This window comes from Jatropha curcas, chromosome 11, assembly GCF_041381405.1.
Source record: "Jatropha curcas cultivar XTBG-Jc1 chromosome 11, XTBG_Jcur_1.0, whole genome shotgun sequence".
Taxonomy (NCBI): Eukaryota; Viridiplantae; Streptophyta; class Magnoliopsida; order Malpighiales; family Euphorbiaceae; genus Jatropha; species Jatropha curcas.
The window spans coordinates 10,762,666-10,834,754 of NC_143161.1; the positions used below are offsets into that span (position 1 = coordinate 10,762,666).

Genomic DNA, 72,089 nt, shown 5'->3' on the forward strand with positions numbered 1-72,089 from the left:
AAAGAGCTACATTAGACCTGATTCTCCTCGGAAAAAAGAAATTATGTATCGGAGATAAGTAGGCAACCCTCTTTGGGCGTGGTCTAAGCATTAATAAAGAAAAATCATTTCATATTTCATTCTTCTTTGCCAAAAAAAAAAAAGAGAAAAAGAGGAAGAAAAAAAAGAAGTGAAAAAAAAGAGAGAAAAACCCGCTAAGTCGAAAACCCGAAAGGGCAGCTTAGGCAAAAGTCGGGGCCCGCTAAGTTGAAAACCCGAAAAGGGCGGCTTAGGCAACAATGGGTAGCTCACTAAGTTGAAAACCCGAAAGGGCGGCTTAGGCAAAAATTAGAGCTTGAATAAATAAAGTTGGAAAATGCTTGGAAAGCTTAAAAGTCAAATGACATTCCCAATTAAAGCAATAAAGTCAAACAATCCTAAGTCAAGCAGAAAGCAAAAGAATCCAAAAAAAATAAATAAATAATGAAGTCTAAGTCCAAGTCCAAAAAAAAAAAGCATACATCCAAAACCAAAGAACAAAATCCAAAATCCAGAGTCAAAATCCCAAATAAAAAGTCAAAAAAGTCAAAATAAGGGAAAAAACAACAAAAGTCCAAAAGCCTATAAGAGTCTAGGTGTCCCGTCGCCTCTGTGGGGCAACATCCTCCGAGTCATCCCTAGTTAATTAATAACTACGATGTAATTACCTTTATTTCGAACAAATTCGGCTAAAAGTCCAATTAATCAATAATTGTGGCTAAATAGCCTTAATTGACCACGTTTTTTTTTTTGCAATAAATTGCCTATATTGCAATTCAATTGATCACTTTTGGCAAACAAATTGCCTATAAGTAAAATCAACCATTTTTAGCGACAAATCGCTTAAATCGAAGCTTTGGCAAAAAGCCTTGAATTAATCAATCTTTTGGCTAAAAGCCTTAAATCACTCAATTTTGGCGACAATTGCCCAATCAACACTTTTTGGCAAACAAATTGCCTAAATCAACCCATTTTGGCTAAAAGCCTTCAAATAATCAATTTTGGTGACAATCGCCTAAATTACATCAACTTTTGGCAAATTGATTGCCTAAATCAATCTTTTTGGCTAAAAGCCTCAAATCAACATTTTTGGCAACAAAAACTCAAACATCAATTTTTGGCAATAAATTGCCCAATCAAATATCAATTTTTGGCAACAAATGCCTAAAATAGAAAATTAATCAATTCTTTGGCAAAATGCCTAAACAAAATGCACAAAGCATACACACACTCATGCATTAAGCATACCCATTCAAAGCCCTTTAAAAAAGGCCTATCGAACTACGTCGACTTTGATATTCCATTCAAACGGAAGTACGTAGGCACGTTCGGGATTTAACCCCGAGTGGCAAGTCGAAATCACTTAAACATTTTCATTGGTCCGATTACATCATTTACCTTGCAAGCATTCATTCATTGGTTAGTTGATCAGCATGACATAGTCTCGGAATCCACCTCGGGTTCGTAGATTGTGCCTTAAACATTGGGATAATTAATCTAGTAATTAGGTTAATTAAAATTGGAGTCAACTTAGGGTTTTTTCCTAGTTTACCCTAAAATAATTAAACAAGGTGCGACTCACACATTCACGTGCATTTCTGCCCATAAGTTATATTCATTATATGCCTATTTGTGGGGGAGGGGTTCACAGTAGCTCATAAAAAATTGAAAGTAATGTAAACAGTTTTAGATTAGTGATTTTATTAGGCTATAATTATTTTTATATGGGTGCATAAATAGACAAAAATAAATTATATGTATTAATCAAGTTAAATCTATGTTTAAGTAATGTATATTTAAAGTCATCAATTTTAATACACTCGTGTTAAGTTTAAAATTTGTTTATAAATTTTATCAATTTGAAAAAAAAAAGGTTCAAATATAATCAATTTGATAAAAATCAAAAACCTAAACTGTAACGAACTTTTGCTTATACTAAATATGATTATATAAATAAATGAAATAAAATTCCTTAGAATAAATGAAATTCAAATAAACTGTTAAAATATACTTTTGTACTCTATGCTCTCATGTCACTAAATATAACACCTTTTGTTTGAACTACAGATGAACCACCGAGTTCACGAATAGTCCATGAAAGAGACGCTATACCAATGCTAAAAGCATTACACTTACATACAAACTGTGAAAATTTCCTTCAACATTATAGGGGGAAAAAACTGTGAGAGTTTGTCCTAAATTATTAACATTTCGATTTTATAAAACTTGTTACAACCCTTCTATAAGGTTCCAGGCTCAAACCCCACATACGACTTCAATTATACAACTCAATCTCAATAAACATCATCTTTCTAATCATTATATAATAACTCTAACTCAAACACTAGCTATTAATAGCCTTGTCAATAAATAGCTCAAACAACCATAATTAGTGTACATAACTATTTTTACATAAATTCATAAATATTAGTATATGTCAATTTAAGTTTATCCTATTCTATCAAAAGCAAATAGGATTCTCTATCCAAAAGGAGTTGTAATTTTGATATTTGTGCAAATCACAAATATCATATCCTATTTTACTATTATTATCTAAACCTGTGCACAAAAAATCTCAAAGCGCTAAGCAATATGCTTAGTATGACAAACTTCTACATAAGCATAACCAAACACAATCAAATTTATCATGCTTACATAATATTACAAATGAATATATATATTCCATTCAATTTGAAGAAATTGTCATTCATACACTATCAAAAAGATACTACGATATAATTATCATTTATACATACATTAAAATAAATTCAAAACATAATTATACTTATTATGCATGTCTGTCCATATATCACTATTAATGCATATATATTAACATAATATTAAATCTCTTACAAAGCTAAGTTGATATATATATATTGCTAAATTGCATAAATTGAATCATTTGTGGCTTATGTCTATTTCCTCATATGAGTATACATTAAAATAAATTCAAAACATAGTTATTCTTATTATGTATGTCCATCCATATATCATTATTAATGCATACATATTCACATACTATTAAGTCTCTTACAAAGCAAAGTTTCAAGTATATCTAATTATTTCTTACATAGTATACACATATGAAGAAATAGACATAAGCCAAAACTCATTCAATTTATGCAATTTAGCAATAATATATATATATATATATATATATATATAACCAATTTGATAATTCTGATTTTTATGAAGAACCGATATTAGAGTTTTAAATTTTAAAAGACTTGCTTTTGTATAATATTGTAATGGATAAAATTGCATTAACCCTATCTTTATAAAATAGAAGGCCTTATATATGGTATAATATATGACTATTAGATAAGGGAGATTGTGGGAGATATAATCTCCTAATATCCTGTCATATTTACAAAATTAAAGATTGCTCCCTACATAATTACAAATGCAGTCCTATGTAAAATGAAGATGACTTTTAGGTGTTTATTAGATGTTCCTCTTAAAGTCTTTAGATATTTATGCTAAAGCCCATTTGTACTTTGGTTCCGAGCATCCCAATCACTTGATACCTATTTTATAACTTCTTAATTTGAGTCATAAATCTTACTCTTGGAATGAAATGCCCACATTAATTGGGGGTCTGACTCTAGCATTAAATAGATCGATGGATAAGAATATTTTATTTTCATAGATGAATTTTGCAGATTTTCACATTTCGGCTTTACATATACAAAGGATGAATCGCTCTTGAAAAGGAATCTATTGATTCTTTTCGAATTAGTTGGACCATTTCACTCTTATCTTTCACTATCTTTCTGTGAACATACCTGAACTCGGTCAATTGGTGGGAACAAAGTGCTTTGTTAGATTTGGTGCTGGCTGCCTGATCAATATGTAGATACGAGCACTCTGTTTCATGTTTTGAGCCTCCTCCAACTCATTCTAACCGTGCATATTGGCTTTGCTTCATACGCCATCTTTGCTTAGAATTTTCCTAATCACAAGTATGTCGAGGCCTGTAAAAAACCGAGTGAAGAGGGCTAAGAATGTCCGAAGGGTTCAACCTCCTTAATGAATGGGTCCAAGGTGCTCTTTATGTGAAGGCCCGATACATCAGCATGTACCACATTGGGGCCCAAATGCTCTGAATGAGGCCCGAATCTTACAAATAATGGTAATAACTTCTCCTTAATTGACAAAGTGGGGGCAATTCGAATTTCAAAATACACCCAACTGCTCCAACTCTTCAACTCCAGCGATAGTTTAGTTTCCATATTACACCTATAAAAAGCAGACGCCTTCTCTTTTTAGGTCCCTTTTGGTCACTACCAATTTTTACACTTAAATTGTACTTGCTCCCCTAATACGATTTCCTTGAACTCAGGTAACTACTTTATTTTCTTCTCATTTCTTCAACTGCATTCTATTTGTGAAAAAACATAAGTTCAAGCCGCCAATCTAAGGGAAAAGCTCTAGTCATGGCATCACTTAAGTCTTCTAGTTCTGGATATAGTCGTACAAAGTTTGAGGGCGACAGGCCCGTTGTACAAGGAAGGGACTCTGAGTTGAACAACGAGAGAACTCTCATCCATTGAAGAGGTTAAGGTCCCACGATACAAAGTTCAAGGGGCGAGCCCAGCCCTGTTTAGCTAACTCCCAACTCATATCACCCGAGTAGAGGCCTTGGTAAGAGAATGTCAGAATACGCTTTTTGTCCACTATTCTGACAGAAAGTGACATAGCAGATATTCGCATTTGGTATAATATCCCTCATGCCTATAAGATGAGGGTTTCGCCTATTGGAATGTGGGAGAACGCGGGCTTGGACAAGCATACTTTACTAATATGTGAGGAGGATCTCTAAGCTAGGGTGAGATTTCCCTTGCCAGTTGTGATGGTTGACTTCTGGAATGAGTAGGGGGTGACAGTCAATTGGGTGCCTCTTAACAGTCTATGCATGCTGCTCGACAGGTTTATTTTGGCTTAACAAAACAGCTTCACCTGATCGTTCATCATGTGAACATCATTTTCTCTTTTATATGGCGAGAGGCTAAGGATCACCCACGTCTATTCGCTCGGGTAGACTATAAAATTTTTCTTGACAAGAGCTCTTCTCTTAAAGGCCGATGGAAGAAAAATATTTCTTAATCAAACACCCGAGTGGTTTTGAGGTGTTGTAAAACTATTCTTAGTGGGCTCCTCGGATGAAAAGTTCAAGGACCCTAACTCTGTTAGAGGAGGAGCAAGTGCAAAGGCTGAATGCGTATATGGTAACCTTCCTCCTTTACAACCATTACTGGACCATCACATCCTTATGGGTTCGAGGCCCTGCCGCACTTGCCATCAATCTAAGAAAATAGATCAAAGTAAGTGCCTTCCAAAGAAAAATCTAGAAATGCCTCTCTTACTAACTCGTGTGTTTAGCTTATTCTTTTTGCAGAAATGGCCCTTAGAATGTCGAACAAGTTGAAGGCGAAGTAACTACTGTAGGAAGTAGAAGGTTACTGCTTGGACGGAGCTGAGCAAGACGATCGGAGGCTTCTCTAAGAGGGATGTCACTCCTCATCAAGAGGAGATAAGGCTTAGCCACCAAATCTTATCTCATGTCCCAATACTTCCTCCTCCTTCTTCGTTACTGACCATGTCCCCTGCTCGGACTTTTGTCGATGCTTCCCTTATAGTGATATCCCAACTATGGGACATGGAAATGAATCGGATCATATATCGAAAAGGGAGAAATTAATCAACAGAGGCGCCTTTTAGTGAAATGGCTTGGAGAGTTGGAAGAACTCCAATTTTAAGCTTACTTGCTTAACGAAAATTTTAAGATGAGTAACCACCTAGGAAGTTCCCTATTTGACTTGCAGGACAAAATTGTGCAAATCCTGCCAATTCAGTATGGAATGGATTCGGCTTGATCCAAAGTGGACAATTCCTCTGGTGGTTAGAGTTGAGCGTGACAGTTGGTATTAGATTCGAACCCCCTCCAGTAGATATATGTTTCGAGGACAAACCATGCGGAAGCTGGTGGGCTTGTGATATCCCGACTGCGGGACATAGAAATGAATCAGATCATATATCGAAAAGGGGGAAACTAATTAACAGATGCGCCTTTTGGTGAAATGGCTTTTAAAGTAGGAAGAACTCCAGGGTTGAGCGTGCTCGCTTAACGTAAGTTCCTAAGATGGGTGACCACTTGGAAAGTTTCCTATTTCACCTGCGGGATAAAACCGTGCGGATCTTGCCAATCCAGTATGGGATGGATTCGGCTTGATCCAAACTGGATAATTCCTCTGATGGTTTGAGTCAGGCCTGACATGCAGCCATTACTCTTCGGCTGAGAAGGCGGAGCAAGCGCTTAAGAGGCGTGGAGGAGGAGGTCTGCTTGCCCAAATCCTACCAAACTCTGAAACTAGTGCCACTTCTCCAAAAGAAGTATGGCCAAGGTGCTTCCATGAAGGACAGTCCTGTTACATGCTCTTTGGCTGTGCACGAAGCATTTCCTTTTGACATGAAATGGTTTGAGCAGCTGAATAAGGAGAGCTTCTTAAACAAGATAGACTGTAACTTGATGATGGTAGGTTTATATAAAATCACACCATCCTTGTGATCAATCTTTTTTCTCCTTATTTTTTCTTCCTCTTTTTACTTTATCTCATTTTTTTTTACCTCTTTGTAGCTGGTGAGTGCTAACAACAACATTTAGCATCATATTAAGGAGTTGCGGGAGTTAGCTGCCACCTTGGAGGTTGATATGAAGGCCGAGCAAGCAAAAATAGAGAAACTTTAAGAGACTGTCTAAGCCCAAGCTATAGGCAATAGCCTCCTTCTGGGCCAGCTAGAGGATAAAATTCGAGTTGCTGCAAGGACTCGGGATGACCTGATTAGGATTGCCTTCAAATTGAATGCACAGGTTGAGTAGATTCAAAATGAGAGGGAGGAGCAGTAAGTGACCATTGCTCAGCTTCGCTCAGAGCTACACAAGGCTCAAGATCATGCCGCGACTGCACAAACAAACAAGGTTTGCGAAACTTTTAGTTAGGCGCAATATCCACTTGCAGGTGACATTAATAAAACAAAATATTTTTCCGTTCATTTTTTATGCTGAGTAATTTAATAGACCAAATGAGCTTTAGTTTTTGGTATTCTTGAAAAGGTAATTATCATTTACTATTAAATACATTGGGTTAAACAAAACATTTATTGATGTGCTTTGACCCTTCCTTTTTCCTCTAACAATTGGATCATATTCAGTCAACAATAGTGACGGAAGGCCAAAATTAAAATTGTAAGCCTACAAAGATGAATTATTATGCTGAACACTTGCAAAATTCAGTGTTGGGTTAAATCGACTGCCATCGTTCCATTTAAATTCATATTGCATATATTGTTAAATATTATTTATATAGCACGATTTATTAACCTATTTTGTATCAATTAAATTAGCCTTACAAGTTTCTCTTATTATCTCATGCAACACGGTTCGAAATCCATACTATTTAAGAAGCAAATTTTCATTTTCACAAGCAACATCATTTAATAATCTACAAAATATACACATAATTACTATTCACATATTTATTTGTAGATCAATATTTAACAAATTACATCAGAATCAACTTTGCACTACTATGTTGATAGCATTTGTAGTATCGAAAACAAGAGTTGAATTGCAATTTTGTATAGTTAATTTACAATGTCAATTTACATTGCCATTTTAATTTATAATGCAAGCTTTGTTTTCTTAGCCTCCGTACATTAATTGTTGAGAAATATATTAATGTGGTTGGACACGTTCACAACAAAATAATGAAATTTCTATATCTTCTTCTTGTCATCAAAATATCATTACAAGTTGACTTGTCATCAATATACATCATGCACACATAAATAAATTACCTTCAAGTACAATGTGTAAAAAATATAGTACGTTACATAAATTACATATTGCATTATATTTGATTTTATCTTTAATTAATCCTAAGACATAAGATACTTATTCAATTTTTTAAAGTAATAAATCCAATGAAATAGTTGATTTAAAGTATTAAATTCGATCAAATCTTGAATTCAATTTTATTTTGTTATACAATAAACATAGGTAATTTAAACTTTAAAATTCAATAAATATAAGTATATAAAAGTTGAATCATGTTTGATGATGACATAATTTTAAGAAATATAATTGTTTACATGGCTTTTTGTTAATTATTAAAATTTTTATTATATTTTATTCTAATTTGAAGAAACTAAGTTAGAAAAACCTTCATTTTCCTTTTTCAATCATAGTAATAAATTTTTTAATTAATAGAAAGACTCTTTGATTTTTGTCGGCATTAATAATCCAAAAAATATTAATAATAAAACTTTTTAAATTTTTCTTAATAATTATATTACTGCATAATATATTAATGTTACATTTTGTTATTTCTTAAGATTTTTATTTTTAATTAATTCTTCCCTAATTATAAGAAATCTTTTTTCTAAAATTTTAAAAGCTCTTCATTTTCTTTTTCCAACGGTTAATATTCCATATAATTTACTCTATCTGTTTCAAAATGACTGTCGGTTTTTAGCTCGGTACATAAATAAAAAAATGCAATTGATAGTCTAAATTTTACAAAAATTAGTTTACAAAATGTCTATTTTACCTCCAATTAAATTAAGTGAGCAATTGAGGGAAAACTATATTATGAGTAAATACTAAAAGAATAAGGATAAATTAGGAAAGAAAAAATTAATGGAGTTATGTAATTACGATAGTATTGACTGAGGAAATATTACGATAGTGTTGGGTTCAAATCTATTAGAGTTATGTAATTAATTTCAAATGAATCTTGGAATTCATTGAATTCCAGTATTTGGTTTAAACAATTTAAAATATAGAAATCAATTTAATTCTTATTATAAAATATTCCCTTCGACCCATAGTGTTTGTCCTACTTTCCTTTTTCATTCGTCCCAAATTGCCATCATGTTTCCTTTTTTAAAAGTGAATGATATTTGAAATTTATTATTTTACTCTTATTTAACATGTTTTTTTTTTGTCAATAAATATAGTGGTCAAACTGTTATATTATCATTAATTAAATTTGATATAAATAAATTAACATATCTACCTTTAATCTTCCTAAAGAGCAGTATTTAATCAAATGTTTGATTAATTTCAAGAATAATTTAATATAAATCATTTAATTTTTATGGATACTAACATAAGATATATTAGGAAAAAATGAAGCAAAAGTTAACCATATTAACTAAATTTTCTTAATTCATGTGCAAATCAAATTAAGACATAGATTATGGGACAGAGATAATAATGGGTAATAGAGAAAATATAGAGAAGCAAAGTAGTGAAAATATGGAGAGGCTAATTTTTATTTTTATTCATTAGAAAAGTATATATATAGATAGAGATGGCCAAATTACAGTTTCGGGAATCGGAACCGTTGGTTCGAACCGTAATCAGAACCGAACCGACCGGAACCGGAACTGGAACCGGAATCGGAACCGGGCCGAATCGAAACCGAAACCGGTTCGGTTCGGTTCCGGTTCCAGATTTGTGGAACCGAAACCGGCGATTCCAGAAAATCGATCAGAACCGGATTGGAACCGTCGGTTCCCGGCCGGTTAGAATCGCCTGTTCGAACCGGCGGTTCTAGCCGTTATAAACTGTCAGACCAGTTTTTTTTTTTTTTAAATTTTGTTGTGAAATCTCTTAATTACCCCTCCCAACAGCCATAAACGGCTAGTTTCAAGGGTATTTTTGGAAAAATGAATTTTTGGATTTATTATAAATACATCATTTTATTTACAAATTCATTACAAAAAAATCTCAACTCTCGCTACTTACTCTCTCTACAATATACTACACTTTACTTACTCTCTCTACAATATATTACACTCTACTCTATATTATTCATTTATATCTTATTTTTTAAAAAAATTAACTTCAAGCCCTTTTTTTTTTTAATTATGTTCAAACTTTTTTAAACAAAAAATAAATTCAGTTGAAAAACTTTTTTTTAAAAAATAATTATGTTCAAGTCTTTAAAAAAATAAATTTAATTGAAGTATTTTTTTATTTTTTAGGTGTATTTTTTAATTTTTTATGTTCAACTATTTTTTTTTAAAAAAACTGGTTCTCATTTCATTTAAAATTTAAAATTATGCGATTCGCCGGAAAACCGATCGGAACCGTTGGTTTGGTCACCGTACCGGAACCGGAACCGAAACTTTTTGGTTCGGTTCCGGTTCCAGAACCGTGGCCAAGCCTATATATAGAGTTGATGAACATCTATTTATAGGTACAAGATATATCCTTAAAGTCACAATATTAAATAGAATAATAGTCACAATATTAAATAGAATAATAAGTACTCTCTCCGTCCCATTTTGTTTGCTTGTTATGCCTTTTTGGATATTCCAAAATATTTGCAAAGTTTTTAAATTTTTATATTTAAACAATTATTTTTCTTATAACAACTTTTATGATTCTTTATTAAATAAATGACTTTTATTAATATCTTAATGAGTTAAAGGTAAAAAAAGGACAAAATAATTTTTATTGACTAAATTTTTAATATGCGTGTTTTGTCAAACCATGCAAATAAAATGGGACGAAGGGGGTAATAAATAAATTCATGGGGAATCTAAGGCCCTGTTCGACATCAGTGTTTGAGATAGTGTTTAGTATTTTGATTGAGTCCAAAACACTATTTTAATTAATTATAATATTCGGTAATATAATATCTATTCTAGCATTTAGAGTTTGAGACAGTGTTTTATGAAATGTTATCTTTATTAACATAGTGTTTTGTAATTTTTTTTATGATACATATACTTAGCACTTGTGTTCACCTTGATTCTCGCTTTCATACACTTTTTTATCATTTTATATTAAATAGTTATTTGTGTCGAACACACTGCTATATAAGTAGCTAACCACTAACAACTACGATCTAACAACTAACCACTAGTTAAATAGCTGACAGATATTAAAATAACTAATAACTACTAGAATAGTTAACGTTGTCGAACACACCCTAAATGGGAATGGTTGAAAAACTAAATAGATATCCACATAATTAATTCATAACAATTCCACCTTTACAACTATTTAGTATAATTTTAAAGCTCAATTTCATTTGTCTTTTTTTTTTTTTTTGAATTGCCATCAATAGTAAAATTTTACAAACAATAGTATTTGAGTAGGAACCCATTAACTAAGAGCCAGTGAAAATACATGAATCCAGAGCCAATCGTATCCCTCTTTTATCTTTTAGAAATATTAAATTATGATTGAAACCCTTTAAACCATCAACAATAAAAAAAATACACCCCTATAGGTTCACTGCTTTTATGTTTCACAACATTCATTATAAATTGGACTATGTTAGTTATGCGCTATTCATCAAACAGACTCAAAAAAAATGAAATGATAGTTTGAGAAAAAAGAATATAATATATATTAATAAACACAAAATCATCTTCAAATAGCCATTTAAAAAGTGAACCTGTGGAAGATGCCTATGACTTATCTAAGTTGACTGATGAGGTGTTGATTGAAATAGTGTGGAAAGTTGCTACAATCAGTCCATTGGATTTGATGAGTTTGATGCTTAGGTTGTGCTTCATGCTTAAACATGGATTTTTAAAGCATTACACATTGTATAATACCAATTTATTTCAAATCTCAGTATATGATGTATTTAACCTTAATTATTTTATCGTCTATCAGTTGCAAAAATTTCAAGGGAGCGTGTGAGGACAAGACTATGTACAAAGTTGTGGCTATTTTGGAGCCCCATCAAATGCTTTTTGGAGATAGACATACATTGCATCACTTAACAAATTATTCAACTTATGCTATGAATATAGAAACACTTATTTACTGTATCATAAAGGCCTAGTACTTAGCAAACTATTTACATTTTGTTAGAAATCAATTTAATTCTTTTTCCTTTGTTATTTGCCTTTGTTTCGATAAGATGAAAATATCAAATACTTTAACATGTTTTAAAAGATAAAATTTTAGAACTTTAACCTTATTATTATATCTTGTTAGACCCATAATATAAATGGGTACTATTCTCATATGTTACCTCTAATATGCATATTTTCTATCCAATTTGGACTTTGAAGAGATTGAAATTTTATGGGCTTATGAGGATTTTTACATATTTTCTTTCCTTCAATATCCCCTTTCTATTTTTATACTAGTTAAATCATTTTCCTTCTATATTTTCCTCAACCATTTTCTTTCCTCTAATCTTTTTCTATTTTTATACTAGTTAAATCATTTTCCTTTAATATTTTCCTCAACCATTTTCTTTCCTCTAATCTTTTCCTCCCATCCAAACATATCGTTAAGGTTTGCGTTGGTTTATATTTTATGAGTTCGAGTCATTATGTATTCACTAATGTATTTTGCAGAATAAATACTTTATGGACCAGTTTTTTGCTTCTAGACTCGATGGCTTAGAACAAGCAGAAAAATCCGGTCATAGTATGGCTAAGTATGTTATGGTGTGTCAGTACGACATAGTGTGTAACGCCCCATTTTTCTGTGTCTAAAATAGTAAGTTACCGGTCTGTGAATAGTATCATCGGTCCGGGAATAAATATTATTTTGGTCCGGAAAAATTACTATGTATGTTTAATATTTTCTATAATATTTTTGGAGTATGTATACATTATTTTTATGGGTAGAAAGTAAGTAATAAATATTTTTAGAGAATTTAGAAAATTTGTGAATAGTTAATTAAGGTGTGATATTAAGTAAGGAAAATTAGAGGCAATATTTGTATGGAGTAAATTTGAAATGGTGTTATATTAATTAAGGAAATTAGATGAATTATTTTTATGGAGTAAAGTTGAGGATTTTATTGTGTTAAATAATATTTTGAAGGAATTTAATTGGGAGAATATTTGTAGCCATTAGATTAGATTGACTCAATCCTAGCCATCCAATGTTGAGAAAAGACTAAAATACCCTTGTGCTCAATAATTTGAGCAACCACTTTCTCTCCTTCTTCTTCTCTTTGGCGTTGGCTATCTCCTTCTTCTTCTTCTTCTCTTTGTTTTTCTTCAACTTCATCCTTAGCTAAATCCATCAAATTCAACCCATTTAACTTGATTTAAGGAATCAATCCTAGAGTTTAAAGCTTGAGAAGTGATTTGTGGTGATTATTTTCAAGAAACTTGGAAAGCCAAAGGCTTAGGAAACCTCTACCAAGGAGTAAAGGCAAAGTTGGAGCGTAGAATGCTTTAATCTAAGCTTGCTAAGGCTTGTTTTAAAGTAAGTGTTCATAAATCCTCCTACCTTGTTTAAATTTTTGATTTTGTGAAGTTTCTACTATTTTGTGAAAATTGGGAATTTTATATGAAATGATTTGATTATTGAATTTTGGTGGTATAAATGTGTTCTTGGGAGATTTCTAAGCATGTTTATATGTAGAATTGATGAGGAAAACATTTTCTTCTTCATCTTCCAAAAGTGGCAGAACCTATTGATGAAAAAGGCCTTAAGATTTCTTGTTCTCTTTGTTGGTTTATGCTCTTAAGATGATGTATGATGAGTATGAAATATGTGGTAGAAATCCCTACCTTGTATATGATTTAAGTAAGCTGAAATTGGGAAAAATGTTATTGAGTGAGATTAAGGACTATTTTTCGATCCTTTCGAGTTTTCCTTTGTGTCTGAGTCCTTCATGAAAGTTATAGGTCTACTTCTTAGCTTTCCAACCCATCCTCTTGTGTCCAATTTGGATATATATAGTTCAACTTATGGCTGAAAAACCCAAACTGACTCTGTTATGACGGGCTACATGCATCACTGAATTGAGTGCCCATTTTGACCACTATAATGATAAGATTATATTCTGAGTTCTTCATGAGAGTTGTTTCCCTGTGTCTTGAGACTTCTCTGGTTTTGGATTGGTTTGATTTGAGTGTTTGGATAAGTAGGAATTGGATAAACATTGGAATTAGTGCTGCTGAATCAGGTCTGGACTATTGGTCTGTGTTCCTAGCCTTTTTTCACCATATTACAGATTGATCTGGGCTGTTGTCCCTTGATAACATTTGTAGAATTTTGTCTTAGCTTTCTAATGAATCAAACTTCACTTAATTTGGAAATCTATAACTCAAGTTATGTCCTAAAAACCCAGAAAAGGTCAAGGTGATATTAATGCTGGAAATTTTCTATGTCCTAAATCAAAGGGTTATTTGGATAAAAGTATGTATAAATCATGTGTGATGAAGTGCTCTTGATTATTTGTATGTTTTAGAATTTATTTGACAAAAATAAAACATAAGTGTGAGAAGGGTTGTTGTGGATATGATTAAATGGATATAAATTGGAAAGGTGTGGAATTGATTTAGATAATGCATGATGAGGGTTGAAATGGATACTTTTGTGCATAAGAGTTATGTTAGCATGCGTGATTGGAGAAGGAAATTTCTCCCCTTGGTACCACCTTAGTGTAGTAAAGCTTACATAATTATTATATATATGACATAAGTATGATTATTTGATAACTTTTATATGTTTAGAGTTTTAACAAAGAAATGGGTATTTAAGGTGTAAGTGCTTTGTATATATATACTATCTTAAAAAGAATGTGGTAATTTGTGTAAGTTGTAAGTTGAGAAATTTTGAAGTGATGGGTATTAAGTAATGAAGTGTTTTTGATTAAGAATTATTGCTTTTGTGCAAGAATGATTTTGATTTGGGCTCTACTATGCATGATTGAAACGTGGTATGATGAGATTGATTTTGTTATTGTGAAGCGATGATCATATGCTAGGGTTATCAACCCTTATAAATAGGTGGACGCGCTTATTTGTGTGATGGGGGTGGTGCTTTCATAGTCCACGGTGGTGCTTTCATAGGCCACGATTGTGTGATGGGGGTGGTGCTTTCATAGGCCATGGTGGTGCTTTCCTAGGCCACGATTGTGTGATGGGGGTGGTGCTTTCATAGGCCACGAGTATGTGATGGGGGTGGCGCTAACATAGGCCACGATCAAATCTGCTTATGTTCATTCTGCATGAGTATGAGCCTTAACGAAAAATAACATTTTATTGTTGCTATAAAAGAATGAAGACATAGTTGTATTTATAATCATCTTATTGTTTTCAAAGTAGTTGAATTAAACGAATGAGATCATATTATTTTAGTAAACTTTACTTTGGAAATTAATGATTATGTTATCAAATGAATTTTCAAAGCATGATATTCCGGTACAAGGTTTTAAAAATAAATAGTATATGTATTGGTATAATAAATGTGCAAGTAATGAATTTATGAGTTGAAAGAATTAAATTCTTCATGTTGTTAATTCATAGTTTATTTGATATTTCTTTTGCTATAAATGTAAATGCATGTTAATATTTGAGATTTTATGATTATAAATGATTTTACGAAATTTGTGTTTTAAGTAAGTTGCCATCGCAATTTTGGTAAGTATGTGAATTATGAGCACCACTGAGTTTTATACTCAGCGCGTCGATTTTTATCACGCGTAGGTTGAAGATGTGGTTGCTACTTGAAGAGTAGAAGCATCTTATCAAAGCAGAAGTCACTAATTTGGTAGTAGTCGATTGAGATTTATGTACTTAAGAATTATGGCATGTATAATTATTACATTTTTTGGAGATTATGTTATTTGAATTATATGTAATAATAAATTATTTTGGTTTATATATTTGGAGATAAGCATAGGATTTATTAAATGAGTGAATATGAAATATTTTAAGTCAGTTGATATGATTACTTCATTAAGACTTGATATCTATAATGAATGCAAGTAATTGATGAATCGAAAATACTATTGAGGATTTATTTAGTTATGAAAACATAAAAGTGTTGTTGTGTTATAATAATTATTGGGAGTATTTTGTATTCACATGTTTGGCGGCTCAGTTTTTAAAGGGATATTCTTACAGTATTTTTGTAGGATTGTTCCCAATGTATATATATTAAAAAAAAAAGATAAGAAAATGAAATGACATTTCTATTATATATATAAAAAAAAATATACTCGTGAAACTTGTGAATACCCAATTACTTCTAATGTAAAATTTTAGTTTTATGATTTATATGTTAAGTTAAGACGGTGTCTCCGGCACCGAATGTGGCATCCGCCGTCGAGTCTCTCGGGATTGGGTGGCGGGTGTTACATAGTGGAAGACCATAACAAGAGGGCGGAGAGAATTAGGACATTGGCAATGCTTAGAGGCACGTGGAAGCTGCAATTCTGTCATGACTCTGTTAGGCGCACATTGTACGATAATTGGTTTTATAAAAGGACAACCAAAATATGATTTCGACTTAGGATGTCCTAGATACGCCCGTCATATGCGACACAATGGAATGTTTGCCTATAATGTGGGCCATCCAAAATAGCTTTGTTGATTGCTCTTTATGTTTTGCCAATAGGGAGTTAATTTACTTCAACAAATTGGCATCTCAGCAACTTTAGATTGCAAGTTTTATTATTTGTCTACTACAATGGTGTATTTATAAAGTATGTGTTTTACCATTAAAATTCGTATAGGAAATATTTCAATATATTTTTCGATGTGTTTATTTAGTTCGATATAATATATAACCATATATCGGTCTCCAATATATGAACCTAATTGTCACTTTGAGGGAAGGTGAGTGAACAACTTCAATCAAATGTTCTTAGCAAGGGTAAACAATGCTTGCGTTGTTTTCCAACCAACCTATATTGAAATGTTTATGAAGCGCACATTAAACCGTATAACAGGGAGTTTGCGCTTTAGAATCCAATTGAATCTAAAACCCCTTATGAGGTCATCGTTTAACTCAGAATACCTAAAAAAGCAGTAAAATAGGTTAGAGACACGTATTCAATCCCTCTCTATGTTAGGGATTTTTAAAAAAAATGAAAAAATCACCATTGCTTTTCATGCTAGCATTCATCACCATGAATTTGTTAAATTTGTTAACCAACGGTCATGCACATTTTTTTCCGAATAAACATGCATACAGTTTGGCACGAGGAATTGCTAAACTTGAAGAATTAGACCTCTATCATAAAGGTTCAATAGTTGGAGTTTACTAGACAAGGTGAAGTGCCGAGTGATCAAATTTACACCTTGATCCCTGATGTTAAGCAGTTGAAACAATCAGTTAATTTGTTCTCATCACTAGATAGGTCCACTTTCGGTTAGCATAATCCATAAGCGATGTTAAGTATGAATTAAGAGTACAACCCTCAGCAAATGGTTCGACATTTACAATCATGCAATCTAAACGCCATTCCCATATATTTGAAGGTGTAAATGGCTCTTATCGTACTCTACAAACTGAATAACAAATGTGTGTTTACTTTTTCATACCTTAGGATCCATATTTGGATATGTGCTCGTTGTTGTTTCATATGGATACGAAGAAGCATTTTGAATATTTGTGCCATTTCAACCTTTCATATGTGAGGCAGACTTCTGATACGAAAAAATGTGGGCAATATGTGAGGATGAGAACCGAACATTAATTTTGAAGAAAGGGCAAATTTTTTATATGGTTTACGTAAAAGCCTGTTTGAAGTTCACAACCTTCACATTTAAATGAATCGTGCAAGTGTGCCAAAATGAAGAATGAACAACAAGTTGTGATCAAGCTGTTGGGCCAAAGACAAGCTACTTCTTATTTTAGGTAAAAGGTCAGTGAAGACCGATTGATGATGTCACAAGACTTCTTAATGTTTATACACCATTCAACTGTGTTTGCAGGAATGACATTAACTTAGGCTATAAAGTACAAAATTTGGCACGGAATTAATAATATGATATGGAAACATACGAAACCTTCACATTTACAATTCAGCTTTGATATTTGTTTTTTCAAATTTGACATCATAAATGTATATACACAAATTATACTATTATAAAATAATATCACCCTCTAAGTCCGGGGCTTGAACTAGGAATGCACACTCGACTTCAATCATTAGAAGAATTTTTCGCTTTGGATCAAGCTAATTTCATCCCATATTAGATTGGTAAGACCCGCATGGTTTTATCCCGTAGGTGAAACGGGGAACTTTCCAAGAGGTCACCCATTCTAAGATTTCCCTTAAGCGAGCATGCTTATCTCCAGAGTTCTTTCAACTCTCAAGGCCATTCCACGAAAAGGCGCATTTGATTCTTGTGTCTCACATTCCACTACTCTAGCTAGTGTATCATCTTAGAAGCTAGCCAGTAGCTTTTGTCTACTCGTGCTCTTAGGATCACTTTGATTGGTCGAGATGTCGAAGACCCATCAACTTCTGTGTGGTTTATCCTTGAACCATACATCTATTAGAGGGGGTCTGGCTCTGATGCTAATTGTCATGCCTGACTCCAACCACTAAAGGAATTGTCCGCTTTGGATCAAGTCAATTCCTTCTCATTCTAGATTGGCAAGACCCACACAGCTTTGTCCAGCAGGTGAAATAGGAACTTCCTAGGAAGTCACTCATCTTAGGATTTCCCTTAAGCAATCATGCTTAACCCTGTAGTTCTTCTAACTCTCTAAGCCATTCCACCAAAAGGCGCCTCTGATGATTAATTTTCCTCTTTTCAATATATGATCCAATTCATTCATATGTCTCATATTCCACTACCCTAACTAGCCTACCATCCTAGAAGCTAGCCAAGAGCTTAGCTCTACTCACTGTCTTAGGATTGCTTTGCTGGGTCGGGATGTCACAAGGAAGCACAGGGCCAAGTGAGAATCGGAGGAGTTAGAGTGAGAAAGGAGGTAATTGATTACAAGCTCAAAAACAATAGTATGGTAATTTAAATGTCAACCTCATCCTTACTTGTATATTTTAGCTTCCAAATATACACATCTTATGCAGATGCATCTTAGCTCTTAGCCTCATCTTATGCAGACTGTGGACAAGAACCTTTACCAGATGAGGCTACAAGCATGGAACCAGATACAGATTTGGCTAAAAATGAATGAGAAGATGTATCTTATAAAGTTGAAGCCTACACCTTAAAAACCACTTTACTGCCAGGTATGGGTCATTTTTTCACCGATAATGATGTGCAGAAGGACAAGTACTTGTGCTTTACCCTCAACACTTCTCCATATGAAAGCTTATTTGTGCGTACTTGTTCTAGTGCAGCGAGCGCCCGAACCTCTTGTTAATTTTTGATAGTTGGGGATGGCTTTTTGAAAAGTTTGTTGTGGACCTGCGATGCATGTACATAAATGTGCTTTTTTCGATTAAAAGGGATCAAGCATGCAATGTCTTTTCTCAAAGTTGAATCTTAATGGAAGAGCTCGAGCGTGTGAGGCTTCATAGGAAAATAGAAACCAACAGTAATCGAGAAGTGGACGAACTGTGAATGAGAATGGAAAATCATGTATGTTATGAATTTGGAGAATTCATTGGGTCAAAGTTAAAGATTGATGTTCGTCGTTGCACTGTTTGTAGTGAATATAGATATTAACTAGTCAGTTTAGTGTTTGTTAATTGAAGTTGTGGGAAGGAGTATTGACACCCATATTTATCCCTAAATGTTAACATGTGTCTAATGTTAATAGAACATATATGTTTTTCATGTCGATGAACCACATGATATCTATTTTTATCATATCTATTTTCTCTCTCCTCAAAGTTTGTGCAAACTTCCAATGCTTAGGTAATTTTGAAATCATGTGAACAATGTTCGGGAATGGTCTCTTGCAAGAGGAAGTGTCACCTTTAATCAGAAGCTGGGGCTTAATTGCACATGGATTATATATATTAAACTGTTTAAATTAAATTCAATTTTTTACTGAAATTTTCCTTTGCATTAATTAATTTATATCGGATAGTAAATTATAGGATTAGTTTTTATTGGATAATAATTAAATAATTATTTCATTTTTATTACATACATTATATAATTATTTTTATAAAAAGTTCAAATGTAAAAGACTCATGGAAACTTAGGTTAATAAATATATGTTCAAATTGTCCTTCATCAAGTCTGATTCTGATACGGACTTATTTGCCTTCATCAGGTTCGATTAAGAATCAATCATCTTTTGCAACTCCAAAATTAGAGGCAGTTAACATCAATTAAGCGTTGAAGTTGGCTAAAGCATTGTTTGACATTATTAACTGTCTTTAGATATCGATTCAGCATATTTACGATATCATGGCATAAAGAAGAACTTGGATGGGGATCATTTTGATCCTGAGGATGTATCATCTTGTCAAAAGGGGCAGCCAATGAATCAGAACAAGCAACAATTTTTTCAAGAGTGTCGTTGCAGTGGTCAATGTCGAATCTTGCATGCTTCAAAATCTCTGAATAAGAATTGGGGTTGGTTTTTTGCTTGGCTTTGGACATACAAGCCTTCAGCTTCTCGCTCCATACCTAAAAATGAAGAAGTCAATGAGAATAATATTTAATATGTTTCTTTCCAAAAAATATATTAGGCAAACTACTAACTTACCATTAATTAAATCTTCCACATACTAGGAAAAATTAAGCAAAAAATTACTCCCTCATTCCCAATTGATAGGCAAACTTTTTATTTCACAAGAATTGAGAAAATTTGTTATTTTATTTAGAAATGAAGAAGTCAATGAGAATAATATTTAATATGTTTCTTTCCAAAAAATATATTAGGCAAACTACTAACTTACCATTAATTAAATCTTCCACATACTAGGGAAATTAAGCAAAAAATTACTCCCTCGTTCCCAATTGATAGGCAAACTTTTTATTTCATAAGAATTGAGAAAAATTAGTTATTTTATTTAGAAATGTAAAATTGCATGTAATTTTTCCTACTATACTGTTACTTTAATATGAGATATACTAATTAATCTATTATTGACTTTTTTATCTACCAAAATTAATTATTTATCTAAGGTCAGTTAATATGCATTGGAAATGGCCAAACTTAGTAGATGCTAACATTTTCAAAGTGATTATCAATAAATAATGGCATTGGAAAATAAGGAGTAATTGATTAGAACAAGAAAATTATGTTTAATAAGTAACATTAAATATTGGGTATAATAGAGATTTTACATATTAACTAACTTATAAAATGGTGAAAGGGTAAAAGTGTGTCTATCAATTGGGGAACGGAGGGAGTATATTTTAACCATAATCACTAAATTTTATTAATCTGTGTATAAGTCGAACAAAGTAAAAGTCTTTGGGATGTAAATGAAGTAAAGGAATAAAAAACGGCCTAATGGGTAAACTTAACCCTATACTTTCGGTGATTATTCTTGTGGCTTTCTGAATTTTGCGGGCACCCATCATGACTCTGCACTTTAATATTTCAGTAATAACTATACCCTTCATCAAAATGAAATGTGAAAATGCTGCTTCATAATTTACCCCATACATTGCATATCTATTTTTGTTATATTAAAAATACATTTCAAAATCTAACCTTATTTGTGCCTTATAAACTTACTACTCTATCATGGCAAAGTTATTAGCATAATCAATTAATTGTAAATTGTCCAAGTAGTCAAATTCACATCTCATCTATGCAAAACATTAATCAAATTAACTCATTGAAAAATATAGTTATCATATATAACATATAATTCCAATGTTTCATAATTAATTACTGTACTGAACATTTTGTTTCGAAAATGAATACACAATATTTAAGATCAATAACTAATATGAGTTCAAGTGAAAATATAATACATTGTTCGAGGACTTTCCTTCAAGTAGCCATTTTGCTGCCTCATCTTCATCCTGCTCTTGAAATAAACCATAATTTCAGTTTTTTGGACCAAAAATAACTATCCTAGAGTGTAGGAACATGTACGGAGATATATTTACTATTGCATATTTGTCATGATGGTCGTTTCCATATTGCGTACGTTAATGTATCATTGTGTTAACAATTTCACTTTTGACCTCTACTGTTTGTATCACTATATGGAATGATGTTGATAACACTCAACTCACATTTAGTCTCTTAAATTTATCCTAACTAGCATCTACAAACGTAAAAATAAAATAAAATAAAATAAAAAGCCTGCATTTTATATTTTGTATATAGTCCAACAATATTATGACAAATATATAAAAACATTAATGATGAAGAACAAACTATTTGTCTTAATAAAAATTAGTCCGTTATCTTAATTCAATTTTAAATATCAGTTTGAATTAATTATCTATTGCAGTTTTCATTACATTGAGTACACACAAAGCACTATGCCATTTATCTATACATAGTCATATTAGATCAGTAACGAAATATGGACAATGTGAGGTGCACACAAATCACTGAACCGTGCTTTCTTCTTCACGCGGGCCATGAATCTCAAGGAATGCCTCCTGTTGGATTAATGCTTTGTTACTACATGTAATATATTCTAATGCAGCTTCGACATTGAAACGATTCGAAAATTTATTTTGAAAGATTTTTCATTTAAAAGTTTAATTGTTACTTCTAAACCAATCAGATTATAGAATATTATTATATTTAAATAAATTAATTAATACCCTATGAAATTATTTAATATAAATGCATTTTATATTGCTAGACTAAATTTTCTAAACCAATTCAAACCTAAATAAATCAACAAACCAGTAGAAAAACCAAGCTAAACTCATGATTTGGACAAAACCGAACCCAAATCAAACCCAAACCATCCTAGAACTAATTAGAAAGCCCTAAATTATGCAAAATACCCATTTTGTCTAAACACAAATTTCCTCTCCTTCCCATTAGCTCCTGTAGCAACTCTCCCCTTCCCCTTAGTCTCCTTTCTCTGGCGACATCACCCCTGGCCTTATCGATTGGACCCTCTCCATGTCACCACCTCCTCGCCGCCACCTTCTCTCTCTCTCTCTCTCTCTCTCCTTGCTATCGTCCTTGGCTGGCGTAGCAATCACAAGGAGCTGCGATTCTGTTTTGATCGAGATAGTGCGTCTTCAGCTCCTCCTGGTATCTTCTGGCGACACCGGCCTTATCTGGCCATCCCACCTCATCCTTAGCACCTCCGGTCTCTCTATCTCTCTCTCTCTCATTTGGTCCCAGTCTCAATTAAAGCTACTAGGGGAGATGCTGGGTTGTGCTACGCTGATCGCCACAGCCACCTTTAGTCGCTTCTTCTCGCTTTTCCGGCAAGACCAGCCACCAGCCAGCGAAGTCAGCTCTCTTCTTGTCTCCAACTCTTCATCGCACGTCACGGCTCCCTTCTTCGGCCAAGTTAACGACGACAGAACTAGACTTTGATTCCAAAGTTAGATCATTCGAGTTCATCTACTGCTCCTACCAGTCGAAATCCGAACTAAGGCTTCTTTTCTTCTCTATCACTGTGAGTAATAATAAATAGTGCATATCATCATTTGCATGCATATATTATTTACTTTATAAAGAAATATATAAAACATAACTTAGCATTTATTTTTTTAATTACTATGTTATTATTAATAAATGATTATATTTATATACATTTACTACATCTTAATTATGTTCTTTTATGTTTGCATATTAATTATTGATTTGGTGCATTATCTGAGTGAATTGTTTGATCATTTATGTTGTGATATTATTGTGCCTTATTTGTGTGAAATTGAGATGAAGTGAGTCACAACGGGTTTGTAACGGTGGTCTACGATACCGTTGGCCATGTATTGGGAGATCCACACCCCCGTGTGCATCTAATGATATGGATAGTGTGCAAAAATCACAGGGTGGCTGAAAAGGATCAAAGCAGCCAACAAAAAAGGAATTTCATAAAATAGAAAGACACAAAATTGAAAGAGGAGCTGATGAATGATAGCCTCCTTAGAATATTATTATTCCGTCATGTCTACTCTGCATATTAGAGTAAGAATATATACAAGTATGTATCTGTTGGAGTTATTGCTATTCTAACGCTACTAACAAATATCTGTTAGAGTTATAGCTATTATAGCTATTTTGACTATACAAAAATAACCACACAAATATACTTTATACCCCCCGCTCAAGCTGGAGTTGGTGAGAAATCAACCAATCCAAGCTTGCACACAAAATTCTGAAATAGCTGAGTAGACAAAGGTTTTGTGAACATGTCAACCAGTTGCATGGAGCTGGGCAAATAAGGAGTACTAATGAATCCATTTTGTAACTGTGCTCGAACCACATGACAATCAATGTCGATGTGTTTTGTTCGCTCATGAAAAACGGGATTAGCTGCAATATGAATTGCTACTTTATTGTCACAATGTAATGGAATTGGAGTAGGAACAGTAATGTGAAAATCAATAAGTAAAGAAGACAGCCACTGAACTTCACAAACAGTTGAAGCCATAGCTCTATACTTAGACTCGGCGGAAGATCGACTTACAGTCGTTTGTTTCTTCGACTTCCATGACACCAAGGAAGTACCCAAAAAGATACAATACCCGGTAACAAATCTCCTAGTATCCGCACAAGAGGCCCAGTCGGCATCTGAGAAAGCTTGAAGCTTTAGATCATTTGAAGCTGGAAGAAACAACCCCTTTAAACTAGTACCATGTAAATACTTCACCACTATCAATGCTGCTTGGAAATGCTGATGGTGAGGAGATTGCATAAACTGACTTAGTTGTTGAACAACATAACTAATATCAGGTCTAGTGAGCGACAAATATAATAGTCTGCCGATTAAAAGTCTGTAATGTTCTGGGTCTTGCAAAGGTCTGCCCATGTCGGAACTGAGTTTGAGTCCTTGAATGTAAGGACTAGACGCTGGTTTGGAATCTTGTAAACCTGTGTTTGCAACAATATCTGTTATAAACTTATGCTGAGTTAACAACATTCCGTTCGTTGACCGAGGTATTTCGATGCCCAAAAAATACTTGGCATGTCCAAGATCTTTAATAGTAAATGTCCCATGCAAATAAGCCTTTAATTCATTAATCAAAGCAACTGAGGGACCAGAAATCAGGCAATCATCGACATAAATCAAGACAGCAATGAATGTATTACTGTTACCTCAAGTGAACAAACAGTGATCAAAAGAGGATTGGCAAAAACCTTCAGCTATTAAAATTGCAGTTAATTCCTTGTTCCATTGTCTGCTAGCTTGCTTCAACCGATATAGAGACCGTTGCAATTTGCAAACTTGCCCTGGTTTGGCTTTCTCATACCCTGGAGGTACCTGCATATAAATGTCTTCATTTATAGAACCATGTAAGTACGCATTATTAATGTCAAGCTGATGCACTGGCCAAGTAAATGCAGTTGCAATAGTTAAAAACACTTGAACTGTAACAAGTTTCGCAACAGGTGAAAATGTCTGGTTGTAATCCAAGCCAAGAAGCTGATTGTACCCTTTAGCAACGACCCGAGCTTTGTACCTTTCGATACTGCCATCAGCATTGTATTTAACCCTATATATCCACTTACAACCAATAGGAGTAACATTAGAAGGCAAATCAGTAAGCACCCATGTATTGTTTTGTTCTAAGGCAGTCAATTCTTTATTCATGGCAATTACCCAATTATTGTTATTTTTAGCTTGATTATAAGTGCAAGGTTCAATAACTTTGGATATCTATGCAACAAAGGATAAATGAGAAGAAGGAAAGTGTATGTGGGAATTGGTTTGTGGATTAGTGACAAAATCAGCAAGCCAAGCTGGGGGTTTTCGTTGTCTAGTACTTCTTCGGTTCGCAGGTTGGAAAATAGGGGACGATTCTGCTGTGACATGTTCAACTGATTCAGAAGAAGCAGAATCGGGTATATTCGGTTGGTCTAGTTGAGGTACACTATCTCCTTCGGGTACATACTGCTGGTCTAGTTGCGACACAAAATCTATCTCAGTGGAAGGTATAGGATAGGATAAAACATCAAGGTCTGCATCGGAAATACATTGAGGCAAACAAAAATCAGTGACATTTTCGGGTTTTGTATGATGAAAGGGAAACACTGACTCTGCAAAAATAACATCCCATGAACTGATTATAATCTTTGTAATCAAGTTGTATAATCGGTATGCTTTTTGTTGTTGAGCATAACCAATTAAAACACATGGAGATGCCCTTGGATCAAATTTCAGTTTATGAGGTAAGGTATTTTTAGCGAAACACAAACAGCCTATAGTACGGAAGTAACTGTAATCCACTAGCTGCCCATGTAGTCGCTCATAAGGTGTTTGCCAATTCAAGTTTTCAGAGGGTAATCTGTTGGTAATATGGGTGGCAGTCAACAACAACTCAGACCAGAACTTGGGTGGAAGTTTGGATTGATATAATAAGGCTCGGCCTATGTTTAATAATGACCGATGTTTCCGTTCGACAACTCCATTCTGCTGCGGAGTGTAAACACAAGATCGTTGATGTAATGTCCCATTTTCTTAAAAGAAAGAGCTACAAGTATTATTGAGAAACTCAGTACCATTATCTGTTCGAATAACTTTAATCTTCTTGGTGTAATGAGTGAATACATAATGGAAAAAAGATTTCAGGGCAGAGAATACTTGATCTTTACTTTTCAACATGTAAGTCCAACAAAACCGACTAAAATCATTAACTATAGTCAACATATAAACAGCATTTGTTATAGATTTCAAATGATAAGGACCCCATAAATCAACATGAATAAGATCAAACACTTCCGTAGTTGAAATTCGGCTAGGTGAAAAAGGAATTCTGGTTTGTTTGGCAACGGGACAAACAGAACAAATCAAATCAGCATAATCACATTTTGAAATACCATCAACATGCTTCAATCTCTTATGAGCGACATGCCCTAATCTAGCATGCCAAAGCATAGCCAAATGTCTATCATGTTCACCACAACCAGTGACAGAAAAATAACTTATTTGCTTATTAAAAGAATCTCTAGTCACAAAATAAAGAGCTTCAATAACTCTTCCTTCTCCCAACACCTCCTTAGTCAATAAATCCTGGAATAAACAATGTTTAGGGAATGAGTGTACTGACAAATGACAAGTCCGAGTGAGCAAGTTAACGGATAACAAGTTGTAGCTAAATGAATGAACATATAGAGCATTGTACAAAATTATCCGATCATTCAATTTTATGTTCCCTATGTGTGTGACTTTTTTGGTGGAGTTATCAGGTAAACGAATTGTTTTGGGTGGATTTAGCTGAACAACTTGATCAAGGAAGGATAATTTGGGTGTGATATGGTCAGTTGCACCAGAATCAATTTTCTAATTATCCTTGCAATTAAAATCAATACCAGTAATAACAGAATTGAGTAATGTACCTGTGAAATTCACGTTTCTAACTGCCTCCTCATCGGTTTCAGGAAACCCTCCTTTAGCTCGAAGAAACTTTTGAAACTCCTGCTGGATATAATCTGATACCCCCTTGTCTTGAGCATCATTACCCCTCTAGTTTGAAACATGTTGTAGCAGTGAAGAGTCTGTAACTGCAATCTGTGCAACATTATTTGCACTGTAATATTTTCTCACATCTACCCCCTTCTTCTTTTGTAACTCGATGAACCAACCAGGATACCCATGAATTTGAAAACAATCTTCTATAGTATGCCCCCCATTTTACACTTGGTGCAATACCCCTTTTTTCTATCCTCTTTCTTGGTATAACAAGTGCTCCTGTTATTGTTTCTAGAGCTACTGGCATTGTCTGAATAATTGTTGCTTCCCCTTCGAGCCATCATAGCAACAGCAGTCTCAGCAGATGTAACACTACTGGTTTGCACTTCTCTCTGCTTTTCTACGCTCATAACCATAGAATAAGCCTTGTTGATCGAAGGTAAAGGGTCCTGCAATAACACCTGGTTCTTCACATTATCGTACTCATCGCCTAAACCCATCAAGAACTGTATAAGCCTTCTGTTATTGTCATAATCTGTAATTGCAGTTCCCGTCTCACAGCATACTGGTAAAGGAGCTAGACACAATAGCTCATCCCACTTCTTCTTAAGTTTTGTATAATACCCAGTCACAGAATCGTCTCCCTGTTTGTAACCTGCAATTTCTCTTTCAATCTGATAAATCATAGGCCCATTGGTTTCGCCATATCGTTGTTTCAGCTCATCCCAGAGGGCTTTTGCGTTTTTGCAAAAAACGAAAGCATCAGATATTTCTTTCGACTTAGCATTAAGCAACCACGACACTACCATACTGTCTGCTGTCAACCACTTCTCATAATCATTAGAATCTGGTTCTGGAGCTTTTATTTTCCCATTTACGAACCCTAACTTTTTCTTAGCTCTCAGTGCTATTTGTACTGCTCTGCTCCAGGAAAGGTAATTAGGCCCTTTCAAAGGAACACTCACAAGACTAAATCTGGGAGCCTCAGAACTATGAGTTTGATATGGATCGGTCTCGTTACTTTTGGCGTTGATGGCAGCGATAATTTTCGCCAGATCATCTGGGGACATCATCTTCTAAAAAAAAATCTCAACAAGGAGATACAAGAAATTGAATATAGGGATCAAATCAATCTATTATCCCTGGCTCTGATACCAGTTGATGGGACTGCGCGTACCACCCAACCCCGAATTAGTATGATATTGTCCACTTTGGGCCAAACCCTCACGGTTTTTGTTTTTGGGCACCTCCCAAAAGGCCTCATACTAATGGGTTGGGTTTGAACCATTATATTTTGGTTCCTCTTCTCCTTTTTATTCGATGTGGGACTTGGGAGGATATCCCAACAAACCTCCCCTCAAACCAAGGACCACACAAATCGTGACCTCCCCTCCAGGGATAATCTGCCCACCATCTTGTACCGCCGCTACAACTTTGCGGGACACGCCGCCCGACCTCCGCTTGTCGGGAAGACTTTCGACACAAGGCACCATTTGTAGATCTGCTTCAGGTCTTGGTCCTGTTGTTACACCGTCACACTGAAATTTTCTCACACTGCACAGTTCGTTGCTCACGCCTGCTCCAAACCTGGGCTCTGATACCATGAAAAGGATCAAAGCAGCCAACCAAAAAGGAATTTCATAAAATAGAAAGACACAAAATTGAAAGAGGAGCTGATGAATGATAGCCTCCTCAGAATATTATTATTCCGTCATGTCTACTCTGCATATTAGAGTAAGAATATATACAAGTGTGTATTTGTTAGAGTTATTGCTATTCTAACGCTACTAACAAATATCTGTTAGAGTTATAGCTATTATAGCTATTCTAACGCTATTTTGACTATATAAAAATAACCACACAAATATACTTTATAGTGGCCTCCTGTTGGTAATGGAAAAGAAAAGAGAGTACAAACAAATAAAAGGACTAGTCAAGTGAGGTTAAGACCGGTCGGTCATGTATGGGGATCGACTCCTTAGTGCACATGTCATGAGAGGGTGGGCCATGTGTGAGGACGGTTCGTCAGGAGTTTCGATGACACCATAGACCAATCTCCACTTGCTTGATTATGTGAACGGACTATTGTATGCAGATTCTAATCTTATGCCTTGTGCTTGAGTGATTGAGCGTTCATTTTAAGAATTTAGGGAGCATTTTTTGCGTGAATGCATGTGTTATGCATTATTTATTCTTATTCACTGAGTTGCAAAACTCACTCTTCTTTTGTTTAACATTTTAGGAAGTAGAATCTCCGTTGTTTCGGCTAAAGCCCTGCATCCTTCTCCCTAGGGAGATAAAAGTAAATTTCTAAATTTTGTAGCTATCTAATTATGTAACCTTATATATAAGGACTCTATTACATTTATTTAGTATTGAACTTCGCAGTTGTAGGATTTACATTACTCTAAATATGTATTATTAGAGCATGTGAACTGATGAACTTTTGGATGTTTTAATTATTTGTTTAAATGCATGTATAAATTAGTCAGCCCATATTATAGATGTTATGTATTGTAAAATAGGCTTGAATTATGAATTAATTTAAGATGTTGAAATCGGACCAGGGACATTTGATCATTAAACTTATATATAAAATAATATAAGCTTACTATTCCTAGAAATTTGTTGGCGGGATTGAACTATATGGTTTAGGCTTACTATGGGCCTCGGGGCCCTTAAATTTTCCTGGGCTCTAGTGCCAGTCCGGCCCACAGTTTCAGGTCGTGACAGACATGGACCCTGAAACTCCACCATCTTTCCAAACATATTTGTTCATTTCATCAATATTCTATAAAACATGTACAATTTTAAAATTAATGAATTAGTCCCTTTCCACAATGTTGATAAATTCATAATATCCGACAAGTTTAGTTTGACATTATGTATCCTAAATGTTGAACTCAACATCTTCTTTGTTTATGTCGAATTATCCTTCTGCAGGTGGCCTCTTTCTTCTCCAATTCTATCATATAATCATACAACGCGTCCATAAGTTTCTTGTAGCCTTTTAGCTCCCAAATCCATCTTCAAATCAACAGTATAGCAACTGCAAGTAGTTGAACAATTATCAAATTAAAGTAGTGGCAACAAAATAGTCATCGAACTGTGAACCCCTCCCCCGAAAATAGGCATATAAATGCATATGACTAAGGGCAGAAATGCACGTGAATGTATGAGTCGCCACCTTGTTTAATTGTTTTAGGGTAAACTAGGAAAAAAACCCCTAAGTTGATTCCAATTTTAATTAACCTAATTACTAGATTAATTAGCCCAATGTTTAAGGCACAATCTACGAACCCGAGGTGGATCCCGAGACTATGTCATGCTGATGAACTAACCTAAGTGAATGCTTTGTAAGGTAATGATGCAATTGGACCAATAAAGTGTTTAAGTGATTTCGACTTGCCGCTCAAGGTAAAATCCCAAACGTGCCTACGTACTTCCGTTTGAATGGAAGATCAAAGTCAACGTAGTTCGATAGGCCTTTTTTAAAAGGGCTTTGAATGGGTATGCTTAATGCATTAGTGTGTGTATGCTTCGTGCATTTTGTTTAGGCATTTTGCCAAAGAATTAATTGATTTGGCGTTTGTTGCCAAAAAATGTTGATTTAAGGCTTTTAGCTAAAAAGATTGATTCAGGCAATTTATTGCCAAAAATGTTGATTGGGCGATTGTCGCCAAAATGATTAATTTTAAGGCTTTTAGCCAAAATGAGTTGATTTAGGCAATTAGTTTGCCAAAAGTGTTTGATTGGGCGATTGTCGCCAAGATTGATTGATTTTAAGGCTTTTAGCCAAAAGTGATTATTTGAAGGCTTTTTAGCCAGAATTTCGATTTAAGCGATTTGTCGCTAAAAATGAGATTAATCTACTTATAGGCAATTTGTTTGCCAAAAGTGATTAATTGATTTGTAATATAGGCAATTTATTGCCAAAAAACGTGTTTTAATTAAGGCTGTTTAGCCACAATTATTGATTAATTGGACTTAAGCCGAACTGTTCGAAATGAAGGCGATTATACCATAGTCATTAATTAACTAGGTACTTTTAGCCAATATTGTCAGATTTAGGCTTTAATACCACGATTATTAATTAACCGGGCATTTTAGCCTAAACTTATTTAATTGAGGCAGTTTTATTTTGCCAAATGATGACGTGAATGCATTTATGCAGTTGTAGAATTAGGAGTAGAAGAGAAACATGCATGAAGTGCTAAAATTAAATAGGCAGGGTTTAGTTATGTACCTGATTTATTCGACGGCCGCTTCTTAGCTTCAGCTTGAAAACTCCAAGTTAAGCTCCTCGTTTGGGGAATATTAATTAATTTAATTCAATTTAAGTGACCAAGTATCACAACAATAAAAATAATAAAAGCCTATGCTAAATGCAGAAAAGCAGTAAAGAATCGCAAGGAGCGTAGGGGAGAAGGAGCGTCCATCAACACAGACTGAGTCCGTAAAAACGGAGTAACGGGGCTGCATTTATAGGCAAAATCCGGACTGGAGGGCTGCTGCTGCTGCCGGGGTCGGCGGCAGGCGCCACCGTGTCCGGCGGACGCCGCCGCTGTGGCTGTCGGGTTTGCTAATTTTTCATTCCGGAGGCTTTTCCGGGAGTTCCGGACCTCCAAAAAATATTCCGGGACCAGTTCTGCGATCCTCGTAATTTTTTGGATGTTTCAAGTACCATATTGGCATACTTTCGGTGAACTTTCCGAATGACCTCCGGTCCGGCCGGACTGTTTGCAGTTCGGGAAAACTGGCTCTTTGAGCCTCAAAATTTGGGTATTCACAGTTGCCCCCCATCGGCAATCATAAAAATGATTTATGGGAGTCGGTGGTTGTCTGAAACACAAATTTTGAAGGCGAAATTCAGACGCGTCGAGAAGACCCGCCTTTCGGCTATTTGCTTATAAATAGCTTGAAATTCTCACTTTTCATTCATTCTAAACTCTCCAAATCAAAGAGTTCTCTCAAATCCTCTCAACTTCCTCATCATGACTTCTCCGAGCCACAGCAGCAACGAGGATTTTCTGGAGTCTTTAGGGATTTCCCTCGAGGAGGTCAATGTTACGGCGGACGCTGACACTCACGCCTCCGTAACTGGCATCTATGCCCAGGTAAGCTCCCTTTCACTTTTGTTTGTTTTAATTATTTCGTGAGCCTTAGAGGCCAAAATGTGAATTTTTGTGTCTCTATGGCCAACTGTGAATTTTTGGGCCTTAGGGGCTAAAATGTAAATTTTTGGGCCTCTGTGGCCAACTCTGAATTTTTTTTCTGCACTTACTATTTTATTAGTATGCATGCTAGGGTAGAACTAAGATATTATCCTTAGTAAGGAACCGGGGAATAACTCTTAGATTGCTTTACCTTTTAGGACCCCCGTATAAATTGGATGTGGGTGAGAGTTCTGTGGCCGAAATTCCGATCGAGATATTCGATCACCATAACCCAGTTGGAGCGATTATCAGTCCGTCTTATCTGGGCTACCTGAGGCATTTTGACATGGGTCGGAGCAGCCACAAGGAGTTACTGGGCGCCTTGGCCGAGAGATGGTGGGACACCACCAATACTTTCCACTTTTCTTGGGGCGAGTTGACAATGACCCCTGCGGACTTTTCTGTGATCTCCGGGATCCCTTTTCGCATTCGGCCGATCGAGTTATATGATGACTGGAGGACAGAGATCTCCCCCGACCGGATGGTTGAGCTGATCGGGATAGACCTGCCTCGGATTGTCGGGCCAAGCTCTGCTACTCCCGCTTTGAGCATTTCCAGACGTTGGTTATCCCTCCAGGCCCCTGACATCTATGCTAGATACAGGCGGGGAGAGCTGACGGCTACTCAGGTGGCCAGATTCACTTTGTTGCTGTTGTTTGCTTCGACCTTCTGGTCCAACAGGAAAGAGAATTTAATCCTTCTATCTTGAGGAGTTTGGAAAATCTGGCTCATTTGGAGGAGTACGATTGGGCCGGTGCTATTCTGAGCCGCATGTACGACGACATGTGTGATCTGAGTCGAGGCCATTGTAAACTCAGCGGGACCTACTACTTCTGGGAGGTAATGTAAAGAACATTCTTCCTTTTTGTGTTTTTCTGTTTATCTTGATTTTTCTTTCTCACTGATTCTTGTTTCTGTTTTGCAGACTTGGGCATTTGAGTACTTTCCTTACACTCGCCCAGAGCTGATTCATACTGATCTTGGATTAGAGCTGGTGCCTTCGGCTTCGAGATGGTACCGATCAAACCTTCATACCGTTTGGCGCAAAAAATCGCTGAAGGATCTAAGAGCCTTTTTTGATACTTGCACTCTGGAGCAGGTATGTGCTTAGTGATTCTTGAATATGTTAAGTAAAAAGGATTTATTAACATATTTACATCTTTTATAGGTCGAAGTGGGGCCGATGAATGCCCGTCTACAGAGCTGGATTCAGGCTGATCCCGATTTCCAGCGGTCAGATGCCTTGTCTCGGCGGAGGGTGGTCCTGTCGCACCCCGTCCTGCGGCGATATTATTTGGGCGAGAGAGTAGACATTCAGATAAGAGGCTGCCGTTCTGTCCCTTATTCCCCTCCCGAGGACATGCGAGCGGGCAAGCAGATGACGCTCACCACTGCTCATACTGAGGGTATTCCACATGTGGAGTTCATCCTAGAGGGAGATTATGATGAGTTCTACAAAAATCGCTTTGATGCAGCCCATTGGATCTCGGCTTGATAGTTTTCAGAGATCGGCTCCTTCCCTGCCGCTTGGCACCCATTCTTCTCGGGCTTCGGGTCCCTCGACTAGGACTCCAAGGAGGAGGCCTATGACCGATCCCACTTCTTCCACTCCGGTTGAGGGTCCGTCTCGGGCCGGGCCTAGCCGCTCGGCAGGTCCTTCCAAGGCTCCCCGGGCTATCTCGGAGGCTACCGGGCCGCTTCACCCAGACCTGGCTCATCTACGTCTTCCATACAGCATTCCCTACTATCCTCCTGACGGCCCTCTAGCTTTTCAGGAGGTCTCCCTGGAGAGTGTGGATCGCCTGGCTCTTCCTTCCGAGGACATTACTGAGGTAAAGACTGACAAATCTCTCACAAAAAGGATTCATAAGAGATTTGATATTGACTTGTATTTTCCTTTGTATGATTTCCAGGTTCTTGTCGGGTTGATCAATCAGATGATGGAGCTGATTCTTGGGATGCAGCAAGAACTAACTTCGTCCTGGACTCATAGGGCCTTTGACGATCAGAGGAGGAGTAGGCCCTGTCGCTGATAGTTGCTAGATTTTCCCTTTCTTTCTTTACTGTATTTCTATACTGAACCTTGACTGTACCTGCATCTGGTTAGTACTGAAAATTTTATATGTATGCATGATTATTAAATTTGAAAGAAAATAGGATTTCATTTCGGCCCATTTTATGGAAAAATATTTTTTTTTTAGTACTGGAAATAACACTTTTTTTTTTGTGCAGTGGCCGCCGCAGTCGGCATCAGTGGCCGCCGCCGAGTCCGGTGGCCTCCGTCGGGTCCGGTGGCCGCCTCCGGCGGGGGCAGCCGCCTCTGGGCGCGTTTTTTCTATAAAAGCTTGCTTTTTGGCTTTTTTTTTAGATTTCATTCATTCTTTCTCGAAATTCGAGCCAAAGAAGCAGTTTTCAGCCAGTTTCTTCTCTTTTCTCTCTTTTCTTCCTTCTTTTTTTTTTTTTTCAAAAAACATGAATCCTTTTTACAACCATAGCATGCACAGCTAGACTAGGAGTCTCTCCAAGGTCGAAAAGATCAACTTGGGAAGGTACGGTCTTTCTCCTATCATTACACTTAGGGGGGTAGTAGTTGACTGGGATTTTTTACGAGTCTGCATTAGACTTTGGGACCCGGAGGCCCACGTTTTCCGGTTCCGGGCCATGATGGAGGAGATGTGCGCTCTTTTTGAGGAATTCTGTGCTATTATAGGGTGCGACCCCAATGCCCCTTTAGTCAAGCATGAGATAAAAATTGGGTATGTTCGGTCGTTTGAAAACCTGTTTCAGTTCAGCCGACCACAAGCTAGGGCTATGATTGTTGATGACCAGAAAGCAATTCTGCTGCCCCTGATTGACGAATTTTCAGAGATTCGCTCAGACGACCCAGACCGGATGAGGCTGAGAATGCGGGCCTTGCTTATGCGCCTTTGCCCTATGGTTCGGCAAATGGAGGATATGGGTTGCATTGGCGGCATTGTGCTGGCAGAGACTATCAGGAGCCTTAACAGAGCTGCTTTAGGCTTCGATGACTGGACGGTCTCTCCGATTATTCTCCAGGTATGTCTCCTTTTCCTTTTCCTTATTTTTTTTCTTTTTTCTTATAGTTCATTCCTTTGTAATAGAAAGGATCCATTACTCAGGTTTGGTTAAAGGACCACCTCCAAGTGGTTGCTGCTCGTACTCTCTTGCCCTATAGCCCCTCTCAGTATCGTATGCGGAGGATCTTGATCACTCATCTGTCTACTGATGCATGGACCTCATGGCTGATTGATTTGGGTCCAAATGAGGTACTATGGTTCATCTCCTGGTATGCATCACCCGTTTTATCCAGGTTAGCTTCCGCCATACTCAGGTTTACCTTTTGGGCCTTACACACTGTACTTGGTACTGCGCTTCGCGCGTTTTGAGGAAGATGGGGATAGACCAGACTGTTCCGATTATGGATGACATTTCAGCTGATTCAGCCATCACTTCGAGTGTTACCCGAGCCGTCTTTAGGGCTTGGGTTAGAGATCATCACATGTTTAGGCCTTTACCTAATCCTGCCAGTGTTCAGACTTCTCCTGAGTATCGGGCCTGGTTCATTGCTGTTGTCTGGCCGATTGAGAGGCCAAGGAGGACCGCACTGCTGAGTGCACTTGAAGGTTGGGCTCAGGCTGACGCTGATGATGAGGTTGGGACTGACGAGGAGATTGTGTTGGCTCCCCAAACAGGCGAAGTTGGAGAGAGTTCAGCAGCTAGGAATGACTTGGAGGATGTTGCCCCACGGAGGCGACGGGACACCTAGACTTTATAGGCTTTTTGGACTTTTTGTTGTTTTTCCCTTATTTTGACTCTTTATTTGGGATTTGGACTTTGGATTTTGGATGTATGTTTTGTTTTTTTGGACTCAAACTTCATTATTCATTTATTTTTCTTTGGACTCTTTTGCTTTCTGCTTGACTTTATTGCTTTAATTGAGAATGTGATTTGTCTTTTAAGCTTTCCAAGCATTTTCCAACTTTATTTATTCGAGCTCTAATTTTTGACTAAGCCACCCTTTCGGGTTTTCAACTTAGCGAGCTACCCATTTTTCCTTAAGCCGCCCTTTTCGGGTTTTCAGTTTAGCGGGCCCCAACTTTTGCCTAAGTCGCCCTTTTCGGGTTTTCGACTTAGCGGGTTTTTCTCTTTTTTTTTCACTTCTTTTTTTTCACTTTTTTCTTTTCTTCTTTTTCTTTTTTTAATTTGGCAAAGAAGAATGAATTATGAAATGATCTTTGTTTTTTTTATTAATTCTTAGACCGCGCCCAAAGAGGGCTGCCTACATATCTCCGATACATAATTTCTTTTTTCCGAGGAGAATCAGGTCTAATGTAGCTCTTTTTACATTATGCAATGCTTATTATACAAAATATCTTTTTAACTGATCTAAATTACATGGATTTGTGAATTCCAAACCATCCAAATCAGTCAAAATGACGGCTCCGCCAGACAATATTTTCTTCAAAACATAGGGTCCCGCCCAATGAGGACGAAACTTCCCACGTGGGTCTATGATTGGCTGTCTAATCTCCTTCAGGACCAAACACCCTTATTCCAGTTTTCGGTCTTTCACCTTCTTATTAAAATGTCGTGCCATCCTTCTCTGGTAAACTTGAGTTTGGTGGATCGCTTGCAATCGTCTTTCATCCATACCCAAGAGTTGCAAATGATAATTCTTAGCCAATCCGCTTCGCTGATCTGGCTTTCCCGGATAATCCTCGCCGACTGAACTTCCAGCTCAATAGGCAACACTGCTTCCATACCATACACTAAGGACTACAGGGTTGCCCCAGTAGGTGTTCTAATTGAAGTCATGTATCCCCATAAGGCATTTGGTAACTATTCGTGCCAAGCTTTATGCTTTTGAACTGTCTTTTGTAGAATGACCTTTATAGCCTTATTTGCAGCCTCCACAGCCCTATTTGTTTGTGGCCGATACGGTGAAGACCTGTGATGCTGAATCTTCTTTTGCTTCAGCAGGTCAGAAAATTCACTTTGAAAGTGGGACCCGTTATCAGTGATGATTTCAAATGGCGTTCCGTACCGACAAAGGATGTTAGTACGAACGAACTGTCCTGCCTTCTTGGCATTCAAGACCGAATAGGAGGCTGCCTCAATCCACTTAGTGAAATAATCCACAGCAACTAGGATGAATTGATGACCATTGTAAACCTTTGGGTGGATCTTTCCGATCACATTTATACCCTAAGTTGCGAAGGGCCAAGGTGAAGCAATGGGATTCAAATTGACCGGAGGTTGTTTTTGCAGCTTAGCAAAAATTTGACACTCATGGCACTTCTGCGCGTGCCTCACGCAATCTGCATTCATGATTGACCAGTAATAACCCAGGTTTACGATTTTCCGAGCCAAGGCTTTCCCATGCATGTGTGGACCAGACTCCCCATTATGTAAGGAATCCATGATGGTTTGAGCTTCTCCCTCATCAACGGACCTTAGGTGCAGGCCATTCCAACTTCTTTTATACAGAACTCCCCCAATAAGGAAATATCCGGATGCTAACTGTCTCAAAGTCCGTTGATCAGTCTTGGTGGATCCCTCCGGCTAGGCTTCATTTTGAAGATAATTCTGTATATCCCAATACCAGGGCTTGTCATCCACCAAATTCATGATATGTGCTGGTTGTTTCTGTAGCCGAACTGTCAGAGGTCGAATGACTTGGTCTCCCCCTACATTAACCATGGAGGCCAAAGTAGCCAGAGCATCAGCAAACTGATTGTTGGCTCGCGACAAGTAGTGGAAGGATAAATCCTCAAATTGCTGAGCCAATTCGTCCAAACGTTGTAGGTAAGGAACCAAACGCTCTTCCTTAATTTTCCATTTTCTCAAAGTTTGGGAGACTATTAAATTGGAATCCCCGAAAACCTTGAGGACCTTTATTTCCTTTTCCAGGGCTGCTTCTAACCCCTTTATGCAAGCTTCATACTCGGCTTCATTGTTGGTGCAGTCGAAATCTAATTTGACTGCGATTGGGACGTATTCTCCACAAGGAGTTTTGAATACGACTCCAACCCCATTTCCATGGTAGTTTGAAGCTCCATCGAAGTACATTTCCCAGACTTCACTTTCCAAGCTCAACAAGTCTTCATCAAGAAATTCTACCTCCGGCATTTGGTCTTCGACCGGTAATTCTGCTAATTGATCAGCCAAGGCTTCGCCCTTTCACTGTCTTCCATTGTACAAATTTTAAATCATAAGCTGTGAGCACCGACACCCACTTAGCCATCTTACTATCAAGAACTGGCCTCTCCATAAGGAATTTCAAGGGGTTCGATTCAGAAATAACATATGTGGTGTAGGACGAGAGGTAGTGCTGCAGCTTTGTACAAGCCCAAACTAGAGCCAGACACTACTTCTCTATCTTATTGTATTTTAGCTCGTAGTCTAGCATCCTTTTGTTGAGGTAATACACGACATTTTCTATCCTTGTATCTTCTGCTTATTGAGCTAGCATTGCACCCATCGCTTCTTCTGTCACTGATAGATACAATAGCAAAGGCTTTCCTAGCCTTGGTGGCTGTAAAACTGGCGGGGATAGCAGATATTGCTTGACTTGGTCGAAAGCTTTCTGACAATCCTCATTCCATTTAACGGATACCCCTTTCCTGAGTAATTTGAAGATCGGACCACAAGTATCGGCCAATTGATTAATGAACCGGCTGATGTACTGTAGCCTTCCCAGGAAACCCCGAACCTCTTTTTTCGTCTTCAGTGCTGGCATTTCCAGAATGGCTTTGGCTTTTGAAGGGTCAATCTCTATGCCCCTTCGACTGACCATATGCCCCAGAAATACTCCGGATGTAGCTCCAAACATGCATTTTGCCGGGTTGAGCTTTAAATTGTACTTTCGAAGTCTAAGGAAGAACTTCTCAAGTGCTATTGTATGTTCTTCAGCTCTTTTTTATTTAACAACCATATCGTCCACATACACTTCTACTTCTTTGTGAATCATGTCATGGAAGATGGTCGTTGTCATTCTTTGATAGGTTGCCCCGGCATTTTTGAGCCCAAAAGGCATAACCCTGTAGCAGTAGGTTCCCCACTCCATGATGAATGTCGTTTTCTCTTTGTCTGGCAAATGCATCATTATTTGATTGTATCCGACAGCAATATCGGTCAAGGAGACCATCTCGTGTCCAGCCATTCAGTCAACCAACAAGTCAATATGAGGCAAAGGAAAATCGTCCTTCGGACATGCATTATTCAAATCCCGGTAATCCACACACATTCTGACTTTGCCATCTTTCTTCGGCACCGGCACAATATTTGCTAACCACGTCGGGTAGGCAATGGGTTATATGAATTTATTCTCTAATTGCTTAGCTACTTCCTCCTTGATTTTCAAGGACCATTCTGTTTTTAGCCTCCTTAGCTTCTGTTTTACTGGCTTAGCCTCAGGGTATACTGGAATCTTGTGCACCGCTATTGCCGGGTCAATTCCCGTGATGTCACTTGCCTTCCATATGAAACAACCGACAAACTTCTTCAAACATTCACTAACCTGTTCCCTGTTCACACAGTCAAATGCAATATATGTATGTTCATTTTCTTCTTTGCCAATTATTATTTTTTTCTTTTCATTTTTTATTTCATTTACTTCTTTTTCATTATTTTTGCTTGGAAATGCTTGGAAAGATAGACATACGGGGTAGTCAAGAATTTGCAAGCCTTTATTGATTATGACGGAATTGTCTTCAAAAATTACATCAAATTTAAAGTCTGGATTTTCTAAATCCGACACAGACGACTCAGAACTGGAACTAGACTCAGACTCGGTTTCAGACTCGGGGTCAGACTCAGACTGAGTACAGGACTTGATTATAGACTCTAGGTTTGACTCAGGAGGGGGTTTATCAGCAGCGCGATCCTCCTCGGCGTACCAGTTGGTGAGAGGCCCTTCGTACGGCTTGATCAGGCTTAGCAAGTCTTGATTCCCATCACTTCCTGTAATGACTGCAACCTCGTCAAAGAGACTGGGCTGCATGAAGTCTTCCACTTCTAGTTCTATTATTGTTTCAGGCTTGTTACCCCAGACATCAGAGAATATTTCTAACCCAGGCAGCATCTTCTTTGCAGTCGGGCAGCGAAATGGTTCTTGGAAGCCACGATAAGGAATCGTTTCTCCCGGTTTGCAGAAGTAACCATTCAAAGTCAAAAGGTAAGGCCACATTTGTATACTCTCCTTCCTTCCCCTCCTGGTTCTCTCAACACGGTCTTCATCAGTGGGCTCATAACCCAGTCCAAAGGTCCCTTCATTCACTGGACACTCCCAGTCTTGCAGTGTGGGGTATGTCTTTCCGGACCTTACCATAATCATTCCCGGCAGATAGGACATCTTCAGCATTAAAGGCACTATGTAGTTTATTTGCACCGTCCCGAAATCAAAGATAATTCGAGAGTTTGCAGCCTTTCCTTCTATGAACTGCACAGTGTCATATTGAAATCCCGAGAGGGGCAAATTGGCAGTTTCAGGGTTGACCTCAAAGAGAGGCTGGCCCTTTGGCTTCTTAAGCTGGCTGTAGTCATCCCCCTGAATAGTGATAACCTTGTCCTAATAAGGAAATTTGACCTTTTGGTGTAGGGAAGAGGGTACTGCCTTAGCATGATGTATCTATGGTCGACCCAGAAGTAGGTTGAAGCTAGTAGGCACATCAATCACCTGGAACGGTACCTCCATTATGGCTGGCCCAATTGCCAATTTTAGTGTAACAACCCCCAATACTTCCCTCCGGGTGCTGTCATATGCTTTCACTATCTGGTCCGATGGAATGAAATCTGTTTCTTCCAACCCTAGACAGCTGGCTACCCTTAGTGGGCAGACGTTCAGTGCTGACCCATTATCAATGAGAACCATAGGCACAGTCTTTTCTTTGGTTTGAACTGTGACATAAAGGGCATTATTGTGACTGCTTCCCTCCTTGGGTAAGTCATCGTCAGAAAATCCGATGCTTTGCATCTTTGATGATTGGGTGAGGGTGGACACCAGCACTTCAGGGCTAACCTCCACCGATGTTTGGAGTTGACTCAAAGCCTTGCAAAGAGCTTGGCGATGAGGAAAGGATGATGCTAGAAGTTCCCAGATTGACACTTTAGCCTGGGTCTTTTTCAACTGTGAGAGCACCGGGTTTTCCTTTGGCTCATCTGCCCTCTGGTAGGGGTTATTTTGGACTTTGTCCAGGACTAGTGGTTCATACTGTCTTCCGCTCCTGGTTATTGCATCGACCTCTTCAGTCAGGTCATTCAGATCCAGGATACAGATTTCATTCATTTCTAGGAATAGTTCGAAAGGATCGATCAATTCTTGGTCAGAAACAATAACATTTACCCCGTGATTCGGCAAGGGGTTAGTGCTAATGTTCGGCTTACTTCTCGGAATAATTGAACCGTTGTCCACCAGGTCTTGGATGCGGTTCTTAAGCGTCCAGCACGCTTCAGTCTTGTGCCCACTACCCTGATGGTACTCACAGTATTCGTCGGTTCTGTAGTTCCTTGGTAATGGGTTGGGTGGTGGCCTGGCTTCCAAAGGCTTAATGTAATTAGCTTTGACAGCCTCTCGGAACACTAAAAGGATTGGCATCCCGAGATCAGTATATGTTCTTCTTGACTGACTGTCGCTTCTCATATTTCCACACGTAAAGGATTCGTGGGAGTGATGCTTGCCACTTCGTGGACTTTGCTAGCTTGGCTAGATTTCTTGTATTTTGAGGTTCCCGAGTCTTCTTTCAGTTGCCCCATTTGAATTAAATCTTCTACCTTCGTAGCAGTGGCAATGAGCGATTGAAACGTTGGTAAGTACTGGGTTTGTAGTTGTTGTTGGTAGACAAGCTGCAGGTTCTTTATAATTATGTCCACCTGTTCTTGCTCAGAAGGTCGATTGATCATTTGGGTGGCCTTGGCCCTCCACCTCGTAAGGAACGAGGAAAAGGGTTCGTTGTTCTTCTGTTTGGTGGTTTCCAGTTCTCTCCGAGTAACATCAACCTCCATATTATAATGATATTGCGTATTAAACGCATTGTAGATGTCTTCCTAGGTCTTCATCTTAGACCGGTCCAGGCTGACAAACCACCTCAAAGCAGCACCGGTGAGTGATTGTTGAAACAGTTGAGCAAGGAGCTCGCTGTTCAGTCCGAACGGGTTTAGGGCACCCACATACATTTTCAAGTGCGTTTTGGGACAAGTGGTTCCATCAAACTTGTCCATGTTTGGCATTTTGAACTTTGTGGGTAGTCTTGCTTCGGGGAACAAGGACAAGGAGTCCATATCCACCACTTCCTTGTGTGTCTTAAGAGCATTAATAGACCTTTCCAGGAGTTCTAGTTTTTCTCTCATTTCTGAGCTTCCAGCTCAGAAGCAGTTCTGGAGGGCATGTCATCCAGGTTAAGGGCAGGGTTTGTTGGTTCAGCAGCAGGTCCCTGATTGGAGGTAGCAGGTCCACTTCCCCCAGCCGAAGCCCCATTTCCATTACCATTACCCAATTCAGCTATCAGGGCAGTCCTTTGGGCAGCCAATGCCTCATTCATTCTGGCCTCCATTCTGGCCTCCAGTTGTTCAATGAGGTTTTGGATGTCAGTAAGTGATGCCATTGGTGCAGGTAGGTTTGTTGGAGTTGTAGGTGAGACTGGTGTAGCTGGTGAAGCTGGTGATGTTGGTGATAGCACTGTAGGTGTGACTGGAACTTGGGTAGGTACTCGAACAACAGGTACCTGTAAGTATAAGGGTATCTGGATTAGGGTACAGTGGGTAGTATTCTGTATTAGGGTAGCTGAAGTGGATCGACTCTTTGTCCAACTGTGCATGACTAAAAAACAAAAGAGTGTTTTGTGTTCTCTTTGTGTTTATTCAATGTGTATGATATGTCGTGAATGCGCAGAACAGCACGTCATAATCTGTTTATGATATGATTCACATCATTGGGTGCATACAGTCTTAAAGGATAGGTTCTATAGGCTATGACACAAATAGAGAATTGGCTTATTAAGGGACCCTTGAACCTTGAGCATGGATATACCTAACCACATGTGAAATAAAGAGTTTCGCGTGGGTCCAACAGTACGCATACTCATGGGCCACCCCCAAAAGGATTAGGGATGGCTTGCGGTAATAGGGAGGACGCTTTGTCTGTCCGTCGACATAATCAAAGAGACCTGCCGATTAGCGCTACTTGCTATCCAGACTCAGAAGTTTGAACAGAGAGAGAAGAAATTCATTTGAAATTCATTTTTTGTGCAATGGAGAAAAGGATTCTCAATCGTGCAAATAAATCAGCAAGTTAAAATGTTTTTAATTAAATTGTACAAATTGAGTCTAATTTTCCTCATCTCGTATTCTTAAAGAAAGAATACTTGATTCATGTTAAGGTACCCTGCAAAACAAAGCATAGTAAAATAATGCCCTAAAGAAGGGTAGGTTAGTTTACACAACAATCGTAGTTCACTTTATGTAAAATGATTACATAATTCCCCAGTGGAGTCGCCAAACTGTGAACCCCTCCCCCGAAATTAGGCATATAAATGCATATGACTAAGGGCAGAAATGCACGTGAATGTATGAGTCGCCACCTTGTTTAATTGTTTTAGGGTAAACTAGGAAAAAACCCTAAGTTGACTCCAATTTTAATTAACCTAATTACTAGATTAATTAGCCCAATGTTTAAGGCACAATCTACGAACCCGAGGTGGATCCCGAGACTATGTCATGCTGATGAACTAAACTAAGTGAATGCTTTGCAAGGTAATGATGCAATTGGACCAATAAAGTGTTTAAGTGATTTCGACTTGTCGCTCGGGGTAAAATCCCAAACGTGCCTACGTACTTCCGTTTGAATAGAAGATCAAAGTCAACGTAGTTCGATAGGCCTTTTTTAAAAGGGCTTTGAATGGGTATGCTTAATGCATGAGTGTGTGTATGCTTCGTGCATTTTGTTTAGGCATTTTGCCAAAGAATTAATTGATTTGGCGTTTGTTGCCAAAAAATGTTGATTTAAGGCTTTTAGCCAAAAAGATTAATTCAGGCAATTTATTGCCAAAAATGTTGATTGGGCGATTGTCGCCAAAATGATTAATTTTAAAGCTTTTAGCCAAAATGAGTTGATTTAGGCAATTAGTTTGCCAAAAGTGTTTGATTGGGCGATTGTCGCCAAGATTGATTGATTTTAAGGCTTTTAGCCAAAAGTGATTATTTGAAGGCTTTTTAGCCAGAATTTCGATTTAAGCGATTTGTCGCTAAAAATGAGATTAATCTACTTATAGGCAATTTGTTTGCCAAAAGTGATTAATTGATTTGTAATATAGGCAATTTATTGCCAAAAAACGTGTTTTAATTAAGGCTGTTTAGCCACAATTATTGATTAATTGAACTTAAGCCGAACTGTTCGAAATGAAGGCGATTATACCATAGTCATTAATTAACTAGGTACTTTTAGCCAATATTATCAGATTTAGGCTTTAATACCACGATTATTAATTAACCGGGCATTTTAGCCTAAACTTATTTAATTGAGGCAGTTTTATTTTGCCAAATGATGACGTGAATGCATTTATGCAGTTGTAGAATTAGGAGTAGAAGAGAAACATGCATGAAGTGCTAAAATTAAATAGGCAGGGTTTAGTTATGTACCTGATTTATTCGACGGCCGCTTCTTAGCTTCAGCTTGAAAACTCCAAGTTAAGCTCCTCGTTTGGGGAATATTAATTAATTTAATTCAATTTAAGTGACCAAGTATCACAACAATAAAAATAATAAAAGCCTATGCTAAATGCAGAAAAGCAGTAAAGAATCGCAAGGAGCGTAGGGGATAAGGAGCATCCGTCAACACAGACTGAGTTCGTAAAAACGGAGTGCCGGGGCTGCATTTATAGGCAAAATCCGGACTGGAGGGCGGCTACTGCCACCGGGGCCGGCAGCCTCTGCGGCCGGAGCCGCCGTGTCCGGCGGCATCCGCCGCCGTGGCTGTCGGGTTTGCTAATTTTTTGTTCCGGAGGCTTTTTCGGGAGTTCCGGACCTCCAAAAAATATTCCGTGACCAGTTTTGCGATCCTCGTAATTTTCCAGACATTTCAAGTACCATATTGGCATACTTTCGGTGAAATTTTATGGCTTTATATTCCCCTAGTATACATAGAGTCTACCCCAACACAAATGAGACATTTCAATTCCCATTGAAAAAACCCAGTAGACATATCCCATAAATGTAGATATTAATGCGTTGAACCTCTTCACTATCCATTGCATGCTTATCAAAATATTTTGGAAACTATTACCTTGCCAATTTCTACACTATCAATGCGCGAATGAGAGATACTATCTACACCAATTAATACACATTGGCATAAATTTCAATTATTATTTAAGTAAATGAAATAGAATGGTCAGTTAAAATTTTTAACAACATCTAACCGTTGGACTATCTTTCAAACTGCTTCCAAATTTTTTACTAATTATATTACATTATTATATGAAAGAGCACATTATTTTTTAAAATTAATTAAAACGTAATAACCATTTACATGACTTATGGGTTAGCAGATTAATTAATTAATTAAAATGCACAAATTCCTAACCCCTCCCACGTGGGTTACCGGATTCAAATGTTCCATCTATTAGACGTTCCAAGCAAGTATCCATATGTGGAAAGTTGAAGAAATTCGTCTTTCACTCTCACCTTCTTATTTATAGTGGTTATTGTCATCAAATCAATTACATCAACATAATTCTCAAATATAATGAAACGCTAGTATGAGTATTTCAGAGAACCTCAGGAAAATGTTTCAACAAATTGGCCGAATTGCACAGGCAGATGAAGAAACTAGAATAGTGCCTGCATAACCACCATAAAGGTGCATCCCTATATACATGGCAGTTTGTGTCAAATTTCTTGTTTTATTCATTGTTGGTTAGTTGGTCATTAAATTAATTTTTTTATCTTATTATTCATCTCTTCATAGATACACAAATGATGGAAGTATGGTGAGGGCGAGCCCAGACATTAAGGACGTTATTGCTTCATTTGACTATTACGTTTCTATACTCGCAAACAGGGAGACACAAGTAAAAGAAAGAGAAAGAGAGGCTGCTAATAATAAAATGATGGCAGATGTCAAGGTTCAGGGTTAAGAATCTAATTCTCATGGCAGTAGAAAGAGAGCAACACCAATTGCCTAGTTGCACTTACTTTGAGTTGCCCTAACCTAAGTCCATCTAAATTTTTAATATTTCATTTTATTTTATCTTTATCTGTTATATATATATATATATATATATATATGTGTGTGTGTGTGTGTGACAAAACTTCAATAAATAAAAATAATGTTAACATAAAAAAAATAAAACAAAAGCATTTAAATATAAAAATGCAGGCAAGGAGTCTTGAACCTTGGTTGCAAAAGATTAAAAAATCGCTTTAATGCCACTAAATTGCTTAACTTCAAGCTTTGCTTGTTAACAACTAATAAAAAATAATCGTAAAGTCAATGACCATCGGCCCCTCCAGGTTTTAGCGCCCTCCTCCCTCCATCAGTTGACTACTACTATATAGTAGCGATAAGTACTTAAGCATATCTAAGCCTTTGGGCTAATGACGTTTCATAACCTATTGAAAGGACCAAAAAATCATCTTATTTAGGGAAAACTACTATTACATCCCTGTATAATTCGCAATATAACCTGATTTTCAGAAATAAGTTAATGGCTAAAGACAAAAAAATGTAAAATGAAAATTAAAGAAAATAGTAATCTCCCCCCTTTTGCTTTCAACTCTTGAGAATTCGAACCGTTCGAAACCATGTCCTTTGATCTCAGTCATCTTCTTCCTCTATGAATACTTTCTTTTCATTAGTTTGCTAAAGTACATCCTATTCGAGCGGCGAAATCCATTTTAACCGATACTAATAGTGATTCGAATCATAAAAGGTAATATCTGAAGACCAAACGCTTCTTGTATAAAGTATTGGACTTTTTGTATATTTTTTATGAACTTAGCGATATTTTCTTTGTTATGGCTTGCTATTCAAAATGCATCCCCACTCTTATTGAAATGGAAATTCATTTTTAAGCGACATTGACAGTGATTCAAATCATAAAAGGTAATATGTGAAGACCCAATGCTTCATATATAAAGTAGTGGACTTTTGTATATTTTTTATAAATTTGGCGATATTTTCTTTGTTATGGCTTGCTATTCAAAATACATCCTTACTATCATTGAAATGGAAATTCAATTTTCGGAGGATAACATGGCTCTTATATATGCATCTGGCAATTTGTTTGATTCTCGTCCTATGTTTACTTATGACTATTTTCATGCACTCATTTTCAGGTATGGATAGGGAGAAGTTGAAGGCTTGTTTATCGAAAGCCAAGCAGAAATAACCCCTAATTCTGAGATGTCTAAGTGAGGTAGATTTGACATTAACCAAAGAGTGCACAGTCATAGAAATACCTATTTTAAACTATCAGTTGATTCGATTGACAAGGTTATAGCACCTTATATGGAAAACTTACTAAATGGGTATGCAAACAAAATTGGCAATATAGAGTGTTAGCCATGCAGCTCGCCTAGGTAAAGCTTCACTAGACTGATTTAAATAGGTTTGAGCATTAGAGTTTCGAGCAGTTGTGGCAAAAGTAGATTCAGCCAACTTCAATGTTGCGTTAATGGCTACTGCGGCTTATTTGAAGTGGCAAAGAATGATCGGTTATTACATGGACCTGAGCAAGGCACATAAGTCCTTAGTAAAAATAAAAAAGGCTAAGAATATCCAATTGACAGCTCGATTTAACTTGTTGCTTGCTAACAAGACTCGTGTCAATGAGTTGTTAACTAATCAAAGTGTTGAGATTTATACACTTCAACCACAGCCTCGACGTTGCAACATGATGTGTATGCCCATATTAGTGAAACTTACTTAAATTTGCATAAAGTGATGGTTGTTTATTAAACAAGTGATGACTTTTTTTTTTTTTTTTCTTAAATTAATCACTCATTGGTGGCCTTGTTGTTAGAGTTGATTTTCTTTACATATAATTACCGTATGCCTCTTTTTAGACTTCATGAATTTGAACCATTCTTACAGTTACTCACATCCATACCTTTTCTTCTAGTGAAGTTGAAACTTTACTATTGTTGAAACTTCTTTCTTGCTTCAAGATATCGTCGACTGCATATTCACGAGCCTTTAGATTGTTTCCACTAATTAAAATAACTTTTTGAAACGCCAAGCTCAAAGGACTTCCTCAGAACTATTAATTTAACATTTTTACATGTATAGTCAAGTAAAAATCTTCACAAAGAAAATCTTGTTCCAAACTGCATAACCACACCTTCATTCCGTCGATTGTTAGAGATTAGGGTTAGAAAGATGTCTAACCCTAATTTTAGTCTTGTTTTACTTGAGTGTAAAAATAACATTAACTCAATAAAAAAATTATAAGAATATTTTGTTTGGTATGATATAAAAAAATAATATTGATTATAAGGAGAGTTGAATGGTGGATTGTATAAAATGTGTTTTACTAAAGTAATTTTAGGTTATTAGATTTTTTTAATGACGTAATTCAATTAATATCCTTATATATAGTATTGGTACTTTTATCGTTTGCAAAATCACATCTCATTAACTCAGCTTTACTCCCTAGGACTGTACTTCCCAAGAACTCTACTTCCTAGAAAGTTAATTTCAATTAAATAACAAGCTTCATTTTCAATTGACAGAAACAAATGTTTTTTATTTGCTATATTTTGCTTCATTTATGTATCAAAATGGAGTAAACAGTGAATAAAGGGCAGATCACATAGGAACATGTAGTCACATAAAATTTAATTTTTATTTAGAAAAAAAAACAACAACATCAAAGTCACAGCAAAGTGAAAACATAATTTAAAAAGAGGATGGACCTAGGTTGAGGACGACTAAAAGCAGAATCATCTAGGCGATAGGCCCTACTGTCTTCCTACTGGCATGGGAATTATATGATTCTCTGCCTTGTCCCCTTACATTTGCAATCAGTTTATTGTAATCGACTTCTCTTTTTCTTTGACATTCTCAGTGTTCTTCTAGTTCTGCCTCCCGGTTTTGGAGATTAGCAACGTAATTGTCAAACGAATCAAGAATGTCCTTCATGCCTAACCTCATCATACTTCTCATCATTCGTGTATCTATATTCAAAGGTGTAACTGTTAATGAAGTAATGGTAAATAAGCATAATGAACAAAAATCAAACAGAGTAAGAAATCAAAACCAATAGATTACTATAGATAAAATGATGAACCTTTATGGCTAGTTCCTCCAGCTGCCTGTGCAACTCCACCAGTCTGTTGAACTTATTTTTGAGGTTTTCTGAAACATCCATATTAGCGATAGGCTACTGTGATAAAGTTATAGTGGATTAAACAGCTGCAAAATTTAATTATAAAATAAAAAAAATTTCAACACAATGATATATAGATACAACGATTTAGCCTTTGCAGTGTAGTAAAATATTTGATCATTTGAAAGTTATAGATTGATGACTATGCGTATTATTCAATTAGATTTAATATCACAATTCAAGTTTTCATTGGTTTCCATAATCTTTTCATACCTTCAAAACATTTGTGGAGGATAAATAGACAATTCAAATGATAATACTTATGGATTTCCATACAGCTCAAAATGATCCTTTCAACACTACTAGATTTGAAATTAATATACTATATTAATTGGTTCAGTAAATATCTCTAATTACGTATTGGATTGTAGTCGTTGCCAATAGGTTCGATGCATTAATTTCTATAATAATGGAATATGTTTATTGTGTCTCATTTGCGAGGGGATAGAATCCATATATACCATGCATATAAATAACTAGATTATTCAGTACTTATGATGTTCTGACTGCTTCAATTTAAAAACCATTCCATTACTTTTAGTTGCTTTGAAGACGGATTTAAAGGCAAGGGATGTGAGAAATTTGTGGGCACAGTCTATGATTGTATGATAAAATGGAAGAAAAAAGAGGTTATTTTTAAAACATTATGAAATAAGACAAAATAATTAAGTTTAAGATTTTTTATGTTTTTCAAAATATATAACGAAACGGGCACATGTGTTTGCAAAGAAGTAAAGAACCTTGAATTTAATCAGACTTCTGATCGTGAGCGACAGTGTTTGTGTTTGAAAATAGGAAACTCCTCCCTCTCCCTCAGATGAAACGTTAGAGTGGAGAGAAAATGATGAATGTAGTTCAAATTAGAGATGGCCATATTACTGTTCCGGTTCCCGGAACTGTCGGTTCGAACCGGTCCGGAACCGTAACTGGAATCGGTGAGAATCGGAACCGGACCGAACCGGAACCGGAACCGGAGAATTCCGGTTCCAAATTTTCTGGAACCGGAACCGGCGGTTCCAAAGAACCGGTCGGAACCGGACTGGAACCGCCAATTTTCCGGCCGGTTAGAACCGCCGGTTCGAACCGGCGGTTCTAGCCAAACTGTCAGGTTTTTTTTTTTTTTTTTAAATTTGTTGTGAAATCTCTTAATTATGTTCAAGTCTTTAAAAAAATAAATTTAATTGAAGTATTTTTTAATTTTTTAGGTGTATCTTTTAATTTTTTATGTTCAAATATTTTTTTTTTAAAACCGGTCTTCAAAATTTAAAATTATGTTCAAACTTTTTTAAACAAAAAATAAATTCAGTTGAAATTTTTTTTAAAAAAAATAATTATGTTCAAGTCTTTAAAAAAAATAAATTTAATTGAAGTATTTTTTTAATTTTTTAGGTGTATCTTTTAATTTTTTATGTTCAAATATATATATTTTTTAAAACCGGTCTTCAAAATTTAAAATTTAAAATTATGCGATTCGCCGGAAAACTGATCGGAACCGTCGGTTTTGTAACCGGATCGAAACCGAAACCGGACGGTTTCAAACCAGAACCGGAACCAGACCTTTTCGGTTCGGTTCCGGTTCCAGCCGGTTCCGGAACTGTGGCCATGCTTGGTTCAAATACTCGTGCATCATATGTTGGTAATTGTAAAAAAATTATGAGTTTGGGCCGAGGACTAGAATTTGGGCTTGTGAAAGGTACATTTAGGCTTCTAAACTGATATTGAGCTTATTAAAACCATATATTTCTTGGCTTTTTTCTAGTAAACATCATATTTTATAAAAGTATCTAAGGGTAAGTTTGTATAATTTGGGCTTCAAGTACAATGGGCTATTGATAATTTTGGAGATTTGACTGATATCATAATATCTAATTTAGTACTCACTTTGCTCAGAGGCACATTTGTATTTGGTGAAATCGGCGCAAACGAACTCATGAAGAAATTGATCTTTACATGGAAATGAAAGACTATGGAGTAATATATATATTAATCACTACAAACAACCATGGTCAATAATGGGATGTGTCTATTTATCTAGCATAAGTTCGGGGAGTTGGAGTAGATAAAACAATGTTTATACAACAACATCGCGGAAGCTCATGAAGGCATATCCGTATTTGGCAGAGTAGGCAAATGAACTCGTGAATGAATTGATCTTTACTTGACATGAAAGAATTACTTAATGAAGAATATATATATATGCATTTCGCGATATCTTTTATGGTACCACATATATATTCTAGTTATTTGATGCAAGGTTATGTAAGTAATTAAAGTACTGAACATTTATAACTAATACTAATAATAAGTCAAGAACAATCGAAATACAAAGGTGGAGCATCCTGATCCTCCATGTTTACTGAGTTGTGAATGCGAGATACTTCAATTGAGATTTGGTATCAATATTTTTGAACCACTACCGCTGCATTAGAATTAACTTTATAGCCACTTGCACATGGAGGTAACCATTGAATAGGCAAGAACTCTGGCTAGGAGGTGCTGCATGTGGTGAGTGGCGGACTCGCTTGGACTTCTTGAAATTCGAAAAGCAAGCTTAATCCTTGTTGCAGCACCTGTAATTCCGTAAGATCCTTCTGCTGGAACAATTGTAAGTTTCTCGACTTCCATATTGCCCAGGCCACCATTGCAAAGACCTCCATCTGTGCTGTCTCAAAACCTGCGAAAAGCTCACATACCAGGTCCATAAAGGAATCAGCAGCAAACGAACCTGTGTCAATGCCTAGGGGACAGAGTCGCCATACTCTGTGGGCTTTGAAGCAATCTTTGAAAGCATGTGTTGCCGATTCATTGTCAGCTCCACTTACTTTACAAACAGGATCTAGGTTGATGCCTTTGCTTGCCAGCATATAGATAGGCAGGCGGTTCCTTAGCGCACGAAAGAGAGAAAGTGCTTCAGCTTCGACGGAATTCTGAGGTTCCAGACCTATTCCATAGAATTGGGCTTGTAGGAGCTGACGAGGAGGCTGACAGTGGCGCAAGTAACTAACCATAAACGAAATGATATCCACTTTTAACACTGTATACCTCATCCTTGGACCTGTATCATGCTAACAAATCTGAGCTCCGGCGACGTGACGGGGGTATAGCCCGAATTTGTTCAACTTCAGCAGTGCTAAAAAGCGTGGCGAGAACCCATTCGTTCTGGCAGAAACCGTCATGGCTAATCAATTCGCTTACATTCGCATCTGCTGCCAGACCATGTACAGGGGAATTTACTCGAAAACCACTTAATCCCGAATCCACTTGTCCTTTCAATGGCAATATGACTCCCATTTCCTACCAGCCATTTCGTTCCCCCCTCAATTATCCAGACCGACTCCATAAGAATCCGCCAGGCAAAGCTTGGTTGGACGCCCTTCTTCGCTTCTAAAATGGAAGTCCGAGGGATGTATCGGGCCTTCAAGCATCTTGCCAGCAATGAACCCGGAAATTTTACTAAATGCCAGACCTGTTTCGCAAGCAAAGCAAGATTAAAGGCATGTAAATTACGAAAGCCAATCCCAACAATGAATTTGTTGGTCTATTGTTATTAGTTATAAGACTATTAATCATTATTTAACAAGACAAACCAAATCATTGCATTTGTAACGATATCTAAAGAACAAAATCTTTACAATGAACTGGCAATAGAATTAAACAAAGTACAACAAGATGAATCACTTTTCACAGCTTCGAGTCTGCAGAAGGCAAAACAAAATTTGCAAAACCATCAAATTTTGCAAACTATTATACTACAAAAGACAAATATAATATGATCCACTCATCTGCGAACTCAACTTGCAGTGCCCAATATCAATATAATAAGAAATAAAAGATAGCCAGGAGCACACCATTTATAATAAAAAAAGAAAAATATCTCACCTTTGAAAATATAATACTTTTTTTTGAGAAAACTTATCTAGATCTGATCCATGATTCCACTTATGGATCAAACTAATAAAATTAAAATTTTTTATTAAAACGAGATTATTTCTGGCCACGCACTTATAAAAAAAAAAAAAATCGGGAATATTGTTTACAAAATATCTTAATTTTATTTATTTGTTTCGTAAGCGGCGCCATGCACACGAGGCAGGTAAGTATTTTCTACTTTTTTTTGTCTTTTTTTTAGAGAAAAGGTACAAACGGAGGTAACCAACATCATTGAGTTGGTCTGTCACTTTATTAGAGGAAAGGTACAAAGAAATTAAATAAAGCCCTTGTGTAGAAGTTAGCAAATATCTTCATCAAAGCTCTCCTACCAGCACAACACGAGTATTTGATGAACAAGATGAGAGGGAGTGTGAAATGAAATCAAGTGTAATTTATATATATACTGTTAATTAGTAAATGTAAATAAATATTATTGTAGTAAATAGTAAATAGTTAGCTTAGTATAAGCAGATATATAAAGATAATATCTTTAGCTTAGCTGTAATATACTCAATACTATCATTCAATAACAGAAAAATATTTTTCCAAAAATATTTTTCCAGACTCTCTCTCTTTTGTTTACTTGGTTGGGATGAAACGATTTGAACTCCTTCTCCTAATTGCCACGTTGGGAGAGTCGGCCCCTATATAGGCTCTGAGTACTCGAACTGGACGTAGTCAGAGCCAATGGACTTTTCAGATATTATATTACCAAAAAAAAAAAAAAAAAAAAATAGTCATGATATGCAAGACATAGCTTGGCCAACATTAGTTAGAGATTGTTAATTATTTTTTGGGGATCCCCTCCTTTGTATATATATATATATAAAAAAATTTTATAGATTTTATTAACTAAAATTATTTGAAAATTTTGAAAGGAAAAAAAATTCATTAACCTTACAAATAAATAAAGAAAAATACATATAGTAGAATTTTAAAGATATTGCAATGTTTAATTTTCCAAATTTTGTTAGTTTATTAGATTTAGAAAATCACAAATAATCTTTATTTTACTTGAATTAAATTAAAAGTAAAGTCATTGGAGGGCAAAGACAAATGGGCTTTTCTGGTTTTTTCAAAGCCATAGTTTATCTGTGGAGGAGTTACTTCATGCTACAAAAAAATTTGCTTAGGATTATAATGTTATGAAGCATCGCCTTGAGCTTACAGTTGCTCCTAAGACTAATCAATGGGTGTCCCGGTGGCCCCCTAGGAATAACATGTTGAAATTGAATACTGATGCTTCCGTTCTGGCTTTGGGTGGTTGTGGTTTTGTTGGCGGTTTAATTCGTGATAGCTTGGGCCGTTGGTAGAGGGGTTTCTTGGCCAATGTAGGCGTTACTTCGGTGCTGGGAGTGGAGTTATGGGCTCTCTTCATTGGCATCCAGTTAGCTCACACGCATGTCCTGTCTAATGTTATTGTGGAATGCAATAATCTTGCTGCAGTGCAAATTGTTAAATGGAGTTCTTGAGCCTACAATTGCCTTTCGATCCTTAGTTGCCCGCATAAAGTTTTTTTTGCAGTTGGGCTTTATTCAGCAGCTATCCCATATTTTCCGAGAGGCTAACAGATGTGCTGATCATCTGTTCAAAGAAGCTCATCACTTGCCTTATAGAGTTCAGCTATTGGATGACCCTCCACTGAGTCTGCTGCCTCTTCTTACTTTTGATGCCCACTCTGTGGCTTCTGTTCGTTGCGTTGCTAGCTACCCTTGTCTAGCCTCTTTTTCTAACCCAAAAAAAAAAAAAAAAAAAAAAAAAAAAGACAAATAGGCTTTTTCATCACCTTCCAAACAAGAAACCCTAGCCTCTAATCACTCATTTTCCGTCCTATACTTCAATATTAAGAAAATAAAGTCTTAAATTCTTGATAAAATTAAACAATGAGAAGCTATATATTCTTTCTTGCAATTCGGCCAAGAAGAAAAACCAAAACACTTAACAAGAATTAGAACCCTATCATATAATTTGCATTTTCTACCACAATTACACTTCATCCTGTAAGGTTTCAGCCCATGTCAAGAATGGACTTTGTCTTATAATTTTAAGAGAAACCATACTTACATATAATACCTTTAAAACCATCGAATTGTCAATGAATGCTCAGTCGACAATTAGCATTTATTTCTTTGTAAAATTCTTCCCGTGTCTGAGTAATCATTTGGCCTTCTCCTTCATCCCATGACTGCCTCTTCTCGACATGAAAATTCACTTCTTGCTTGATGACCAATTCTTCAAGGGTCAAAGCATTCTTCAAAAATATTTAGCAAACTCAATTTGGTTTGGGGTTCCATAAAATCCACCAAGCTTAACATATTTCAAATGTTTATAAATGTATTCACTCGGCTGGAGCTTTCCTTGTTCGTCTTTTGAGCGACACGTCTGCAATGAAAACAAAATGAGCTTATACTAATTATTATGGATCTTAGCTCGTGCAAGATTTACAAATACCAAAAGCATGTTCAAATATAAAATTATAATTAAATATGATTTACCGGCAAGTTGTTAAAATGCATAATGCACATTATTTTACAATTCAACAAATCTTAAATGTGATTTTGGCCTTTCTTTCAAGAAATAAAAGATAAAAAAAGAAAAAGAAAAATATTTTTATCAATTAATCATAATTAAACTTATAGAAATACTTTGCATGCAGACATACCTCTTAGAAATTTTAAGAACAAACATGTAATTTTTTCTTCATGACATGGATGATTACTACATTAAAATTCTTTATGCATTTGATACATGAATGTTTTATTTGCAAAGAAAAATCTTTTCTAATTTTTTATGTCATAAATTTCATATTAGTCTTTTTTTTATATATATATAGTTTGTTCTATCATAAATTTATTAATAATATGTAATTAAACTAATCACAGTGTCTTTATCATTAAGACACAGCTTTTCTTACCTTCACACCTTAGTATATAACAAATTCAAGATGGTCACCCATAAAGATTGGCTTGCACTGTATGCTTCAAAGTTAAGAGTTCGATCCGTGGAAAAGAGCAAAAGAGGAAAAGCAATCCCAAAATGAGATTAGTCTCATACTCACATGTAAGAATTCATTTGAAAGTCAAAAAAAAAAAAAAAGAAAAAAAAGAAAAAAAGAAAAAAAGAAAAAGTGGTTTCTACATGTATTTTAGAGAAAAAAAGTAGATGAGAGCTTGAATCCGATATTCAATTAAGCACAAATTAATACAAAAAGAACCCATCAATTTTGAGAATATAAATGAATCACTCACCATCAAGTAAAATGTCATCAACTCGGGGAAGGCTCTAAGAATGGAGATCATCTTCAAAATGTCAAAAACCTATATCCCTTCTGAAAACCAGTTTTAGATGCAGAACGTTACAGAAGACGGTTATGCTTTCTGGTACATCATTAAACTACAAAGAAAAGAAGCAAATATCATCAACAAGCCTTTAATCTAAAAATTGTTAATTTTCAATTTAATCAAGTTACGGATTCCATTTAATATATATTTAATCTGTTGGAGCAAACTAAGAAATAACAGAGAAAAAAAAAAGAATATTGCAGTGTACTATTTTTTCATTAACTGCAAATGTGCTTAAATACAACAAAAAAAGGATAACAGAAATTCCTATATTTCAGCTCAACCATGGAACATGCCTCCATGTTACATGCCTCCATGTTTAACAACTCAGCTAGAAAAATGGAAATAATGACTGAAATGCAGTAGAACAAGTCAAAACATAACAAAAAAAGAAAAAATGCAGCAACTAAATTGGAAGTGCAGCAGCTAAGTCAACTTCTTAACACTCCTCCTTGGCTTTGATGCTGCAAACTCCAAGTTTTTCCCTCAGAAACTCAAATTTGTTTTTTTCCAAAGATTTGGTAAAGATGTCTGCAACATTGTCATCAGTTTTGCAATATTTCAAAATAACAGAACCTTCTTTCTGCACGTCTCTAAGGAAAAACAATTTGATATTAAAGTGTTTCATTTTTCCATGAAAAATGGGATTGTTTGAGATAGCTATTGCTGCTTGGTTATCCACAAACACATCTATGCCTTCATTTTTCTTCAAGTTCAGATCAAATAACACCTTTCTAAGCCATAAAGCTTGATTTGCAGCAGCTGTAGCTGCAATAAACTCTGCCTCCGCAGTTGATTGTGCAACAACTTCTTGTTTTTTACAACACCAAGAGAACATTCCTGACCCCAGATTAAACAATAACCTGAAGTACTCTTCATATCATCAGAACCACCATGATCACTATCAGAATAGCCCTGCAGAACATGAAACTGACTAGCACCGAACTTGATTCCATGCTTCAATGTTCCTTTCACATATCTTATAACTCTTTTAGCAGTAGAAAAATAAGTTTCAGTAGCACAATTCGTAAATCGAGATAGCAGACTCACAGAATGTAAGATGTCAGGTCTTGTGGCAGTTAAATACATCAAACAACCCACTAGACTTCTGTAAAGAGTTTCATCAACCTTTTCCTCTAGATCTTCCTTGCTGAGCTTTACATTTTTACCCATAGGAGTTGTAGCAATCTTGCACTCATCCATTCTGAATTTCTTCAGAATTTCTTTAGCATATTTGGTTTGGCAAATGAACACCTCTTTCTCCTTTTGTTGAACCTCCATTCCAAGAAAATATGCCATTTCCACCAAGTCAGTCATCTTAAAGGTCTGTTGCATATCTTTCTTGAATTTATTCACAAGTTCCAAAGTGCTTCCTGTAACAAGTAAGTCATCCACATACAACGAAACAACAACAAAATTGATCTCATCACCTTTGATGTAGAGGGTAGCCTCAGTTAGACTTTTTTTGAATCCAAGCTGCATCAAATGCTCATCAATTCTACTATACCAGGCCGTTGGTGCCTGTTTCAGGCCGTATAGTGCTTTTTTGAGCAAATACACATCATCTTCTTGCTCTTTCACAACAAACCCATCAGGTTGTTCAACGTAGATCTCCTCCTCGAGAAGACCATTTAGAAACGCTGACTTGACATCTAACTGGTACACTTTCCAACCCTTTTGAGTAGCAATAGCCAGCAGCAACCTAATTGTTTCAATTCTGGTAACAGGAGCAAATGTGTCAGAAAAATCAACACCAGGGATTTGAGCATAACCTTTCACAACAAGCCTTGCTTTATGCTTGTTTATAGAGCCATCTCCATTCAGCTTTGTTCTGAATACCCACTGTACTCCAATCACCTTTCTGTCATTAGGTCTTTTTACTGTGTAACATCCTAGTGAGTTGAGTTGAGTCATTTCATAGAGGTAAGTTGAGTTGGGTTGAATCAAACCTTGTTGGGGTAGAATGAGAGTATAAGTGGACTTATGTGAATGTAAAGTTAGGACTTGCTTGCATTAAAACATACAGCTTGGGTATGAAGTTGTAGCCTTTGTACACTTGAGGTACCAATTAGATATGTTACACAGCCAACTCACTTCTTCTAGAGACTACCCGTTCTTATCAATTTACTTTCCTATTTTCATGTTTATCATTCTCTTCTTACTTGTCCCGCCCATTTTCTTTCCATTGTCAACATAGTTAAGCATTAAGTCAACTGCAAGTAAGTAAAATTCCTTGAAGTGTGATGGTATTTCCTATTTCATTGAGTTATATTGGAGATGAGTTATGAGAATTCTTGTGTATAGGAGAAGAAAGTTCAAAAGTTGCAGAAAAGAGAAGCTAAAACAGAGTCCCAGCTTTTTGAAACCAAGGTTTGATATCTCTTGTTATTTCCCATGTTCTTTGCATGAAAACTTGTATGGAGTGTTGTTCATGAGAATTCTTGTTGAGTATTGTTGAATGAAAGAAGTGGGAAGGAGGTGAAAACAGGGGATAAATATACGAAGTGGAAACAGAGTTTGCTGGAAATTTTACCAGCAACTTTATCTTGATTTTGACCCCATTTAATGATGGAATTAGGAATTGTCATAGAAGAGTTATTTGTTCCTCTATGTGTTATCTTTACGTGGGCTTTTGAATCATTCAATTTGGAGTTGTATATTGAGAGTTATGGCCAAAAGAACACAGACTGCACAATCTGGAAACACGTCGCGCGCTCGCGCGGTCTGGAAAGCAAGTCGCGCTCGCGACTTTCACATGCGCGGTCGCGACTTTGGCCAGAAGCTCTCTGACTCTCAGTGTGCGCATCTCGCGCTCGCGAATCACACAAGCGCGCTCGCGACTTCATCTCGCGCTCGCGACTTGTGCTGCGCGGTCGCGACTTCAGCCAGAAACACACTGACTCTCAGGATGCACAAGTCGCGCTCGCGACTTTCACATGCGCGGTCTCGACTTGAGCCAGAAAACCCTCTGACTCTCAAATGCATTTCTCGCGCTCACGAGGTTTGAAGACGCGCTCGTGACTTCTCTCTGGGAAGCATCTCGCGCTCGCGACTTGGAATGTCGCGCTCGCGACTGATGCTTTGACACTCTTTTGCCTTTCATTTGCTATGTAATTACATTTCCTTGCTCAACATGCATGCATCCAATCATTGTAAAACAAAACATAACATAAGAACATGGATTAAAATAACATGTAAGCATTTATATGATGTGAAATCAAATAAACATGATGAACTATGACGTTGTGAAACCATTTATGTGCTATTGGGTTACATTGTTGATATGCTAATATTAAGCTCCATTGAGGTTGGGTAGAAACCATGTAGATAAGGCTATGTCGCGACATAGAATAGCAGATCTGCGCCTCATACAGTTTGGAACCGTGCGGTGCAAATCCGGTTAGGGGCACCAAAACGGACAATATTGGCATAGGCGAATCCGGTTCGGGGCCTATAGCATACAATTTCATCCAGTTTCATACAGTTTATCTTATCACTTAGGTTTCACTATAACCTTATGGAGCTATACAGTTATATCGACTACAAATTGCATAATCATACAGTATACTAAACAGCAAGAAAGATCATTAAGGGAAAATGAAAGTATCATGATATGTGTGCTTACATTCCATATGTGAGTAAATGTTTAGTTCTACATATGTATGTGCTTATATGTTTCTTCATTCATTGTGATATTCACTGAGTTTAATCAAAGTTGCAGAGTTCATACAGCATAAAGAACATCAGGTAAGATCATGAAAGTATAATGTTATATATGCTCACAAGTTTATTTATTTAATTCTTAAGAAGCCATACAGTCATGAGTTGTTATTAATCATAACTTATATGATGTGACTAAAAGGGCATAAGTCATACAGCATAATGAATAGCAAGTAAGACAATGAACATATATTGTTATGTACTCTTACATATTTATTGATTTCATGCAGACAACACAATGAACAGCAGGTAAGACCATGATGGTACCATAATGTGTAATATAAGGTTCATGTAAAGGAGTTATGAGAGAAGTAGATTAATTATGTTTATGAGTTAGAAGTTCATTCGTTGCTATAAAGAGACATTCATGTTAAAATTTACTGATTCTATGAGTATCAATGCTTTATGAAATTGGTATTTGAAGTTAGTTGCCATCGCACTTTGTTTAGTATGTGAAGTATAAGAACCACTGAGTTTTATACTCAGCGCGTTGATTTTTATCACGCGCAGGTTAAAGATCGTGGTTGTTACTTGAAGACTTGAGGAGTACTATCAAAGCAGAAGTGCTTAATTTGGTCATAGTAGAATTAAGATTTATGGCATGTATTAAGAGTTATGGCATGTATAATTCTTTTATTATTAGAGCTTATGTGATTGTAAATATAATTGAAACATGTAATTATTTTGGTGTAAGTAGTTGGTGATAAGAATAATATTTATGAAATGATTGAAGATGAAATAGTTTACTATAGTTGATATGATTAGGTCATGAAAACTTGATATAGATTCTGAATGAAATTAATTGCTAGATATTAAATGCTTTTGAGGATTTATATAATTATGTAAAGATATTTATATAAAGGGTTATTGTGTTATGATGATTCTTGGAGATGTTGGAAGTTTAGAGTGTAATTGGGAGTGTTTATATTCATATTTTGCATACAGTATGCTATCAGCATGACAAGATATAAGTGCAACCAGATTGTAGCGTCTCGGCTCGGTTCATTCGGGTTAACGGGTGGACCGGGAAGGGGTGTTACATACTGGCTGCCACGTTTTATTTTTTTCAATCATACTCAACTCCTCCTCCATTGCAGCTACCCATTTTTTATCTCTTTTTGCCTCCTGAAAATTCTCTGGTTCTAAGACCGCACTATTGCACTTCTGATAGATTTCAGAAAGTGATCTTGTGCCTCTGATAGGTTCATCATCAACCAAATCAGTTTCAGACAGCTCTAGCAACTTTAAATCTTGACTTGGAATTGTACCAGCCTGATCTCCTTTCCAATTCCATTTAGCATCTTCCATAAAATGCACATCTCTGCTTATTAGAATTTTCTTCTATCAGGTTGAAAAAACTCTATAAGCCTTTGAAACTGAACTGTATCCCACAAAGATTCCAGCTTCAGCTTTTCTGTCGAGCTTGTCTCTTTTAATCTGAGGCACATAAGTGAAACACAAGCTGCCAAACACTCTTAAATTTTTTAAAGAGGGTTTGTAACCATACCAAGCCTCAAAAGGTGTCTTCCCATCAATTGCCTTTATAGGAAGTCGGTTCAGCAGAAACACAGAAGTGTTAGCAGCCTCTGCCCAGTATTCTTTTGGCAACTCCTTTTCATAAAGCAAGCACCTGGCCATCTCCATCACTGTATGATTTTTACGTTCACTGACTCCATTTTGCTAAGGAGTTTATAGAGCAGTGAGTTGATATTCAATTCCAGCCTCTTCACAAAACTCACTGAAAGTTGTAGACGTGTACTCCTTCCCATTATCAGACCTCAACGTTTGAATTTTGCCGCCACTTTGTGTTTTAATCCTGTTCTTGAATTTCCAGAACACACTAGCCACTTCTTATTTGAATCGGAGAAAATATATCTAGCACATTCTGCTATAATCATGAATGAAAAGCATATAATACTTACTCCCATTAAGTGAAGGAGTTCTATGAGGACCAGCCACATCAGTATGAATCAACTGAAGCTTTTCTGATGCTCTCCAGGTAGCTTTCTTGAAGGGAAGCCTTGATTGCTTTCCATATTTGCAAGCCTTGCATTCTGGCAGTTCAACTTCAAGATTAGGCAAACCTCGAACAAGTTCATTCTTTTGCATATTCACCACTGCTCTATGATGAAAATGACCCAGCCTTTTATGCCACACTTCTGCATTCATTGTTGTTGCTGAGTAGACTGATTGCTTTGCTTGTAGAAAATCTAGTGCAAAACTCTTCCCTTTCATGCTCACTTTGAACATATCTTCATCTTTTGAGTTTTTGATTAAGTAATGATTGCTTTCAAAAAACACTTTAAAACCATTTTCAAGAAGCTGACCAACACTCAGCAAATTTTGATTAATGTTAGGTACAAATAACACTTCTTGAATAAACTTTGTACCTGTTGAAGTATCTACTGCAACTGTGCCTATCCCTTTCGCTACGATATATTCTCCATTACCAATCTTTACTTTGGAAATGAATGACGTATCCAGCTCCTTGAATACATCCCTGTCAAAGGTCATGTGGTTGGTGCAAGCACTGTCAATGAGCCATTTATCATTTGAATGACTTGTTGCAAGACAAGTAGCTACAAATAGTTGCTCCTCTTCATAATCAGCTACTTGAGCAACATTTTTCTACTGTAGATCACATTTCACATCATGTCTCCTCCAACATTTCGATGGTGGATGACCCTTTTTGTTGCAGTGCTTATAAGGAGGAAAGTCAGACTTTGATGAACCTGAACCTTCCTTCTTGTTTCCTTTGTACTTCCCTTTCCCTCTTTGATTTGTTTGCACCTTTGCAGCCAATGCTCCTTCAACAGAACCTTCACTTTTAATAAGCCTTCTCTGTTCTTGAGCCTGCAAAGCATGTATATATCAATTCTGCCAAGCCAATCTTCGACAGATCCTTAGTATTTTCCAAAGAAGAGGTGGTAGCTTCAAATCTTTCCGGGACAGTAACAAGAATTTTTTGAACTATTCTTGTATCAGCAAATTCAGAACCAAATAATCGTACCTTGTTTACGATATTGAAAAATCTATCTGAATACTCTTTAATAGTTTCAGATTCCTTCATTTTTTGCATCTGAAATTCTCTAACCAAATTCAGCATTTGCATTCCTTTGATCTTCTCATTTCCCTCGTACTCCTTCTTGAGATAGTTCCATATATCAAAGGCTATTTTCAAGGTCATGATTCTAGTGAAAATTGAAGATGAAACTGCAGTAAACAAACAGCTTTTGGCCTTGGACTTCCTTGCCTTCCTTTCATTGAAATTCTTCATTTGAGCCACTGTAGGATTGTCGGGTAGTGGAAGCACTTGGTAGTCTTCCTCAATAGCCTCCCAAAGAACACAGGAGGTGCAATGGCATTGAAAGGAGTTTCTGCACTCGAAGCCTTCATTTTGGTGAATATACACTCAAATTCCTCACAAGTCCCTTAAGAAGAGGGCTATGATACCAGTTTGTTGGAGCACACTAAGAAATAACAAAGAAAAAAAAAGAATATTGCAGTGTACTATTTTTTTATTAACTGCAAATGTGCTTAAATACAACAAAAAAAGGATAACTTAAATTCATGTATTTCAGCTCAACCATGGAACATGCCTCCATGTTTAACAACTCAGCTAGAAAAATGGAAATAATGACTGAAATGCAGTAGAACAAGTCAAAACATAATAGAAAAAGAAAAAATGCAGCAACTAAATTGGAAGTGCAGCAGCTAAGTCAACTTCTTAACATAATCACTTCACGGCTAATACATTTAAAATATAAAAGATTAAGATTAGACAGCTCAATTTTCTTTATCCCAATACAATTTGTAAGAGAAAATCTCTTTAGCAGAAGTAATGAACCAAGGGATAGCTTTACAGGAAGCATACATCTTTCGAACATTAAATGATTGAGGTTAACCATATAAGAAACATGCTCTGAAGGTCATATTTGGCTAAAGGTGAATAAGCCAATGTAAGGGTCTCTAAGAAACTGAATTGGGTGGTGAAACTTCTTTCCAGGCGACAAGTAACCAAATGCAGAAGCTTTAAATTAGCTTTTGCACCCTCAAGAAGACTTTGTAGAACATAGTTTCTTTCTGTTTGCTCTCCAAGCATGTCACTAGTAGGATAAAAACAGGATGCTTTGTAGTACAATTCAAGAGACAGAGTTTGAACACCCATTCTGATCGCAAAACTAACCCATCTATCAATATTAGATGTGAAACCCTGCCCAATACAAAAAGAGACCTTAAAAGAGTGTAGGAATATATCCTTATAAAAGTCAAGGCACTAAGTAACTCATCTTACAAATGTTTCCTCATACATTCTGCAGGGATGTTCTATTGGAGGGTTTTTGAGCCAATGCAAACATGTTAAACCAATCAAATACTAGAATGGATGGGAATGCAGAGACATGCCTCCATCTATGTGATAAATAGACTGGTTCCAACAGATTCCTTCAATGTCAATTTGGACAAGATAAAAGAAAGAACTTCATCTGGGAGCTTACTAATGAAATCTCCTCTTGTTGTGTCATTGATATCCTACACCAATATTAAAGGAAAACAAGTTCAAAGAAAGTAATTGCAAACCTCCCCCATATAATAATCAGTTGAAAAGTGTGAAGAAGAAGAAGAATGAGAGGAAAATTTAACTCTATTATTCCCTCAAGGATTGGGGATATAAATAGTACTACATATGTACAATTAATGACAGCTAATTACAGCTAACAATAGCTAATCATAACACAGCTACAATAGCTAATCATAACACAGCTACAACAGCTAATCATAACACAGCTACAGCAGCTAATCATAACACAGCTAAGTACAACTAATGACAGCTAACAACAGCTAATCATAACAATCATAACACTCCCCCTCAAGCTGGAGCATACATGTTGTATGTTCCTAGCTTGTCACAAATGTATTCAATTCGAGGTCCTCGTAAAGATTTGGTCAATATATCTGCCAATTGATCGTTCGAACTGACAAAGGAAGTAGATATGCATCCTGACTCGATCTTTTGTCTGATGAAATGACAATCGATCTCAATATGTTTCGTTCTTTCATGAAATATTGGATTTGAGGCAATATGGAGTGCTGCTTGATTGTCACATATCAGTGTAATCTGTTTTATTTCTCCACACTTTAATTCTTGAAGAAGTTGCTTGAGCCAAACAAGTTCACAAGTGGCTAATGCCATGACTCGATACTCTGCTTCTGCGCTTGACCTAGCCACAACATCCTGCTTTTTACTTTTCCATGATATCAAATTTCCTCTAATCATGATAAAATAACCAGAAGTGGACCGTCTGTCAGAGGGAGAACCTGCCCAATCTGCATCTGAATAGCCAACCACTTGTGAATGACCCTTGTTCTCATATAACAGACCTTGCCCAGGAGTTCCTTTGATATATCTCAGAATGCGAACAACAGCATCCTAATGACTATCACATGGAGACTGAAGAAATTGACTAACCACACTCACAGCAAAAGAAATATCCAGTCGTGTAATAGTAAGATAATTTAATTTTCCAACAAGCCTCCGATATCTGCCAGGATCTTTAAATGGCTCCCCTTGTCCTGGAATAAGTTTTACATTGGGATCCATAGGGGTATCCATAGGTTTGCAATTCATCATACCTGTTTCTTCTAGTATATCAAGAGCATACTTTCTTTGTGAGATTGCAACTCCAATCTTGGACTGTGCTACCTCAATCCTAAGAAAACATTTTAGCTTTCCCAAATCTTTAGTTTGAAAGTTGTTGAATAAATGCTGCTTTAGTTGAGAAATCCCTTCATGATCATTGCCAGTTATGACAATATCATCAACATAAACAACTAGATAAGTACATTTCCCATGATTTTCATGTCGATAGAAGACTGAATGATCAACGTCACTTCGACGCATGCCAAATTTCTGGACAACAGCACTAAATCTTCCAAACCATGCACGTGGAGATTGTTTCAAGCCATAGAGAGATCGACATAGTCGACATACCAAACCAGACTCCCCCTGAGCAACAAAACCATGAGGTTGCTCCATATATACTTCCTCGGTCAATTCCCCATGTAAGAAAGCATTTTTGATGTCAAGTTGATGAAGGGGCCATTGATAGATAGCTGCCAAAGAAAGAAGAAGACGAACAGAGGCTATTTTGGCCATAGGGGAAAAAGTATCACTATAATCAAGGCCATAAACTTGTGTGTACCCCTTTGCCACAAGCTTAGCTTTTAACCTATCAATTTTACCATATGGTCCAATTTTAATCGTGTAAACCCATCGACAGCCAACAGTGCTCTTCCCAGGAGGCAAAGAAACAAGTTCCCATGTACCATTATTATGCAAAGCAGTCATCTCCTCAGTCATAGCAGCAGACCAACCAGGATGGTTAAGTGCTTCACTGACACTCTTAGGGATAGAAACAGTAAACAATGCGGAGATAAAGGCATAATATGAAGGAGATAAACGGTGATAGCTCAAAAAATTGTAAATAGGATGAGAATTACAAGTGGAGCGAATACCTTTGCGAAGGGCAATGGGAGCATTATCTGCCTCTGTGTTTGGCATGACCGGTGCAGGAGATGAAATCAGAATAGGAGATGAGTCACTAGGCTGTATATCTGCATTCAAAACAAGGTTAGTAGTAGGACGACGAGAATAGACCTAAAGAGGACGAGATGTAGCTGGAGGAGGAAGAATAGTAAAGGGGAGAACATTGGAAACAGATTGTTCAAGCTCCGGCTGTTTAGAAAAATAAGGGGTAGTTTCAAAGAAAGTAACATCAGCAGAGATAAAGAACTTGGAAGAGATTGGGGCATAACACTTGTACCCTTTCTGAAAACGAGAATATCCTAAGAAAATGCACTTAATGGACTTTGGTTGAAGCTTGTCCCTGCCAGGGGTATGATCGTGAACAAAACAAGTACTCCCAAAAACACGAAGTGGCAGATGAAAGGGGTCCTGTTTGGGAAACAAAACAGAATAAGGGCTTTGACTCTGTAAAACAGAAGAAGGCATCCTGTTAATAAGAAAACAAGCAGTAGTACTGCATCTCCCTAGAAATGAAGTGGGACTTGATTATGAAGAAGTAATGTTCGTGCTGTTTCAATAAGATGACGATTCTTTCTTTCGGCAATTCCATTCTGATGGGGTGTATAAGCACAAGAAGATTGATGGAGAATACCCTGAGAAGACATAAACTCATTAAATTGCTGAGAAAAATATTCCCGAGCATTATCAATACGTAATGTTTTTATGAAAACACCAAATTGAGTTCGAATTTCAGCACAAAATTTTTGAAAGATAGAGAATAGTTCAGAACGACTTTTCATTAAAAACATCCATGTACAACGAGAATAGTCATCAATAAAGGTAACAAAATAATTAAATCCCAGAATTGTACTAACACGACTAGGACCCCAAATGTCTGAATGAACAATATCAAACATAGCCAAAGCTTTATTATTGACAATCTTAGGAAATGAAACACGAGATTGTTTTCCAAGTTGACAAGATTCACATTCCAAAACACTTAATGAAGATAAGCTAGGAACTAAATGTTTAAGTTTAAGAAAACTGGGATGACCAAAACGATTGTGTAGAAGCTCAGCGGAAGCAGTAGAAGCTAATGTAATAGTGGCTTTCAGAGGGGATATGTAATACAAGCCATGTGACTTATATCCTATTCCAATCGTCTTCCCCGTACGCCGATCCTGCACAACACCATAGTTAGCTATGAAAATGACAATGCAATCAAGCTGTTCGGTGATTTTGCTAACAGAAATTAAATTATAAGGACAGCCATGGGTGTATAAGACAGATTGTAAAGTTATTGATGGAATAAGTTGAACGATCCCAATGCCTTTAACTGTAGTTTTTGAACCATTAGCTAAGGTGACTGTGGATGAGTCTAGAGTAGGAATGAGAATAGAGAACAATGTTTCATTACCAGAAATGTGATCGGAAGCGCCAGAATCAAGTATCCAAGGAGTACCAGTTGAGGACTGAGACAAACAAGCAATTGAAGTGCTAGAGTGCTGTAGACTAGATGACTATTGTTGAGCTTGTTGTTTGGCTGCTTGGAATTGGGCATATTCTTCATATTCTGATCCTGTCAGAGTGATGCATTTGCTTGATGTACCAGGCAAAGGAAGAATTCCAGCTCCATTACTCTAAACCATATAAGTTGCAGGTCGTCTAGTACCAACAGATTGATTCTGAGACGGTTTACCATGTAATTTCCAACAGGTTTCACGAGTATGTCCTGGTTTCTCACAATAAGTGCAGTGAACCTTATACCTATTACCTTTCCATTTTTTATTACTATTCTGGATGGCAAAAGCAGAAGCTTCAATGTTAGGAGGTACAGCTGGAGTGGTGGAAATACGAAGAAGTCGAGCAGAGATATCTTCTAAGGTAGGAACAAAGGAACCAGTCAAAATTTGATCTCGAACAGAGCTAAGATCGCGTCGAAGGCCGATTAGAGCCAAGACCATAAAAAACTTGTCTCTTTGTTTTTCTTGTTCAGCAATATTCTCTGTGAAAGGCATAATGGAAACAAACTCATCTTTCAATGTCTCAACTTGCCCAATGTAACTAGCCATATCCATTTGATTTTGCTGCAAATGGACAATATTAGAGACAACATTATAAATTCGTTGTATATCATTGGTATACAATGTTTTGGCTTTTGTCCATACCTTACAACAGGTTTTACAGGACTGAAAAAGAGGAAGTAATTTGGGATCAAGAGTATGCCATAATAGGCTACACAACTGAGCATCAATTCGAATCCATGCTGTCCTATCGGTTGCAATGATATCAATAGCATTCTTCATAAGATGATCATCATATCCTTGGCCTAAGAACCATAGCTCAATAGAATTGAACCAAGAAATGTAATTGCTACTGCCTTGAAGTTTTACAGTAGTAATACCAGTAGAATTAGGAAGAAGAGACTTGATTATACCTGATTCAGCCATATTCAGTAGCAGAACAGTGAAGAGGAAGGTTGTCGGAGAAGGGCAGGCCTGGGATAGTGGCTATGACTATAGAAGAGAGAATGTATTCAGGCCCTTTGCAGAGAGCACAGAAGCAGAAAGTGCAGGAAATGCAGAAAATATAGAAGCAGAAAGTGCAGGGGCAGAAAGTGCAGAGAAATGCAGAAAATACAGAGGTAGAAAGTGAAGAAGCAGAAATCAGCCCTTCTTGGGCTCTGATACCATGTGAAGAAGCAGAAATCATCCCTTCTTGGGCTCTGATACCATGTGAAGAAGAAGAAGAATGAGAGGAAAATTTAACTCTATTATTCCCTCAAGGATTGGGGATATAAATAGTACTACATATGTACAATTAATGACAGCTAATTACAGCTAACAATAGCTAATCATAACACAGCTATAACAGCTAATCATAACACAGCTACAACAGCTAATCATAACACAACTAAGTATAACTAATGACAGCTAACAACAGCTAATCATAATAATCATAACAAAAAGAAAAATTAGAAATCGACGAATTGAATTTACTCACCTTTTCAGGCAAACTTGAGTTGTTAATTGTCGGTAACTTTAAGGGTTTCGACATATTACCAACAAAAAACCCTATAATTTAGCCTTCGGAGGATGACTACAGCAACAAGAATCTCTCAAGTCGATTAGGCATGAGAAGAATTAATATGTCAAATGAAACGGCAAAGCTAGTATTCGACTAGGAGTCAAACTTTGATTAGGCTCTGTATGGTCCAAAATTTGAAGATTATGTTTGTAACATTCAGCTTTTTAGCGTGTTTTGAAATACTGATCAAACAGTTAACAATTAAATACTACTAAAATATATCAAAACAATTAATTCATCTAACATATTCCATGCAGGCCTGACATTCTTTTTTTAATAAGGAAGTAAGGGTTAATTTTGGGCTAAAACTAGGGGTGTATATGAGCCGAGTCTACTCCTGAGCTTTTCGAGCTCGGCTTGAAAAAAATTCGAAAAGGTTCGGCTCGAATCGAGCTCCAGCTCGAGCTTGAGCCTAATGAGGTTCAGCTCGAAAGCTCGCCGAGCCTTCTCGAATTTTTATACATACATATATATAATATTATTTTAGGTTACTCAAGCCTCAAACATCGAAATCAAGCTCGAGCTTAAAATTTTTCAAATGGAACTCGAGTCTGAAGTCGAGTTGGAACCGAGCTCGAGTCGAACTCAAGTCAAGCTTGAGTCAAACTCGAGCCTAAATATTTAGGATCATTGAGTTTCAAGCCGAGCTAAGTTCTATTGATTTACATGTTAGCTAAAACTATTGAATTGTAAATTTAGGGGCTCATAATTAAATTAGGATAATGAATTTGGATGTTGGGAAATAAATTTTGGATTAATAAATTAATTAAGATAGCAAAAAGATATTAATTACAAATAAGCACAATTTTTTTTTTTTTTTGAAAACTACAAATAAGCACAAAGTTAATAATTAATAGTTAATACTTAACGGAGATACTAAGAGATAAGCGCAAAGTTAGAAAAAAAAAAAAAATACTACATTTTTTATATTCTGAAGTGATAGATAAGTAAATGTTACTATTTTTAATGGAACATAGGGAGCAAGTCCTAACAAAGTTAGTTTGCTTCCTTACTAACATTAAATTTATTTCTAGATAATTTCAAATATCTTATGTAAAAATTGTGCATTCAGAAATTTTTCTAAGCATAAATAAAATCATTGAAATTAATTGAAACTTCCATCAACAAATGGGGACTCAAAAATTGTGAATTTAAAAATTGTTTTGGATCACAATCTACCTAAAATTTTCTTCAAAAGGGGTTCACACTTATAATTTTCATAGTGATCGAGATAATTATATTACCATTGAACCAAATTTCATTTGGCCTAGTTCTTTAATAATACTTCGAAAATTCTTTCAGGATTCATATGTTAATAATTGCTAAAAAATGGCAAAAAGAAAAAAATAAGTGGATTAAAAACTAACGAGAAACATATGCTTAAAATATTCGAAAATAATCTTTTTTATGGCTATCAAATCTCCACATTTCATTATGATTTGCCTTTATAATGGAAAGAGAGGAGTATAAACAGGGACGAAGCTGGGATTTATGAAGGAGGCAAACTAAATAAAAACTTAATAAGAGAATATTAAATAAATAAAAAAAAAGAGAGGGGCAAAATATTTCCACAAATTCCATTAGAATTTTACGTAGAGTTTTATGGAATTAAT

General features: G+C 36.4%; 2 protein-coding genes and 2 long non-coding RNA genes across 4 annotated transcripts; 1 reads left to right on the forward strand and 3 right to left on the reverse strand.

Annotated features, from left to right (window-relative positions):
• The first annotated feature begins 12,799 nt into the window (after nt 1–12,799).
• On the forward strand, nt 12,800–15,682 carry LOC149492558 (uncharacterized). The gene is made up of 2 exons (XR_016318761.1): nt 12,800–13,276; nt 15,508–15,682. It is a non-coding gene; the product is annotated as an uncharacterized LOC149492558 (long non-coding RNA).
• Nucleotides 15,683–25,505: 9,823 nt separating this feature from the next.
• LOC149492559 (uncharacterized) lies at nt 25,506–28,330 on the reverse strand. The gene is made up of 4 exons (XM_089716473.1): nt 27,498–28,330; nt 27,198–27,309; nt 26,430–26,858; nt 25,506–26,261 (listed from the first exon to the last, which is right to left on the reverse strand). Exons 1-4 carry the CDS (start codon nt 28,328–28,330, stop codon nt 25,506–25,508), a joined length of 2,130 nt encoding a protein of 709 aa, XP_089572599.1.
• Nucleotides 28,331–52,361: 24,031 nt separating this feature from the next.
• LOC149492560 (uncharacterized) lies at nt 52,362–53,166 on the reverse strand. Its single transcript, XM_089716474.1, has 2 exons — nt 52,946–53,166; nt 52,362–52,875 (listed from the first exon to the last, which is right to left on the reverse strand). Exons 1-2 carry the CDS (start codon nt 53,164–53,166, stop codon nt 52,362–52,364), a joined length of 735 nt encoding a protein of 244 aa, XP_089572600.1.
• A 1,622-nt stretch (nt 53,167–54,788) lies between these two features.
• On the reverse strand, nt 54,789–56,203 carry LOC110009829 (uncharacterized). The gene is made up of 2 exons (XR_002284704.1): nt 55,879–56,203; nt 54,789–55,534 (listed from the first exon to the last, which is right to left on the reverse strand). It is a non-coding gene; the product is annotated as an uncharacterized LOC110009829 (long non-coding RNA).
• Between the last annotated feature and the right edge of the window lie 15,886 nt (nt 56,204–72,089).

Coding starts and splice junctions, on each gene's coding strand:
- LOC149492559 (XM_089716473.1), bottom strand. CDS start 28,330: ATGATGTCCCCAGATGATCTGGCGAAAATTATCGCTGCCATCAACGCC. Junction 26,859..27,197: donor ATGAGGAGGCAGTTAGAAAC/GTGAATTTCACA, acceptor TGTTTATTCCAG/GATTTATTGACTAAGGAGGT. Junction 26,262..26,429: donor TGTTGAAAAGTAAAGATCAA/GTATTCTCTGCC, acceptor TACACTCCGCAG/CAGAATGGAGTTGTCGAACG.
- LOC149492560 (XM_089716474.1), bottom strand. CDS start 53,166: ATGGGAGTCATATTGCCATTGAAAGGACAAGTGGATTCGGGATTAAGT. Junction 52,876..52,945: donor CGTCGCCGGAGCTCAGATTT/GTTAGCATGATA, acceptor GTTTATGGTTAG/TTACTTGCGCCACTGTCAGC.